General features: G+C 40.7%; 5 protein-coding genes across 5 annotated transcripts; 1 reads left to right on the top strand and 4 right to left on the bottom strand.

The window, feature by feature from the left end:
- Positions 1–11,390: 11,390 nt before the first annotated feature.
- On the bottom strand, positions 11,391–23,973 carry LOC310994326 (stromal interaction molecule 2-like). The gene is made up of 12 exons (XM_083982969.1): positions 23,171–23,973; positions 20,842–20,972; positions 19,543–19,654; positions 19,338–19,449; positions 19,094–19,209; positions 18,571–18,748; positions 17,143–17,320; positions 16,872–17,033; positions 16,637–16,737; positions 16,297–16,550; positions 15,826–16,012; positions 11,391–15,670 (listed from the first exon to the last, which is right to left on the bottom strand). The coding sequence occupies exons 1-12, from the start codon at positions 23,283–23,285 to the stop codon at positions 14,176–14,178; spliced, it is 3,141 nt and encodes a 1,046-aa protein (XP_083839095.1). The 5' UTR covers positions 23,286–23,973; the 3' UTR covers positions 11,391–14,175.
- Positions 23,974–26,610: 2,637 nt separating this feature from the next.
- LOC310994666 (recombining binding protein suppressor of hairless-like) lies at positions 26,611–31,095 on the bottom strand. The gene is made up of 11 exons (XM_083983440.1): positions 31,027–31,095; positions 30,229–30,267; positions 29,980–30,075; positions 29,704–29,869; positions 29,145–29,319; positions 28,849–28,986; positions 28,608–28,720; positions 28,336–28,476; positions 28,051–28,206; positions 27,778–27,881; positions 26,611–27,695 (listed from the first exon to the last, which is right to left on the bottom strand). The coding sequence occupies exons 1-11, from the start codon at positions 31,044–31,046 to the stop codon at positions 27,353–27,355; spliced, it is 1,491 nt and encodes a 496-aa protein (XP_083839566.1). The 5' UTR covers positions 31,047–31,095; the 3' UTR covers positions 26,611–27,352.
- Positions 31,096–31,751: 656 nt separating this feature from the next.
- On the bottom strand, positions 31,752–41,102 carry hgsnat (heparan-alpha-glucosaminide N-acetyltransferase). The gene is made up of 18 exons (XM_083974285.1): positions 40,920–41,102; positions 39,904–40,019; positions 39,662–39,798; positions 39,010–39,128; positions 38,819–38,888; positions 38,418–38,487; positions 37,307–37,410; positions 36,927–37,003; positions 36,766–36,796; positions 36,167–36,327; positions 35,871–35,986; positions 35,577–35,698; positions 34,918–35,044; positions 34,623–34,709; positions 34,404–34,481; positions 34,165–34,235; positions 33,773–33,885; positions 31,752–33,532 (listed from the first exon to the last, which is right to left on the bottom strand). Exons 1-18 carry the CDS (start codon positions 41,089–41,091, stop codon positions 33,351–33,353), a joined length of 1,953 nt encoding a protein of 650 aa, XP_083830411.1. The 5' UTR covers positions 41,092–41,102; the 3' UTR covers positions 31,752–33,350.
- A 503-nt stretch (positions 41,103–41,605) lies between these two features.
- LOC310986546 (dynactin subunit 6-like) lies at positions 41,606–45,990 on the top strand. The gene is made up of 7 exons (XM_083972494.1): positions 41,606–41,687; positions 43,787–43,851; positions 44,018–44,123; positions 44,265–44,350; positions 44,441–44,488; positions 44,603–44,745; positions 45,670–45,990. The coding sequence occupies exons 1-7, from the start codon at positions 41,659–41,661 to the stop codon at positions 45,760–45,762; spliced, it is 570 nt and encodes a 189-aa protein (XP_083828620.1). The 5' UTR covers positions 41,606–41,658; the 3' UTR covers positions 45,763–45,990.
- Positions 45,991–46,270: 280 nt separating this feature from the next.
- Positions 46,271–57,016, bottom strand: gtf2e2 (general transcription factor IIE, polypeptide 2, beta). Its single transcript, XM_083972480.1, has 8 exons — positions 56,814–57,016; positions 55,632–55,786; positions 49,449–49,531; positions 48,770–48,877; positions 48,315–48,497; positions 48,085–48,178; positions 47,275–47,390; positions 46,271–47,084 (listed from the first exon to the last, which is right to left on the bottom strand). The coding sequence occupies exons 2-8, from the start codon at positions 55,783–55,785 to the stop codon at positions 46,965–46,967; spliced, it is 858 nt and encodes a 285-aa protein (XP_083828606.1). The 5' UTR covers position 55,786; positions 56,814–57,016; the 3' UTR covers positions 46,271–46,964.
- Positions 57,017–71,038: the final 14,022 nt, after the last annotated feature.

Below are 71,038 nucleotides of genomic sequence, written 5' to 3'. Positions count from 1 at the left end.
CCTTTATCATCCTCCTTGAGAGCGTTTTTTGTTAAATAAATTCCCTTTGAGTGAAGCATTTGAGTCCTCCTTCCTGTCTGAGGTCGTTACAGAACGAACTGACCAACAATGGACTCAGCTGACTTGAAGAATCTCCAAACCTCCATGGCTGCACAGGTCACAAAGATCCATCAGCATGCATCGCAGCTAACCACCGTCGGCCGGGGTGTGGAGGAACTTTCCAAGCGTCAGGAGGATTTTCAAGCCTCAGTCACTTCTCAGGTTAACCACCTGGCGAGTCAACTACACCAAGTCCTTTTGCGCCTAGGCACAGCCCCCCCGGCGACACCACCGGCAGAGAATCCAGCTGCGGCACCTACTGGACCAGTGGCCCCCATATCCCTGCGGTTGGCCCCCCCTGAGAAGTTCTCTGGAGACTCAGGTGACTGTAGAACCTTTCTAGTCCAGTGCGACCTGCACTTTAAGCTCAACCCAGCAGCTTTTGAGTCAGACCAGGCTAAAGTTGCCTTCATTGTGTCCCATTTAACGGGCCGAGCCGCCGCTTGGGCCACGGCCGAATGGTCCAGAGACTCTAATATCTGTCAGTCACTCACAGATTTCCAAGATAATTTAAGTAAAATATTTGATCACTCCTCACCTGCCAGAGATGCTTCTCGGGTCCTCATGCAGCTCAAACAGCGCCAGCGCCAAGTGGTTGATTATGCCATTGAGTTCCGCACTGTGGCCGCAGATAGTGGGTGGAACACACCCGCACTAAGAGATGCTTTTATGAATGGTCTTACTGAGCCCATAAAAGATCATTTAGCACCTTTAGAGCTCCCCCAGGACCTGGAAGCCACCATCGCCATGGCTATTCGGGTGGACAACAGGCTCAGAGAAAGGGAGAGAGAGCGGCGTCGGACTGCAGTTCGTCCTCCAGGTCACGAAGGTTACTCTGCGGGATTCCAACCTTCAAGGGCCACTTCGTCTCCCATGCCAGGAGGTGTTGGGAGAATGCGGCCTCCCCAAGAGCCACAGGAACCTATGCAGCTGGGGGGAACCAAAATCACTGCAGAGGAGAGACAGCGTCGTCTGCAAGAGGGATGCTGCTTCTACTGTGGCCAGCCAGGCCATCAACTTTCCACCTGTCCGGGAAAAGGTCGAGCTCACCAGCCATGAGGAGGGCGCTGGTGAGCAGGCTTACCTCCGCCTTTCCTCCTCGTCAACTGACCCAGGTAAAATTCTCCATCAACAACCAGACAGTTACTCATGGGGTTTTAATTGACTCTGGGGCAGACGAAAGTCTCATGGACTGGAGCTTAGCTCGACAGAACCAGGTTAAGACTATTCCTCTGACCCATCCGGTAACTGCCAGTGCCTTGGATGGTCGTCGACTGTTTAGAGTGACTCATTGTACTGAACCCATTCAGGTGACGTTCAAAGACGACCACACCGAGGTTATGCAGTTTCATTTGTTTAACTCGGCACAGCATCCACTGATTTTGGGGTTTCCGTGGCTTAAAAAACATAACCCTCACATAGATTGGCACTCAGGGGAAATCAAGGGGTGGGGAGGAGACTGTGCACACTCATGTAAAGATAATCAGGTGAGGCAGACCAACATCCCTGAGAGCCCAGGAAGTGAACGCAGCAGGGGCATTGACACTGACTGTCCAGATTTATGTAATGTACCCTCATGCTATCATGACTTAAAAGATGTGTTTAACAAGAGGAAGGCCATGTCTCTCCCTCCTCATCGACCTTTTGACTGTGCCGTTGACCTGTTACCTGGTGCCCCCATCCCCAAGGGGCGTCTCTACTCCATCTCTGGGCCGGAAAGAGCGGCCATGGATGAATACCTAACCTCTTCACTGAAGGCCGGAATAATCCGACCCTCCTCCTCTCCAGCTGGTGCAGGTTTCTTTTTTGTGGGTAAGAAAGACGGTTCACTCAGGCCATGCATTGACTATAGCCCTCTTAATGACATCACCGTAAAGAACCGTTACCCGCTTCCGTTAATTGCATCTGCTTTTGAATTGCTCCAAAAGGCCACCGTCTTCACCAAGTTAGACCTCAGGAATGCTTATCACCTCATCAGGATAAGAGAAGGAGACGAATGGAAGACGGGCTTTAACACTCCTAATGGTCATTACGAATACCTGGTCATGCCTTTTGGGCTATGCAATGCTCCAGCTGTTTTCCAAGCATTTGTGAATGATGTTCTGAGAGAGTTTTTGAACATTTTTGTGTTTGTGTACATCGACGATATTCTGATTTTTTCACCAGATAAGGAGTCACATGTGCTTCATGTTCGTCAAGTCCTTCAGAAGCTGTTGGAGAACCAACTCTATGTCAAAGGTGAAAAGTGTGACTTCCATGCAGCTACTGTCAGCTTCCTGGGCTACGTTGTCACGGCCAACAAGGTACAGATGGACCCAGCAAAGGTCAGTGCGGTGGCTAATTGGCCAACTCCGGACAGCAGGAAAAAGGTACAACAGTTCCTGGGATTTGCCAATTTTTACAGAAAGTTTATTCGTAACTTCAGCTCTGTTGCTGCACCACTGCATGCACTCACCTCCTCCAAGATACTTTTTCAGTGGACCCCCCAAGCCGAGAAAGCCTTTCGGTGCCTCAAGGAAAGGTTCACCACAGCTCCTGTGCTCACGGTTCCGGACCCCCAGCGGCAGTTCATGGTGGAGGTTGATGCGTCCAATCAGGGCATTGGGGCAGTGTTATCCCAGAGGTCCGCCGAAGACAACAGGGTGCATCCATGCGCCTATTTGTCACGTAAGTTGACACCTGCAGAAAGAAATTATGATGTGGGAAACAAGGAACTGTTGGCTGTCAAGGCAGCTCTAGATGAGTGGAGGCACTGGTTGGAGGGGGCAGAACAACCTTTTATAGTCTGGACCGACCATAAGAACCTTGAATACATCAGGAAAGCTAAAAGGCTCAATTCACGTCAGGCTAGATGGACCTTGTTCTTTAGCAGGTTCAACTTCACACTATCTTTTCGCCCAGGCTCACAAAATGCTAAACCAGATGCTCTATCCCGTCTTCATGACCCTGAACCTGTTGCCAAAGAACCCGAAACAATCCTTCCACTGAACCGTGTGGTTGGAGCGGTGTCATGGCAGATAGAATCAGAGGTGAAGCAGGCTAATGATGTGAGCCCAGCACCAAGTGAGTGTCCACAAAACCGTTTGTTTGTCCCTCTGTCATTACGCTCCAAGGTAATCCACTGGGCTCACACGTCCATGCTCACATGTCATCCAGGCGTCAAGCGAACCATCTATGTAATCAAGCAGCGGTTCTGGTGGCCGACCATGGAAAGGGAGGTCTCAGAATATGTGGCGGCCTGCCCCGTGTGCGCACGAAATAAAGCCTCACCTCGGGCCCAAATAGGCCTGCTGCACCCGCTGCCAGTCCCTCAAAGACCATGGTCCCACATCTCCATGGATTTTGTAACAGGACTGCCGCTGTCTAAAGGTAATACGACCATCCTGACAGTGGTCGATCGCTTCTCCAAGATGGCGCACTTCATCCCTCTTGTCAAGTTACCCTCTGCCAAAGAGACTGCAGAGGTCATGATGATTAATGTGTTCAGGATCCATGGTTTTCCCAGTGATATCGTTTCAGATAGAGGCCCGCAGTTCATCTCCAGCTTCTGGAAGGAGTTTTGCCGGCTCCTTGGTGCCACGGTGAGCATGTCCTCCGGGTATCACCCGCAGTCGAACGGGCAGACTGAGCGCCTCAACCAGGAGCTCGAGACGTGCCTACGATGCCTTGTCTCCCAGAACCAAACCACCTGGAGCGACCACCTCGTCTGGGTGGAATATGCCCACAACACCCTTCCCTCATCTGCCACAGGTCTCTCACCTTTCCAGTGTGTCAACGGCTACCAGCCTCCCCTGTTCCCTGCCAATGAGAAGGAGGTCACGGTCCCCTCCGCTCATGCCATGGTCAGACGCTGTCAGCGGATTTGGGCCGGTGCTCGGCGGGCCCTCCTCCGGAGCTCAGCTCGGATGAAGGCAGCTGCAGATAAACACAGACAGCCAGCTCCTCCCTACAGGGCTGGCCAGAGGGTGTGGTTAGCCACCAAGGACTTGCCCCTTCATGTCGACTCCAGGAAGTTGGCTCCCAGGTTTGTGGGTCCATTTCCCATATCAAAAGTCATTAACCCTGTGTCTGTGCGTCTACGCCTTCCCAGGTCCTTGAGGGTCCACCCCACGTTCCACGTCAGCAAGATCAAGCCGGTCAGGGAAAGTGCTCTGGTGCCTGCCGCCGCCCCCCCTCCGCCCCCCCGGATGGTCGATGGCGGGCCTGTGTATACTGTTAAGAAGCTCCTGGCGGTTCGTAACCGTGGCCGTGGGAAACAGTTTTTGGTGGACTGGGAAGGTTATGGTCCAGAGGAGCGTTCATGGATCCCTTCACGTTTTATTGTGGACAAGGGTATGGTCAGGGACTTTTATGCCCGTCACTCTGGGATTCCTGGGCCGTCAGGAGTCGGCCCTAGAAGGGGGGGTACTGTTATGTCTCGTCAAATTTGTTAATGTCTTGTCTTGTGTCATGTGTTGGTCCTTTATGTTTTAATTTAGTCAAGTCACTCATGTCCCGTCCTGTCATGCACTTCCTGTTTTATTTTGTACTCACCTTTTCCCTCTTGTTTCAGATCCTGACTTCCTCCCTTTGTGTGCCTTCCCTCCGCTGTGATTGTCAACCCCGCCCCTGATTGGTTCCACCTGTGTCCCCTTACCTCATGTTCAAATAGTCCTTGTCTCCCTTGTCTTGTGTCAGTTCGTTTTGTCCTGTCAGCGTCACAGTCATGCAGCCCGAGAAGCCATGTTTCATTCTGTCCTCCAAGTGAGCGTTTTTTGTTCTCCTTTATCATCCTCCTTGAGAGCGTTTTTTGTTAAATAAATTCCCTTTGAGTGAAGCATTTGAGTCCTCCTTCCTGTCTGAGGTCGTTACACAGACAATATAGGAATTGACAAAATAAACCTTATACACGTTTTATTTGATTTTATGTATTTTACTAGTAATATAATAATACTTATTCTCATTATAAATGAGTCAAGCCAATGTATGAAAATCAATTTGAATGAAACATTTTGTTGTTGATCTGCTGCAAGCTCTTTTGCAGTTTTCATTCGGTTGTCAGTGAATGTCTGGAACTTATTCCTTGTTTTTAATTCAACTTTTATTTCATTAGGAAAGCTTAAACTCAACCAGAATTTCTTTTTGTTTAGGGATATTATGTGTAACAGGAAACCCACAGACACACCCGACACCCCACAACTGTGTCATTGGTCATGTAGCCTGATCACAAACATTTTGTTGATATTTTAAAAGAGACCAAAAATGCTATTCTTTTAGCAGCTCTCATCTTCTTATATGTCTTTGATAAGGTCCATGTCTAACCATCAGCTTTGACCATCCTGCAATGCAGTGTGAAAGATGCATATATAGTTCAACAACATGACAGAGCCAGAAAACTCCTGGTTGTATCTGCACAGCACTAGTGATGTAGTTGCATTAAACTAAAGAAACAGAAACTAAATTTGTGTATTTTGTGTTTCACATTTCATGTCAAAATTCAGCCCAAAGCATACCGATAAGTGCTTCATCTGGCCTTTATATAAAATTCAGTAGACATAATCAAACTTACCATATACACAATAAAATAAAAGTTAAAACTCTGGGGTAAAAATTACTGCAAAGTAAACTGTCAACTCAATATAATATTATTATATATAAAATATAAAACTTAATCCTGTAGCACAAGAATGCTTTCATGTTCAAGTTCATGTTTCATGTGTGTGATGTTACCTGTCCCTATCTTATCTGTGCATGCATGCTTATGATCACCCACAAGAAAAAAGAAAAAAACAACAACAGTTGGTGCACAATTCAACTAGCCAATCAAAGCTTACCTTTTCCTTTAATGGAAACGTCTGTACAGGTTATAGCTGTGATGTCATGTCACGTTATTTTGTCTTTTAATGCCTGTCATCACCATATATGGATAGAGCGGTGTACTTTTCACTTAAACAAGTATAGCTCTTCAGTAACACCTCGGTTAAATTGTAAGGTCTTCACTGATCACGTATCGGGGAGGAAACAAAGAAGAAGAAGAAAATGCTCCACTTGACTGGCCAATCAGGACTCAGATTTCCTTTAATGGAAAACTCTGCGCAGATAATGATATCTGTGAGCACAATGTGTTTCGCTCTCTTTCGTCTGTCTGTCATCATCACACATGGACGGGCTGCACATTTTTCTGGTCGTTCTCTTTGGTAAATTCTTTGGTAAACTTTTGATGATTCATGTTAGGCTCCATTTTAAAAATGATATACGTATGTATTCTTTTCAGAAACCTACACCTTATGTACCAAGAACATTGTGCACATTTCAATTTACTTTTATTGCTTTATTCCAGGAACTGTTTCTTTCAGTCAGGATTTGATTCCCAATTCAGTGTCAGAGGTGACCGTCAGACCAGGAGACAACATCACTCTGCATTGTGACTGCAAAATATCAAGTGGAGTATACATAATGTGGTACAGGAACTGTTCTCATGAGAACCAGCCCACTCTTGTTCTTAAAACAAGATGGCTAAATCCTCAGACACCTTTACCCCGTTTTGAAATGTTGTGGAACAATTCATCAAACACCTACGACCTGCTGATCATGAACATCACTGCTTCTGACGAGGGTCTGTACTACTGTGGAACTAAACAGACCAAGGTGGAGGATAATAAATACATCTCTTCTAAATACATTTACAGTTATGGCAACACAACAACAAGGGTCATAGTGAGTCATGGTAAGTTTTCTTTGTGTGAGTTTGTGTGAGTGCAATAGTGGTGACAGTGATTGTAGCAATTAGTCTAAATGCTCAATTATACAAGGATCCTGGGTGTTCTGGTTTAACTTCTATCTTATCTTAATTTACAGTATGTTCTCAAGTGAACCATTAAACCAATCTCTATGATATACATTTTTCTAATATGGTAAAGTTTGAGATCATTAGCATAATCCAATGTACATAACCGTGCATACTTAATTAGCAATATTATGGTCTGTATTATGATGAACTGATTAATAAGGACTTGGATATGTACAATATAAGTAATAAGTACAACAAGTACAATATTTTCCATGTTGATACCTAAACACATCCCCCCTTTGGAAACTGTTGGCATTTGAGAAGCCAGAAAACAGCAGAAGATGTGGGATACAGTGTTCCAATTTCCATTTACAGCTGGTTTAAAATTATTCACCAGTGAACTTGATTTAGACATAGGGATACTGACTGATATTATAAAACTACAATATAAATTAGGTTAAAATTTGATGATGAATGAATAATGATGATCAGTTGAGTGAATATCAAGCATGTTAAAAGCCCATAATGTTGATGCATGTGTTTTTTGCTTACTGCAGGAAAAGAAGACCATTTAGACAGAAAATCATGCAACTCAAACAGTGTGCCTGCTGTGTCCTGGACAATGATGTTGTTCGCGCCAGGCTTATCCATTCTCTCCACTTTCCTCTCTTTTATTTTGGTTTATCACTTCTGTCAGAAAACAGGTACCTATAGTTTTCGCACAACTACTTACGATCTAATATTTTTTACACAATTGATATAATACCATAATGATAGTGTGATAGTGTTGTATACAACCAGGGGCTTCTCTGAAACCACGTTGTATTACTTTTTGCAGAGGAAGAACATGAAGTTCATCAGGAAAGATCAAACACCAGGGGACAACCAAGACAGAGACAGGTAACCGACAGAACATTTGTTCAGAATTAAAAAAAAAAAAATTGGCATCAGTTTAATCAGAATTGTAGTTCTCTTGATTACCTGAGGTTGTAAATCTCCCAAAGTAATATTAGCAAAGCATACTAATCATGTTACACTGTTTTTCAGAATGAAGATGTGTGTTTAACACGAGTTGTGTACCGTGTTAAGGCTGGACAAACACGCTCGTAGACAGACGGCCTTGCTTCATGCAAGCAGAAATTAAATGGACTGAGTCCATTTTTTGAAATTGTTTAAATTCAGGCCAACAACTGTCATTTTCTCTTGTATCAGTGTATTTGTGTATGTAGCCTATGTATATCACGTGGTTTGAGATATCTTGAATTGCAAAGTGAACGAGGCAAAAGTTACGGCTGAAGTGCTTCCAGATTTAATTGTCACACACATTTTTAGCAGTTTTAAATTTTATTTTGTTGTGATTACTGTTTAAACCAATATCTGGACTTACATATTGCTTTTATTTGTTCGCTTTGGTTATTATAAAGTAAAAATAAAACATCACTTAAAAAATATAAAAAAACAAACAATAAACGATAACACCAAAACACCAAAGAGTTTGGAGAGTTTTTTTTTAAAGTCTCATTTTGTAACGTCACAGCTTCAGTGGAAGTTCCCTATGGCAACTCGCCTGGCTCTGGCCTTAGTGCCCAGTGGTAGTGTAAGAGGAGGCATGTCATGCAGCAGCCCCTCAATACGTTGACCAATCTCAGCAGAGTAGTGTTGGTAAAAGCAGTTCTTTAGGAGTACTGAATCGAATCAGTTCATTAAAGGGATAGTTCACCCAAAATTCAAATTTCTCATTATCTACTCACCCTCATGTCAACTAAGATCTGTGAGAATTTTCAGAGTCCTCCGTTCCTTCTCTGAGTTACGGGGGGGTCCGCGCAGCAGTATTTGTCCATATAATGGTTGTCAATGGATACCAACTTTCTTCATCCAAAAAGACACACCAAAAAACATCCAAATACCTCCATTCTGCTCGTCTGTAATGTCCCTGTTGTATTGAAGCCCGGACATGAGAAATTATTCCGAAAAAAATAAGTCTATATTTTAAGCTTGTTTGTAGCGGAAGCTCCCAGTGTCTCGGTTCACTGCTCTTCCTGTGTCAGTGCAAATCTTTCGTGATGTTTCAGTTCATGGCTCAGGCCTGAGACTCACATTCACTGTGTAGTATGTTCACATACTGATACCTTGTGAGCACAGACTTCAGGACACAATGAGGTACGTTCAATGTATCAGTACATTTAAAAACACCTGAAATGAGCATAATAGGTCTCTTTTAAAGGAGAACTATGCAAGTCAGGCTGCTCTTCCTCTGTTTTGATAACCCTCCTCTCGGCCATGTGCATTTGTTTTCAACCAGAGAGACTGGCTGGTGAGATATCAATCCATGGAGCAGTGGATAACGTTTTTTATAATATAAGATGTTTTAATGTGTATATTTATAGTCTTGTCTGTCATAAACAAGAGATTACGGGTTACAGGGCACGTTTGTGTCGTGGTGCCGCAGAGACGAGAGCTGACACACTGGGGTGGTGGCGCTGATCTTGCAAGGTTGGTTTTAAGCCAAAAGATGCACAGAGCCTCCATTCTCCCTCATAACAAGTTACATGTCATTTATCAAACTGTCACAATTATTCCAAAGCTGTTTAATTAAGGTAAAAATGTAGCATAGTTCAGCTAAATATCATGCATAGTTCCTCTTTAATAACTCTTTTCAGTATCCAAATACAGTGCTTTATTGGACTGCTGTAGTCTACTTGGATTAAAAAATTTAAAAAAAACACTATTGGAAATGAAGGACTGCAATGTCTTGAGTTCACACAAAATGCATTCTCAATAATTTTATCGAGAATATTGAAGTTTTGCAAAATGTAATACTGTAGCGTCTTGATCCTGCAGTACATTTACACAGTGATGCACGGGTGCAAACAAGCTTTGTTAGGCTTTGCATTACGTGAGGATTAGCTTGTATGCATCTGAATGTACGTGTCTGTGATGACCTTAAAAATGAGAGGGAAAAAACCTAAACAGTGCCCAATTCAACTAGCCAATCACAGCTTACCTTTCCTTTAATGGAAACATCTGTGCAGGTTATAGCTGTTCAATAAGGTGTCATGTCCTTTTATTTTGTCCTTCAGCACCTGTCATCACCACACATGGATAGGCGGTGTACTTTTCTCATTGTTCTCTTAGGTAATTTGTAGCTAAACTAATGAGGTAAAATTGCTAGTAGTTCATCAAATGTTATTTTCTTGCTGTGATTTCTGTTTTCTTTTTGTATTTTAGGATTTGCATCCTGCAGACGTGATGAGATTTCTGGATCAGTTTCAGAGGTGACAGTCACACCAGGAGACAACATCACTCTGTACTGTGACTGCAAAGTATCAAGTGGAGTATTCATAGTGTGGTTCAGGAATTGTTCTCATGAGAACCAGCCCACTCTTGTTCTTCCAACAAAATTATATTCATTGATCAGCAGCAGAAAACAAAATGATCCTAAGAGACCTTTACCACGTTTTGAATTTTTGTGCAACAATTCATCAAATTCCTACGACCTGCTGATCATGAATGTCTCTGATGCTGACGAGGGTCTGTACTACTGTGGAACTGAACAGACCAAGGTGGAGGAAAATAAATACATCACTCTCAAATACATACATAGTTACGGCAACACAACAACAAGGCTCATATGTGGTAAGTTTTCTGGTCTGACTTCTCTTTGTATGTTAATCTACTGTACATGTTCTGAACTGAGCCGTTTAACAAATCAAACATCATAGTGGTGATGATGCATTTACATTTGAATATGTTTTTCTGACTCCAAATATGACGGAAAAATGTAATCCATATACTGTATGTATTTGATCCAGATTCCCGTGGCAGCAGCTCAAACACTGTGCCTGTTGCATCCTGGATGATGATGGTGTTCGCACCAGCCTTGACCATTCTCTCCTCTTTCCTCTCCTTTATTTTGGTTTATCACTTCTGTCATAAAACAGGTAGCCTACTTATTGTAATCGCACAGTTACAACTTCACGTTTTTGTGTCATTTTATATTTAATATTAGACATTTTGAGCACTTATGTATTGACATGTTGGTGTGGTTATTATCACTCTTGTCTCCCAGCAAGAAGGCTCTAGGTTCGATTCCTGAAACTAAGGCAAATTTGTGGGGATTTTGCATGTTCTCTTCATGGGTTTAACCCTTGCTTGCTCTCACAGTCCAAAAACATGCATACTGGGTTGATCTGCTTGAATATGAGTGTGTGCATTGTTCGTCCCTACATGTCTATATATATGGACTTGGGATAGATGCCAAACATTTCTTACCTTATGTCAGCATGTGACCGACCCTGCATGGTCATAATATAAAAATACCATTAGATTTATATATTTGTATAACTGGGTGCTGCTCTGATATTGCGATGTATTTATGTTTGCAGTGGAAGAATCTGAAGTTCATCACAAAACACCAAACACTAGAGGACAAACAAGACAGGTTCAGGTAACCAAGATAAGATTCTTTTATTAGTTGAAAGAACAATATGTTTCTTTTTTGAACTATTGAAGGTAACTCATTCATAATTAAACAGCAAGCTAATGATGTCACACTGTTTTTCAGGATGAAGATGTGTGTTTAACACAAGTTGTGTTCCGTCGTGTTAAGGCTGAACAAACACACTCGTAGACAGACTGACTTCAAGTAGGAATTAAGAAGAGTGCAAGGCATTGATCGAGTGAGGCCATGATTATGGTTGATTTATTATCAGGTCCATGATCAACCAGTTGACAATGGTCACAAACATTTTCACGGTTTCAATTTTACTTATAAGAAATGTATATAATGGATTTTTTTGTTTTGTTTTGTTAACTCATTAGTTACCATCAGGTAATATAAATGTGTTCCATGTAGGATATATCAACTACTTCTCACTGTGATTGATTCTTTACTTGTCACTGTTTCAAAACGTTAGTTGCTCTATAAGGAAAATAATCCAAATGGGAATTTCAATTACAGGCCAGTCAGATTTTGTTGTCAATTGTCCAGTTGGTCCTCATTTCAACTATTGTGTTTCTCATGTGTTTCATTTGGTGTCAAGAATGAGTCTGCTTTTCTGAAATTGAATAAATTGAAATAAACTATGTTGTTTAAAGTGGGAAAAAAGTGGTGTCAGACTCTCCAAGTGAATATCTGACCTCTAGTGGAAAAACAGGGCACAGCACCAAAATAGTTGGTCAAACAGCACAAACTATACTGTTCTTCTTTAATTCTAAGACACTGTGCTGGGATAACAGGGTCCTCAACAGTAGCCACAAAGCTGTTCTATTAAAAAAAAGTCAAAATTATTATATAATCAAAACAAAAACAACATCAATGTTGACTGAAAGAATTTATATGTCAAAATGAGGGTGATTGGTATTGTAGAACAATGCACAACATCTTCTTTTCCTCTTTTTTACATTGTTTATTTCCTCCTGCACCAGTTGTTAATAAACCATAACCATAGCAATAAAAAACAACTGCCTAAAATAAATCATATTTTCATTCTAAAATTCAGCAGATGTCAACATCTAAGACAATGTGGTGGTGGTGGGGGGGGTTAGGTACATTAAGTACACTCAACACTCAAACACAAAAATTAAAGACATGAAAATAACTTTCCAACGAACAACTTTAAAATCAATTAAAAGCTACATTTTTTTATTTAAATTTAAAAAAAATAGTCAATGTACTGACTCTATGTCTGTAAACAATAACAGAAACATAAATAAAGCATTCAAAATATGCATTTAAATGCACTTAAAAGATAAAATATAAGATTTTCACATTTGCCACATTTTAGCAACCGCTCTTGAGTATTTTTCAAAGCCAGAATGAATATTTATAAATCTTGGATTTCCCCAAGCTGATCCACAGGATCAGGATAAGGTCTGATGCTGGGTCATTATGGCTATGTTGAGGCTGATCGATCTATTTCCAAACTTGAAGGCTTTGTTTGTTACTGGAACAGCAACTGTCAGAAAATGCCCCACTGCCCTTTATAAAAGCATTACTCTGTGATTGAGGTATCCATGAGTGAATAGTAGAGGGCACAAAATAAATCAATAAATACAAGGCAGCCAACAGTTTCAGTGATGACAGTCATTTGCTTCAGGCAACAATGTAATAAAAATGTTACTTTGTGTCTATTTCAGCAAGATCTTGCCAGTGAATCACACCTTAAAAGTGCTGATGTTGGTTGCATTAAATGATGCTTTAGATTAAAAGAGGCTGGCTAAAACCATGTCCAAGACCTCTTTATGCATAGGGATATACATAATATGATAAGAAACCATTAAAGGGAAATGCTTTTTGTTATCAATGCTAAGTTTTCTGCACAAAGACCAACCTAGCTGTCAAACATTTAAGGACCCTACCCTGAAAACTTTAAAAAATATAAATCCTGCAAAATGCAAACAACAATAAAACAACAATAAAATGTAAAGTCAAGAGAAATACAATCTGAGACTTAAAACCTCAAAAATATATTTGCTAATCTGCTTCAGCAGTACTGCATTGTTTGATAATTTATTGGCTAAAACCCTTACAACTAATCAGATTTGGATTCAAATGTTTATAAAACCTGACTGATACAGACATTTCCACCTGATTGATGTAAATATTGACGTCATACTTTTTCAGCTGAATCCCACACAGAGAAAAAAAAATCAAAAATACAGAAATATTTCAAGTGATATAATCAAAACTCTTCTAAATATGGTGTTCACATATGATTCATATGATCCTATAGGATCATACTCCAAGTACAAAGCTGTATTATAAAACAGTTTTTCAGGGCTTTTCAATTGCCTCACTGATTTCATTAACAAAAATGTCAGACCAGACTTTCCTTCATCATAGATAGGATTCAAATAAAGATCAGGGGGAAAATATGTTATTGAGCCATCACTGATCAAATTTCTCTCAGAACAGAATGTTTTCATTTTCTGCTGCATTAATGTCTTAATTGTAGGTTTGAATTCAAGCATTGCTCCTGTTGTACAGAAGAGCAGCATCTGTTGAAATATCATTTAATCCTTCAACCATAGGCAAAGCATCAGAAACCTGCATCTAAAATAATATATGGTATCAACCATATGTCTCCATAAGACTTATTAAAGAAATAATCTTAAAATATAAAATAAGTTAGTAAAAATCCCCTACTGAGCCTCACATTGATCTCCTCACATACGTATGCAACTATGTGCCCAAATGTACTATACCTGTATCATGATTCTATCAGTACAAACTGATGGGAACATTAATATCTCAATGAGGCTCTGAAACTTGTTTGGTTCAAAAAGAAAACATTATTGGCTGATTGTCAGAGTTTCTGTAGGCCACTTTGATGCTTCTCTGCAGTTGATTCATGTTTCTTTTTAAAAAGATTTTTCAGCTTCATGGATCTCTTACTCTTTTCCTTATCCTTGGTTTTCTCATCTCCAGTCTCAAGTGGTGATGCAGGAGATGGGGGGCGAGCCCTTGGTGGTGGCACAGGTTTCTCCATCTCTGATTGCAGCCTGCTGTGAGGCAGGTTCGGTGCTGAGGCAGAGAGGCTGGTTGCAGTTGTTGCCGTGGACTTCTCAAGGATTCCATCATACACAAGCTGGCTCAATGGGCCCATGGTGAAAAGGTCTGATGAAGAGCTCCAATGCCCCTGGGAGGTCACCATAAGATCTGGCTGTCCAATTCGACCTGGAGATGAACTTGTTTCAGTTGCTCCTAACTCCTCCCTCATTGTTAATTGTTTATGTATTTCCATTGGAATATCAGCTCTATCCCAATTTCTTTCCATGGGATTGTTTGTGGAACTGTCAGTATCTTCTCTTGGCATTCTTGGTATTCTCCTTCTTAGGGAACCAGCAGATGTCTCAAGCTCATCTCTCAATATTTTTCTATTTGTTGATGGTTCCAAACAAAACTCTTGCTTCTCTGCAGATGGCGACATATCTTGGAGTGCATCAAATTTCTCTCTGGGTATCATCTTCAGAGAAGCAGTATCTGCACTATACTCCATCTCCTCTCTAGATATCCTTCTTGGTGGTGCTCTTATGTTCTCAACCATTTTGTCCTTTGCTAATGCCCTCACAGAAGAATCAAGCTGGCATTCTGCTTTATTCCATGGAAGCTTTCTAGAACCTGCGTCTAAGGACATCCCCATTGATTCTCTTGTAACCCTTCTGGATACTGAATCAAATAGATGCTCGGCATCATCTCGCATCATCATTCTTGAGGCACTGTCTACTGAACCTCCCATCATACCTCTTGATATCTTCCTTGGTGCCTTCTTGATATCTTCCTTTGATGTATCTGTTGATGTTTCTAGTTCATTCCAAAGGATCTTTCTCACATCCAGAGGTAACTCGCCTCTTTCTCTATATATATTCCTTGTAGCAGTGTCCATCAAATCCCCTTTCAAATCCCTCTCTACTTTCCTGGATGCAAATTCTGTATCAAGCTCACTTGAAAGCCCCTTTCTAACTGTAACATCCATGGGTACTTCCACCCTGTCTCGGGATATCTTTCTTGATGCAGCCTCTATCAAAGACTCTTCTTTGGACATCTTCAAAGAAGGGGATTCCAAAGATGTATCCAGCACAGAAGCTTCAAGTCCGTCTATGGAAACTTTACGAATTGGCAATTCAAAAACAGCTTCCACTTCTTTACTCAAAGGCTTTGTATTGGAGCTGTCCGCAAGCAGCTCAGTGTCATTGTGATAGAGCTTTTGAGAGGAAGAATCAACAGTGGGACTATGCAAGATTTTGCTGAGAGGAGGTGAAGTCATATAATCGGTGTCTGAGTACAACTCTTGTGAGTCTCTATGAGTGAAAGAAAGGAAAGGAAGAATAAAGGGGGAAGAAACAAAGAAGGAAAGAAGGAATGAATTAGGAATGAACAAAGTGGCTCAATGCAGGTGTTGAAACTGTGTAAAAACCATTAAAAGCCATGAAAAATTGTGGGCAAGCTGACGTACTGCTTCTTCAGAGTTTTTAAGATGAGCTCCTCTTCCTCATCAAAGCAAGGGTAAGAGGCTCGAATGGGGATGAGAAGATCAGGGTCTGGGGAGATTATGGCAGCTGGTGGCTGAGCAATGACACCAGGGCGACGTGGCCGACATATGTTGGATCCACGTGTTCGAGGAGAAGGCTTTATCGGTAGACCTGGAATTGGAAGACAGCAAAAAATGAACTAATCAAAAAAAACAATGAATCTAAATAACAGGCCTATAACGGTACCTTAAATGTGTGGTAATACCACCAAATTATGTTAAGTGTTTCTAGAAGTTTGGTGATTGAACTGGTAAACTACTGTATGCCAATATTCTAGTCAGCCACAAACATCCATGTTAATTAACTGCCATGACTCCAACAGACACAGGACTGAACACCGTGTACAGAAATGGGGATCAGAAATATACATAAAAATCACATTTCCTGTTATTTACCTGGCATCTGTGTTAGGATGGGAGAAGCAGACTCCTCCAAAAGATCTTCAATAGAGCTATGTAAAGAGCTATGGTATGAACAAGGTGGCTGGGGCACTCGGGGCAAACACAGGCTAACTGGGTCTGTGTAAAGCTGCGTAGTGAGATTTGCTAAACCAGGATTCCTGATTATGGGGAAGTAACAGAGGCGCTCAATCTGCTGCCATCGATGGAGACGCTCCCGCAGACAGGCTGTTACTTCAGATAAGGCATTCCTTTGGGAGACACAGAGTGTTTCAGAGTTTCACAAACATTACCTTTTACATATTTACACACACAGATTTGCACATTTATGACTTACTTTGCCTCCAGGATTTTGTGGTCAACCTGGTCTAGAGAGGAACTGTGGGCAACATGGAGAGTCCCCAGCACAGAACTCCTCTTCTTCTTAATTCTCTCTGCCTGCAAGTAAGTAGGTCAATCAACAGGAAGAGGGTAATTGAGAAGAGATCAGATCCATTATCACCAGTGACATGATCATAAACAACTATGTATATGTATTCTTTTGGTTGTTTCTTTTCTTCCTCATGCGTTACCTCTTCTTTAGCAGTGGCTAGCTGTAGTTCTGCGCTGTGCTTCTTGACATTGTAATACTGGACCTCTACCTCATGCGTCAGCTGTAGCCACTGCTGGAGAGCCTCTGAGGCATTCCAGGTAGCCTGCATGTCCTTCTCTGCCTGCTTCAGTGCCCCGCGTACCTAAAAGGATGTCATCAGACAAATGGTAGACGTCACTGTCAAGAATTGGTGCAAAATAGTTGTCACAGCAAATACAAAGTTGTTTCCTCTGGTTATTTGTATGGTATACCTGTTCAAGCTCTTCCTCTGCATATCGGAGGCGGCTAAGCTCAGTGACAGCTCCCTGCCTCAGCTTGTGCAGACGGTGTGCTTCCTCCTGTGCCCCCATGATCTCATCCCGCATCATCTCCTCCAGGTTCTGTTTCTCCTCTGCAACATTACGCTTCTCTTCCTGGGCTTGCTCCAGTCTGAGAATGTGAAATTAGTGCATGCATAGTCAATACATTTCTGGTCAGTAAACTCCCAGTACCTACAGAGATCTGACTGGGACCACCAACGAGACAGCTGTTGCAAGGCCACCAGAAATAATTCTGGTGTATTTCAAGTGTATGTACAGTATTCCTTTTGTATTATGCTGTCACCATCAGGTCAGCTGAGAGAATCAGCACTATACAGTGCACTCAGTGGGCTCTAATTTTGTAGACCTGGCGCAGGCCAACGGGATGTGTCCAGGTACTCCTCTGTCCCGCCTCCGTCCCTCCTACCGGCGCAAGTGGGTTTAACACAGCCGAGTCAGATCTACACCAATCAAATGAGCTCCTCTACTTACCTTTAAATGCACAGCGGGCGAGGCACACTGCAATTTTGTCATTTTATATTTCGACATGGACAAAGGAGGCAGCAACGCCAGGCGGCCAAACCTTTTCTAGGGAGGAAACTTATGTTTTGGTCCGGAAGGTCCAAGCTCACAGTGGCAGAATATATGGTAACACAAACAGACCTCCACAGACTGATAAAGCACCACTAATAAAGACACTCATATTTAGTAACCTATAATTAAACCCAGTGTAACAAAGATGAGTAGTGTGCACAGATCACAACATAAACAAATACCATGCGTTGCCGAGCGCCTCTCTTTTTCTCTTTTCCTTGAAATTCTGAAATTTTCTGAGATTATATATACTCACTGTCTGGCTAGTTTCCATTACACGTGACAAACGCCTTTGATCTGTCAACAGATGTGACGGGACAATTGATATAGATATATGTGCTGGTTCAGATAGTTGCATTGAATAGTGGTTGTTGTGATTATTTATTGCATCGAAATGTGCCTGACATTCTGGTGTTATGCCAGACGAAATTACCGCTGTGCCACCTTGCGCTGCGCCACGAAATTAGAGCCCAGCGAGTGCAAAAGGAAAGTGCTGGTTCATGGGAAGATAAACCACATAAAATTCTACATCAGCATAAATAACTGGATTGTTTCAGCTGGTAAAAGAGACTAAATCACATCATGCACAGCAATACATACCACTGCTAGTCTGCTGGTACACCCAGTTGGATGTCCTAACTGATAATGCTAAAATAATGCAGGTAATTTATAGACTATGCTTGACTACTTAACATAATCCCACATCAAACCTTAAGTATCCATTTAAAACAAAGTTATTTTAATGTACATCAAGTGACAGACAAAGGAGAACTACTAAATACTCACTGTTCCTGTAGATCAATGAGACTCTGTTCAGCACTCTGGAGACTTTCCAAATCTTTCATCATCTTGGATATGTGGACTTTACTGGATTTGTTCTGAGCCTGTGCAAACCAGCAGCCTCCAACTCCCATCACCACTGACACAATTAGCAGCAGATCCTTCATGTAATTATGAGGGGGACCTGTAGTGGAGTGGACAGACAATTATTAATGGTGAATGTATCATAAATGACTCAAAACGTGGAGCATCATGGAATAAGCCATAAGCATATCATGCAGATTTTCACTGACAAAATGTTTTAGCCTCTTAAAACTCCCATACAAGGAGTGTGCATGTGTGCACTAAAAATGTTTCTTATGATGTTAACTATTCGATTTGTCTTTTTAAAATGTAATTGGCACTTCCTGAGAGACACAGTACACGGAAGGCATACCAGTTACTGCCCATCAAATATTTGTATGTAAAGTAAAAAGGCCAGTAGGCAGGACAGGAACAGATATTCTCAAGAGGCTTAGCACGTTCTTACGTGTTGGCGGCCCAAACAGAACTACGTCCAGAGCTTTAATGTTGAGCTTCTGTTTGTCTCTCTGGTCCTGAACCCTCAGATGGACACTCAGAAATGAAGGCTCATTAGCTGCAATCCTGCACACAGATGTCACAGACAGTGTTCAGCTCAACTGACTTGTTATGACAGTGACTTGCTTTGACAACAGCACACAACAGAGAAGTCAGTCTTGGTTGACTGACGTATCGTCATTGGCTATTCTCACCTGGGGAGTGTGTTTCCATTGACCTTAAAGTCTTTAAAGTTCCTCTCATACTGTGGCAACTCAACAAACTCCTTCAGCCAGCGAAGCACGTCATCTTGAGTCCAATTATGGACTGGAAATTGAAACAAGGAAATAAAAAGTCAGGCAAAGTGGAGCTTGACACCTCAGGAAAAATCAAATGAAAAAACAATGCAGATGCACACACCTTCAGATGACTTCCAGCCCCTCCAGAGTTCCTCAACCGTGATGTGCTGATCTTCTCTGTGCAGGTTGCTGTGCTTGTTGGTCTGCTGCAGCTTCATGTCTTCAATGATGAACTGCATAAATGAAGTGTTATATGAATAAAGAAGAATTTCAACCGCAAATTTGAGCCAAAAGCCAGGTTACGTGTCACCAGCACACAACATTGGAAGAGCATAAACTCACAGCCTCCACATCCAAAATAAATTGGTTGGGTATTGCAGCATGTTATGTCCTTGGATTTCAATCTAGGAATAATGAGTGTGTGTTTTGGGATTGTATTTATTTAGAGTGGATGCAAAAGTATCCAGGAGCAGAGTGTGTATTGCAAACTTTAGTGGTTGTGTATATGTGGTTGTGTGTTACTGCTGTCTTGGAATGTGTTCTTGGCTGTAAACGGAGGCTTCATATGATGGCTAGAGGAATCTGAGGGCTGTGTTCTGATGAGCCCAGGCCCCTCCCGGACATTTCTATGGCAACCGCAACCTGAGCCCCTGGATACTGTATCCCTGCGCTGCGTTCTGGAAGGCAAAGGCATTCTGGAATTCTGGGTTTACTATCAATGTCACATCCAACTAGCGACTTGCCGTCTCGCTGGACAAAATACTTCTCTACTCTAGATACTATTTACGCTGAAATATTAAACTGAGCACAAAAGAATACACAAATCACATTTGCACATATGCATGAACATGTTTTTATGTTCATGGTTTTAAACATGCACAGTACAATCTGCAGAGATCAGACTGATTACTTTCTTTATAAAACTGAGTGAATATGTTAGTGTTGACGATGCAGTTGCTACTTTGAGTTTTGGTCATCATGCTTTGCAACATAATTTGTGGTATGAAGGATTTTATTGATATATATATATTATATATTTCTTTAAAAAAAAATTCATGCAATTAAAGAATTTAAAAAAAAGAATTTTGATACACAGGTCTTCTCTCTTTTGTTTCCAGATGTTTCTAAAGAATATGAGAAGGTGATGTAAGGAAACGTTAAGACGAGTTACACTCTTAATTATATCTGTGAAGGTCACCAATGTTCCAGTATTCTTTTAGTCCAAACCAATTTTGTCACTGAGCCAAAAGCAAAAGTTATACTGTTGCTATCCTTGAAGTAGCATTTGACTCTACCACCAGCCAAGGCACCTGTTGTTGCACTGCTTTACCCTTTCTACTTTCCTGCATGCAAGAACATATAAGTGCTGGGATTTACAGCAAGAAGATAGGTTTAACATTTGATGATGAGCGAGTCCTACCTCAAGACTCTCCTCCACCTCAATCCCTCCATCCTGGTCATCGTCCATCATCTGATGGATGCTCCGCAGGGCCTCCAGGCTGAAGCGATCTGCCTCGCTCATGCATGGTGGATACACCACAATGCAGGGGTCTAGGGTCAAGAAGTCAGTTAGATTTTATGAATTATTACTTAATTGAAGAAATCCAAACTGTTCATCAATCCATCTCACTTTATCAGTTACAGGGATCTATCAATTTTGTGCATGTTCACAAGAAAAGCTAATCACATCTGCTTAGTACTGAGAAAATGTCGTACTTTTGGCTCATGCAGTGAATTCATAGAGTGTGATCATCAAATCTCAATCTGCTCTGTCTGTCCAAAGTTTTTAAATTTTCACACAAAAAAACACATAAATCAATGGCCATGGTTTCCCTTACACTATAGTTTGTGTCAGAAAATGATTTATTTCTTATTTAAATGTATTTTGCAGGACTTTCTATCAATTAAAGTTTAAATTACCCTAAATTATCTGCAAAGTACAGCTATTTCTATCCACATACAGTTGTCATATTAACACAACAGAACAATCTCATTTCAAGATCCATTCATGAGCTTTTCAAAGGGTCATGATGTAAAATTGTTTTGTCAACTGCTGTTTCCAAGAACAGAGGTGAATCTCACAGAAAAAAAAGACAATAGACTAACCTTCTTGTATCTCAAGATTATCATCATACCAAAGCCCAATGTCTAATATCTGCAAGCAGGGCACTAATGCACTTCTCATACTCTTGTGGAGTTATTTATTTGTATAGCCTAATAATAATAGTCAGTCAAACCATGAATCACATGCGCTAAACTTGGCAGACTTTTGCAGACAATGTGTACTGGATGTACTTAATCCCACAACATTGAGAATTCTCTGGACAATAAGCCACCATGACAAATCAACAGTTGTTGGGCTTTAAACTATACGATGTGTTCCAGCTGTAAGTGCAGTACAGGAACAGTAATGCAAGGGAAGATGACGCACAGATTTCCGTCATATGTCAGTCTAGTGAGTCAGAACCCATTTTTGTCTCTGTGACTTGAGAGTTTTGGTGCTCCAGGGATCTCAAGAGACTTGGGGGTCAAATGCCTGAAATTAAATCTATTATCATAGCCAGTCTCAAAAACACTAGCCACTCTGCCTTCAATGGAGAGAAGAATAAAACTACGATCAAATTTGAATTTTGGAAGAAAAAAAATTGATAAATATTGGCATTTATCTCAGAAGTAGTCATAATTTGTATTTGGTGAAAATCCTCTCACATAGATGGTCTAGTAGTAGATTATCCTGCAAAATGATCATACTATGAGATAAGCATCAGGCATGCTCAGGAGGTTTCTATAGAAGCAGTAAGAAAACACTGAAATTAAGGGGATGGTACAATCTACGGTACAATGACTGTTTCTTTGTTTACTGCTTTGGTTGAGCTTTATTTTCTTGTAAAGGTAATTATTTGGTATGGCAATCAATAGTTCAGATTCTTGGCCAGATATTGTTTTATTTAACATTGCCAGTATACTGAAAAACATTAAGACATTTGGGATATATATCTGTTAGATTGATCCATGTTTATCTGCTGTTTCCCACAGCAAGGAGACTGTAACACAAATGTACGGAGCAATGACACTGATCCCCTGGCCAATGATGATGAAAGTTGTATTTCTTATTAGAGAGGAGACTTCTCAGCTGGATGGCCTATCACATATCAATGGTGTCTGCAAACGCCCTTTGAACAGTGTGTGTGTGTGTGTGTGTGTGTGTGTGTGTGTGTGTGTGTGTGTGTGTGTGTGTGTGTGTGTGTGTGTGTGTGTATGTCACTGGGGGAACTCCCCATACAACCTGAGTTTCACCTTTTCCACATGTGAGCTGAAAGTGTTGTGATGGGCATAAAATTTAAATAGCTCCAGGAAGTCAATAAAAAATATATATCTGCTGGTGAAGTGGTGCAAGTCACATCAAATGTTTTGTTTGACATAAAGGACAAAAAGGATGTTTGCTACCCATAAATAACATTTCTTTTAGAAATATTTTCTTTTAGTGTTCTGAGACTGTAATTAGCTGTTGGATGAGTTGAACCTGTTGAATCACAGTGTTTTAAAATGAGGCAGTTCACTCCATCATTCAGTATCAATTAATTAATTAACTTAAAAACAAACCAAACCTTATAAAACAGCATGTCTGTTATGCTCATACTTGAGATGTGCAAACTGGACTGATGTGGGGCCAGCAAGTGTGCAGCGTTACTATTCTACAGAAGTTTGTCTTATGGTGGCTCGGTGCATCAGTCAGCATTTGGGCCTACCTGTTGGGTCGAAGCCTGCGCTCCCACCGGGGAGGGTGAAGCCATGGAGGTCTTGCGCGGCCACAAAGACCGCAGCGGGGAAAAGGAGCAGCAACAGGGGGGACAGAGGCAGCATTGCAAGTGGCGGGTAATACTGTCGTCCAGAGTTGGGAAAATTCCTCAAAACAAATGGGAAAATAATTTATTCGGCACCAACCCCTAGTTAAGGAGGCACCGGTGTCAGTCTGCGCAAAGCGTTAGGCGATCTGTGTTGCTATTACTGGTACAGCCAAGAAGCGAGATGTGATATGATGATTCACTTGAGAAATTAAATCAGACAGCCTGCAGTGTGCAGCCTGAACTTTAGAACAGCGCACAAAAAGTTTCAGAACACTTTGCTTTGATGATTTGCAAAGTCATCCAAACACAATGGCTGTGCGTAAAAGTTCCCCAAAGTGGATATCCAAAGAAACGCCACGCTTCGCTATGAAAAGTCCATAGGATGTCAGATAGAAACATCAGAAAAAACTGAACCGAGGGTGATCCATCCTTATTATCAATCCGCAGTTATAACCACACGCACAGCAGATCTCAGCACTTAAAAAAGCGCAGGAGAGCAAGTCAGGTCGATTATGAAGAAAACATCGGTTAATAATCCTCCTCTGGGAACACTCGCCTTCTCTGTTCCTCGAGTCCACTTGTCTGTTTTGGGTCGACTGGTGGTCTCTTAATACGCCAGATGTCCGCACTTATCCAGTTCTCTGTTGTCTCTTCTGTCAGTCGTTTCCCAACAGAGACGTCGAGCTGTGACGTTCTTGCGCCGAACTGAGTCAGTCTCTCTCTCTCTCTCTCTGGCAACAGGGGCCCCACCACTTTATTATGTTTCCTAAACCAACCCCGCTCTCCAACCCAAATACAGTATGTAGCCTACATGGAGGTCAAAAATGTGTTTGCTACAGTGTTGATCCAGTGACCTCCATATGCAGATTTTGTTCTTTAATATCTCAAACAAGTGCAGAAGAACCGAACAGCTGCTAATAATGCACAATACTGAGGGGTAATGCCACCCCAAGAACCACCATGACTAGATTATTTACTATCCTCCTGTTCCTGGCTTTACTGGCTCTGGCTCAGGTGGAGAATCAATTAAAGTCTTATTGACTTTGTTATGGGAAGTGCTGCTTTGGGATCAAAACCATGCCAGGAATAGCACGTCATATGTCACGTCACGGCCTGACTGTCTGGGTCTGACAGTTGTAGCCCTGTTCATGGATCTCCAAGCTATGTGGATGGACCTAGCAAATGTCTGTACACCTGTTTTGGTTTTCTGATTATGTCTATATGTAGCCTGCGATTGTGATGACTTTGACACATTTGAACAGGAACCATTGTATACATGGTGTCACTATCTGTCTCAAACTAAAATTTATAGTAGAAACATTTAAAAGTGAGGGACACAAACAGACCACACAACTCTCTCTCTCTCTGACACACACACACACATACACTAAGAGTAACAAAGTGTCAGATTTCATTCCAGCAATCTGGCTCCCAGTTTAAAAATAGTGGGGCAGATTTGACCTCTACCCTGTCACAGCATGCCCAAGTGGTAAGTGTCCAAGGCCTCAGCAGAACCTGTTTTAGTATACATTATATGTGCATTTTGATTATATACTATATGGGACCAATGCAACAAGAGCTGATCAAGATCAAGCAAACTACCAAAAGGCTCCACTCTATGAAATAAGTAGACATCTAAATACACACAAGTGACACTGAGCTTCAGCTCATTTTATTCTTTCACTGGCAGATTGATTCGCTTGCTGTGTGACAGAGTTTTGAACCAGGCTGAAAGATGCTGATATCATACATGGAGAGAAGCAGTGAAAAACAAAAGGTATTATATGTAGGCAAAGACATTAACGCCCCAAACACAAGACTGATGGAAAAATGCTCATGAGGCCACCAGTCTAATGACATGAGGAGGTTTGTGTTAGCATGCTAGCTCACAGCTGACCTTATGACAGCACTAAACTGCCTCACACCTGGCCTTGTTGACACCCAGTAGCACAGCGGGTAACTTGACCAGGCAAGACATCAAAGCAAGGCAAGGGATGAGAATGTGGACACAAAAAAGAAACTAACAAGGTAGGTGGAGGATCCATACTACAGTGACCAAAACAATCATTGATTTGTTAATAAGTTGTGCAAATGATAAAGATCTCAGACCTCCACAGACTTGTGGAGAACTGTGTGGGGATCAGACTGCAGTTTTGATGTAATACTGAAGAAGTCCACAAACCTGCTGTAACAAGAAACATTTTCTACCAGTCAAGAGACGAAGCACCTGCAGTTCACTGCACCAATTAATCTGCTGTGGACCGAGTATGAAAAAAAACTATATGAGAGAATGGACGCAAAGGCTGATCAGACTGAGGCTCAGTGATGCTGGACTGCAACATATCTAGACAACAAATCTACTTTTAGTGAAAACAACTTTTGCTGAAACATCTTGAACGATTCACATCAAAAACTTCCAATTAGCAATACACAGACCAAGCTGCCACATTTACTTTCCCACATATTCTTGAAAGATGATTTATGGCTTGATGCAAATCAGGACATGAGGCAGGACAGGTGCTGCAGGCAGCAGTGTTTAAAGCAGCATTAACTGTCATCCTGACTATCTTAGTGAGTCAGTCATGTAAGTTGAGAGGGTAAAACAATCGCAGAATTTAAGTGTGTTACAAAACTGTCATCTCATCACATGAGACCTGGGGCTTACGCACAGCTGATTGTATTAAAATTTGTTCTAGCATATTTGCAGTCAGATGCCGTGTTTGACAAAATGTGATTCAACAAGGCTCAATCCCAACGTGATGTTACAGATGAACAGCGATGGTAGGACTGCTAGCTACAAGGTAGAGACGGTGTTAAAGCTCTTCTTCCGACACATAAACACAATCTCAAAAAGGACTGTTAAAGGCAGGAAGTCAAATTAACGCTTTGATCTTTAAGAGTGCTTTTCGTTTTCAGCATTCCTTCTATGTATCTTGACTTAGAAGAGCTCTTCAGTATTTTGTTTAAGGGTGTCACAACTCTGACAAAAGAAGAGGATCTGATTATGTTCAGATATGACTTTAAGCACTCTAGTACAAAAACAGCATACTGATTACAAAACTTAGACCTTGCTCTCTCAGAATACACTGATAGTGTAAAATATTATCAAACACACACACACACACACACTACTACGCTCATCAAAAATGTCATTTTTGATACAGAGTGAGACTGATCAGCAGTCAAAAAGATCTAAAACAACTTACTGCAGCCAAATAGGCACATGTCTTTACTGTCTAGAATAGTCTCATTGTTTTATATCTTTTTACAGCATGTAAAATTGTTAAAACTTTCTGTAATGACATTTTAGTAAGTATGCATTTGGGTATCTAGTTCCAAAATTAAAAAAAAAAAAAAAAAAGGTGAGGAGAAGAGTAGAGAAGCTGCAGTCAGACTATTAGAGAATGTCCACCTTCAGCCCTCCACTGAGATAAAACTCGAAAAGGAGCCAAAATGACAAACTATTTGGTAACAAAAGTGAACCTACTATGCAGTATCATACAAAAAAATGTCAAAATGTACCTCAGCAAAAGCTTATAAAATATAATATGAATAAAATTATATAATAATATTCCTTGGTCCACAAAAACTATGTTACTCTGACAACAAAATGTTTCCCTTGCTCACAACAGATAAAATCAACAAGCTTCTCAGTAAAAACATGACCTTGGCAGTAAGAAAGTGTAGTGAACATAGCTCTCAAACCCACAGGTGTATAAAAACAAAACAGTTCTTTCACAAGTCATGTTGCGGGGAGAGTAAGAAGGCAGATTCATCCTCTTTTAGATGAAGATCAAGGTCCTCTGAGTGGGTCTTCTGACGTGTCCACAATAATCCACCAGAGGGAGCTAAAGAGCTGAAATCAGTCATCCAGAGTTTTCTCTTTGAACACGTCGCTCTGCCCCAACTCTCTCTTGCATTCATCATGATTCTGTAGTTGCTTTCTCACAAAGAGTTTCTGTGCAATTCTTCAAAGGTCCATGATCCTCTTTGGAAAATACATGCATGCATTTTCTCACTCATTCATAGCACACATACAAAACAACACACACACACACACACACACATAAGAAATATGTATTACTATGAGAGCACCGACATGGTCGACGCTCCTGATGACATTCCTGAGTCACTACTGTTGTAAGCCCCGTGGCCGTCCCCGAGCCCACCCAGCGAGGATGACGGCGAGGATGAGGATGCTGGTGACGAAGAAGAGGTGCTGTGTGACCGCAAAATGGCCCCAGCAGCGCTGCAGTGAGGTCGCGGCCCTGGCTCAGGGGTGTAGGTGAAGGTGAGCGCGGTGGAATAAATGATTCCATCATTGCGGACCAACGTGACAGGGACCTGCACTGGCTGTCTCACCCAGCGCCAACCCTCCCTGAAGGCAGAAATGTCCGGCACCACACACAGGATGCTCTCTCCACATCTTATGGGGCAGAGATGAGATACAGTTTGAGTATACTGAGGCCATTATTACACAATGTAGACTCACAAATATAAACACTCACCTGTACATTGTGTCAGCTTCCACATCTCCAAACCACACTCTTAGTTTAGGCGTGAAGTTTTGACCAGTGAGCTCCAACATCGCCACATCTCCCCCACCGTTTAACTTTATACAGCCAAACGGAAAAAAAAAAAGTTTTATGTCTTTAAGAAGGTCACTATAAGCTCAGAAAACACTTAACACGGAAGTAGTTTGTTGCCAGAATGGCACACATGTTTACTGATTAAAAAGCATAACAAGCATATTTTCAACAGAGAAGAGACTGTGCATGTACCTGCAGACTTTCCACTACAGGAACAGGTGTGACCGGTGTGGGGACGGGGCCCATACCCTCATAAAAGGTGTACTCTGCCTTGTCAGTACTAATAATAGTCCAGGAAGCCCCATCGTTAATAATCTCTTTGTTTGTCTCTTTGGAGGATGCTGAGGCCTAGAAAAAAGAAAAAGAAAAGAAAAATGATCACTTCCCTCTTTATGTAAACTGAGGAGAAAACACACTTGTGCAATATACCAGAGTGGAGGAACAACCAACTACCACAAAATAAATGGTATAACACACCTGGAACTGGATGATCCTCTCCTGTGAGAGACAGAGATACATCCTGTCTGTATCTTTCAGGTAGAAGGCACACTTGTGGAGCTGCGACACTGGGTCATCTGCATCCATTAATGCAGTCTGCTTGTCCACTTTACGAATGACCTGAATCATTCACACACATACAACACACCACCATACATAAAAAAGAAGCAAATGTAATGCATATTTACATGTATTTAAATGAACCACTGGTACGACTGCATACTTTCTCACAGAGGTAAGTACATGCATACCAGTCTGGGCAGGGCCATGCCAGTAACAGAACAGACCAATTTGACTGTCTGGCCATAGTGGATGTAGCCATCCCTCACAGCAAACTCCTCCCCTTCTGATTCCTCATCATCCACTAAACCAAACAACACACACAAAAACACAGTAAGCATCTATGAGCTTCTAATTTTTCAGGGAAATGAGAGCAGGGGACAAAATAAAGCATGAAAAAAGAACATAAAAAAAATACAAAAAGCGACTCACAGAGGTGGATGTAGAAGGCGCCCCACTGTTGAGAACTGGCATGAAAGTTTCCTCCCTCAACATGAAGGTATCTGGTACTAACAGTCTGGGAACGCAGGCGGTTAAACAATGCTACCTTCGTCCCTGAGGCGATACACACTGTGATGAGAAAAGAGAGGCAGTGAGTGACAGCAAAAGAGGACGAAGGATGACAGATTACACAGTGTTTCATTAAAATTAAATGTCTATATGTGGTAAAATCATACAGCTGTCATGACACAAGCTGGAATGTGCGTGTGTTTGTACTGACAACTCACAATCTGCATTTTTCAAGGACTGTTTTTTTTTGGAGGGCTTGGAGATGACCTTGATCCTCTTGCTGAGGAACACTCCGATGTTGGCGCTGTTTCCATATAACATCTTCACAGACAGCATGAAGTGTTTCCTTTTGTCAGAGTCACTGATGTACAGTGTCTTCGCTGTGCAGAAGTGCTGACGTAGGGAAGACAATCAGGTTAGGGGATTTTGCATGAGAGTGTGTGTTTGTGTTTGTCCCCCTTTCACTTCCCTCTCAACTAATTCTCAGAACAAGTTCATGAATGACAGTGGTGCAATAAGAAAACAGTATCTGCTACAACATGAACAAGCTGAACAGAGCTGCGGAAAAAACAGAAGATATGATCAAACAGCAAACTGCACAGCTCTCATACTGTGGTTACTTTGCATGTTTAATCAGCAGTTAAGAATCATGTTGAACAAGTAATAAGTTATTGCGAAAATAACTTAAGTGAGAAGAGACCGTCTACAATGTCAGAAAGACATATAATTATACTATTAAATTATAGTTATTGTATGTTAATATAAATGCCTACACACCTTCCCCTCCAGGTTGAGCTGCTGCATCTCCTGCTCACTGTTGCCTATCCCAATGAATGCACATGGCTGGGCCTCCTGCTCTGTGCAACCCTCCTTCTCCATACTCTCCATCTTTTTCTGCCAGCCGCTGCCCATCAGATACACCGATGGTGGAGGGCAGAAAAACCTAATCAACACAATGTCAAAAAAAAGAACAAGAGTTCCAACGCATGAAAATGTCTCTATCACACACACACACAAACTTAAAACTGTGTTTGTATGTTGTCTCATACAAACCTTTTTTCATTGCCATATGACTTTTGTGCAACTTTAGCATGTAGTATAAGCACTGTTTGATCATCTTTCTCCTTCAAGTAATTCCTCATAGCCTCCCTGAAATGGAGAGGCGAGAAGACATTTCATCACTTTGACAGCCCAGTACAAATTATGATATACAACTTCTTAAATCGAGGTGTTTTCCATTAGCTCTCTGTAGATTAAATTGTGCTCTTGGCACTATGAAAAGGTGCTTATGTTTCACTCTACCTTGTCAAACGCTGAGGCTGAGGTCGCTCACCAAACTTCCTGCAAAACAAAAACATCAGAGTGCTAAGTGTTTACACAGTTTTAATGTTGAACTATCTTAGCTGAGATAAAAATTAAAAAAAAAAAAAAAAAGTGGGTGAAAAAACCCTGAAGCCCACAACGCTGTGTGTGTGAAAGCAGGTGTGCTCATGCTTTCAGTCTGTATTGAGAAAACACACATATGAAAATGGCTTGCCTTAATAATTTAGATTTATGGAGTCCACAATAAGCAGTAATGTGATCATTGTGATTTTATTTAGGAGCTACTTAGTGATGTGAGGAAAAACTAATGAAACCTATAGACTAAATGCATACAAGTGCGGCTATAATCTGTTATAACTACTGAACACAACTGCTGTGACGTTAGTATAACATTGTTGCAGTGTGGAGAGTTTGAAGATACATTGTTCCTGTGCTCAACTCACTGAAACATAAATTAAACAGTCGCAAAAGAAAACGTAGTTAGGCTGAAACGCAAACCTGCTGAATGACAAAAAGTTTGTGAAACAGTTTGAAACTAATTCAATATCGCACGACAGCTCAACAAATGGCAGAGAAACCAGGCGACACTACAAAGAATAGTTTAGCACAACAGACCCCACATCAAGCCTCAAAGTACCACAGCGTGGGGTAGGTTTACTGAGGCCGAGGCGGCAGCTCTGACACCCACAGGCATCACTCTGAAACTGGCAACGGTTTCCCACGGAAAAATAAAACTTTTTAAAAAAAATAAAATAACATAATGCTTTGACCACTTACCCCGTAACAACGGGCGCCATCTTCCGATTAACTCTCTCTCCCCCCCGGAGAAAAAAAGTCCCAACAATCGCGAGATCCCTCCCACAGCCCCCCTCGCCCTCACCAAAGCCAACGGCACAACAGAAGAACCAGACTGGGAGGAAAAGAAGGGAGAAAAAAGAGGGGGAGGTGTGACGGGGCAAAGGGGTGAGAAGCAGGAGAGAGAGAGAGAGGGTGGGAGGGAGAGAAGGAGGGAGGGAGGGGCGACGGGCAGAGGGCAGACGCCAAAACAACAGGCGTGGGAAAGTTACAAAGCCGCGCGAGAGCGGAAAAACTCTCACAATAGACATGAATAAAGGTGAACCGATTGTATCGCGAGATGAAGAGGCACCCTCACAACTAGCACTTTTTTTCACAAGGCAACCGCACTGTAACACGATTCCCACGCCTTATTGAGCAATAAAGCAAACTACACCTCTCTGCGCTGAAGAGATAGGAGGAGCAGCTTGAAGACGAATAGGTATAACATGAACTGTGACACTGGGAATACATGTTTTCTAACATCCTTTCTTCACACGACCTTTATGAGACTAATAATTGTTATTCTTAGATATTATAAGAGTGGTGGGAAGATGACCACATTAGAACAGCCTGTCAGTAAAACTCAACAACATTGTCAGTATTTTTGCAATAAGATTTATTACATAAATTTACTGAATTTTCAAATTGTGAATGTAAAAAAAACAACAACAAATGTATAAAAGTTTGAAAAAATGAATTTCATCTATTAGGACAGTACTAAAGGAGCAGTTATTAAATATATCTTGTAGTATTTCGATTCATATCAAACAGTGTTTTTTCACAATCCATTAATGAGTTATATGAAGTGCTTAATGCAGAAGGCACTTCACCCAGTGAGCAGTTAATTAGGAACACCTAGTTAAAACTAATAATGTGCAATACAACAGCTCTCCAATAAATCCTCCCTTCTTGACAGGTATAATGTTTCGTGTGTGTTAGAACTGATTTGGGAGGTGCTGATGTAACTTATTGGTGCTTTTGGAGGCTGCAGTACATGCAGTTTGTGGCACTGTTGAACTGCATTCCATTATGGAGTTTCTATGTATTTCATATATCAGGCCTATTGTATTTAGACTGCATTAATTTTGCCTAGGTGTGTACATTTACAGCAGAGTGGATTATGTATTTTTTAGATCTCAATTTCTGTCAGCAATTCATGTAATGTTAAAAAAAAAAAAAAAAGACAATATGGCTACCCAGAAATAGCAGACTTTTGGCAAGAAAAAGACCATTCAAATTATTTTTGACAATTAAACATAATACTGGGTGTGGTTAACTTACTAAACAGGGCAATTCTGTGACTTATGTTTTAGAAAACCAAATCAAACACACAAGCATTTAACCAAAGTGTAAAAACAGAAAATCCCAGTAGATTTCATTACTCATTTGACATGCCTGCCTTTGCTTCTCCTCATCACTTGTTAACACACACACCATCACATGTTATCACACCCCTGGTCCCTTGCTAAGCGAAGCAGTGGGGTCAGAGGGGAGCATAGGGATGCAAATGGAATACACTTGTGCTTGAGTTGGCCGAGTAACCGACAACGATAAATGCTAATAGACACTGAAGGGTTTTTGTTTTGTTTTGTTTTTTAAACCTCTACACAGGCTTTCTCTTTTCACCTTCACCTTCTGTTTTGCAGTGGAAAGGATGAAAGATGAAAATGCATTCTTGGTAGCCTTTTCTCCACAGTGTACGTACGTCACTGTGCTGTCTCCTGCGCATTAAAAATCAGCCTCACAAAAACCCACTTCAGCTTTCAGAGTAACAGCGGTAGCAGGGATTCTCCCAAGGGGAAGTCAGCAAGGGTTTGTTAAACCACTACTGCAACACCCTGCTGCTGTAGTCTGGGACACTAGCTTAGGAAAGAAAACAGCATCTATAACACAGTCGAACAGTACTTTAACGCTGTCAGTCTTTATAGTTCTCAAATTCTATTCTAAATACTTTTCCTGTTCCTCCTGAGTCAGTTAGGATACTTGGCAGGGATCAGTTGCTTCATATCTGAAGATCTTTGGGAGTCTTTCAGCATTTATGGTCCTATAACTTACCGACTAAGAAATCAAAAAAAGAGTGCTGTTTGAAAGAAGAAACCCTTATATGTTCAGAGACAGAGAGCCATCATAATTTTGACAAAATAAATCAGTCTCCTATTTTCCGCCTTCCAAATGTTTTCACATTATATCTCCAGCAATTCTGATGTAAACAATGTCCTCTGTTATTATTGTGTCAGGGCCCCATCATTTTAAGGGCCACACCTCTAAATCTTCCAGAAAATCTTCTTTCTGTAGAGCACATAGGAGATGAACACCCAACAAGAAGTAGCCACGAGGTTCTGGGTGAGGTGTTCAGCGTGGGATTGGCTGTTGGCCATACGCCAACGGAAAGGGAAGTACTCCTCCAACACTTCATGGCCCACATACACAAGTATGGAGTTCATACCTGCAATTGCACAGATGGGTGAGAGTAGAGCGAAGGATGTGATTAAAGAGACATTTAGAGAGAATACAGACAGATCATGTCAGTTCAGTTGACTTACTAATCTTACAACCACTGATATTTAACTAAATCATCACTGTGGGTAATCAAAGTTTGCCTTTTAAGAATTTGGTTTAAAGGTCAAAAATTCACATTCCTAAAATTGTCCACTAATCTGACTCTGTGTCTAATAATAGTGCTCACCGGGGTAGAAGAAAGGTGCTCCAGACCACCACTTCTTTACATCCACTATGTAGTAGACTAGACCTAGCAGCACAAAGGCAAAACATGCCAGGGTTGTCACGTAGGACAGAGACCTAGAAGTCAAACAGATAGAAACATGAAGGGTTGTTAACAATGTCTTTTACATGAAACATTATACACAGTATTTCTCAAGGATATCCTGGTTGGTTTGGGAAGTTTTTGTTTGTCAAATAGCAGTAGGAGTAACATCACGAAGCACCTCAGGCCATAAAATATCAAAACTCCTTTGTCTGTGCATCAACTGCTACAAACGTTGAGTCTATAAAAAAAAAAAAAAGGAATCACTTGAGCAAACTTTGTTTCATCTGAAAGTGCTTTGAAGCCAACTTTACCATAGGTTCTTGTTGACAGGAATGAAGCCCTGGTCTGTGGAACACTTGGTCAGGAGTGCTGATATGGCTCCCTGTGTGTTACAATGGAGATTATGTTATCAAAAAGAGGAAACGCTCTTGTGTCAAAAACAGACTGAGACATCACTGTGCAATGCAATGTGTCACTCACAAGTAGCAATTAAGTCATATGGAAGTGTGTACATATTGTCCGACAAACATTAATATGTTAATGTGCTTACCAAGAAGAGACCCCATATAAGAAACCTTGACATTATACTCCTGTGGAGATCTCTGTAGTGTAAGATTATTTTTCCTGCCTGTGGAAATACAACAATCAAAACAATTATTTGACTGCATTTTGCTTTTTAATGAGCTATAGTATTATCAATTCTGATGTCACAGATATGTATCGAGGCAAAAGACAAGAAGAGATGAGTTCATCACTTCACATTACAAACCTGTAATCCAAGAAAAGCCATGAGGATAGAGTTGATGCTGCCAAGAATACCTTCTGGATCATACGGCATGTGGGTTGCAAAAATCACCTGGAAACAGAAGGGGACTTCTGTAAATTATACTGAAGTTCTGACATAGTTTTTACCCTTGCATCACCTGTCTGGTCAACATGGTTGGGGTTAGAAAAATGAGTGTTGGCCTGTGAGAGAGAAACCTGATATGTAAGCTCAACCAAGTTATAAAAAGCCTGAATGTGTCTGCTGCTGGTATGTTTGAGTTGTTTTGCTGTTCACTAACCCGTGACGAAGGAGTCTGGTAGATGTGGTTTTCTCCCAGAAGCCAGCGGTCGATGAAACCAGCTGCTCCACCGGTGCAGTTAGCGTGTAGACCCATGTCCCCGATCCCACCTGGACCAAGATAGCCCCTGTTCAGAAGAATAAGATGAAGTCAGTTCTATTGATAAGAAATGAAGCCATTACAGAGCAAGGTTAAGGTTTTTAAGTTGGAATGAGGATTTGGAATTTATTTTATCAGCTCTGGTTTAAGTTTTGATTCTCCTTATTAATTCACTTGTGAGTCATTTGACCAGTTCCTATAAAATACAGAAAAACTACTGTACATACAAAATTAAATGTTAATTTCACTCCAGTTCCAGTAATTACAGAAAACAAAACAAAAAACAGACAACAACTCATAAACATCACATTTTGTCCATGTTGTAAATCAGTTTGTGACAGTCAGCAGTAAAACATGACCTGATTATCACACTGAAATGTCACTACGATTCATTTCATTATCCATCCATCCATCCATCCATTAGCTACACTGCTTAACTGTGCAGAGTTGTGGGGTCACCTCATTATAGAAACACAAAATACTCATCAGAGGTAGACAAAAGCACATTCCCCTTATTACGTGGACACGAAAAGGACACAAACATGCACTGCTTGACTCACGCTGGGCAATCAGGTACAGGAAGTTGGAAAGTGAGGTACAGCCAGATGCTTTCTAAGAGAAGCACACATAGCCAAGCTGGCCAGTACAGCAGGATGTCAAGACCAAGAGACCACCAAGCACCCTGGAAAACATTGACAGTGCCAAATCAAACACTTGTGTTGCCCTTCGAAACGCATTTAGCACGAGCACATTTATCACAGTAGGGAGACTCTGTGGAGACTCTGGTCCGGATGGAGCCCTTAATAAAAAGTTAAAGAAAGGATGATGAGGATAAAATGAAGCTGTTGGCTAACCGTTGTAGGGATGTCAAGGTGACCTCTCGCCACCAACAGATCCAGGCTGGCAACAACCAGGTACGACCAGGCCAGGCGCTGCAACACACCCGGGATCCGCAGGTTGTCCCAAGATACTGCGGAGTGGATGAGGATAGAGTGTGAGTGCCACGACAGGCAGAAACCCACAAACAAAGTATAGAAAGGAAAATATAACCAAATAGGCCCACACTAAATATCATGGTTTTTAAGAGTGACATTTAAATGAATGGTTTGCGACATTGTGGTCGTTATCAAAGAAGTGTGTATATACGCACATGGTCCCTGGCAGTAGTTTGGGTTGACAATGATGACACCGATAACAAAGAGCTGCAGGCTCCTCCATACAACTTTCCTCAGCAGTGCACAGCGTGTTGAGCCGGCACGCAGCAGGGAGTTGATTGACAGCGCAATCGATGTGCCCATTATAAACACAAACCTGGTGGGGGAGAGAAACATCAAGTGTGAGAAAATCAAACAAAAACAGGAAGTGAGGAAAACACAAGGTGAGGTTCATTCAAACTATGATAAACTACTGTATATTAGATACAATTCTGGACTTTAGAATAAAAAGAAACTGTTGAGGGTTTTATTATTTTGGTTCAATTTATTTTATTTTTTGTTTGTATTTCATCATAGGTGTGGAGACTCTTTTCAAATCCAAATATTTCAAACCTTTATCGATAAGATTTGAAATAAGAGAGAAGAAATGGATCCTGCAAAAAAGTCTGTTGTTCTGGCAGACATACTTATTTTTAGCATGTGAGTGGATGTGAAGATAAGTCAAATAATTGTCCAGTCCAAGACAGGGATAAACTAATCTGCTGAACTAGGACATGTTATTGAAACTGTAGAAGATATTTTGAACTGAGCTCACCAAGGGAAGACCAGATCTGCGACAGTCAGACCTGTGATGAGACAAATACAAAAGACATGCTTCGATAAATAAATAATAAAACCAATATCTGAAAATACTGAGTGACATGATTTGAAGAAAAAAAAAATAAATAAATAAAAATAGCACCATTTGGGGCTTACCATTCCAGCTTGCATGTCTAAAGAACCAGTATCGCCCCCCTCCATAGTTCACAAACACCATAATGATCAAGGAAATTCTGACAGGGGACAGAGAAAGTATAACATTACTGTAAGACATTGAGCCCTGCAGGCACGATTACAGACTTAGAAATAGTTCACTTTAGAAAGAAAAATCCCTTGGAACAAGCACTTTAACATTAAAACAAGGGAGCCATATTAATCTTATTAGTTGGAGCTTATCAATGACTGACAATTCCAGTGTCAGCTGCCTAAATGTCACGTTCATATTAAGAATCACATGATATACTTTAACCACATGCAAGACCATGCATGAATTCAAATTATATATTTCTGTGCAGAGTTAAATGGGGGTGGGTTACCCTCTGAATGTGTCCAGAGATCGCAGCCTCTTGCTGGGGCTAGGTGGTGGTGGAAGGATGTTGTCAGTAACTGATGTAACCGTCCTGCCCGGGGAGCCCAGCTCCTGGATGGTGATGGTGAAAGTGAAATTAAATGTATTATAGGAAGCATGCACATTTCTGCACAGTCATGCTTATCAGTTAATAGCTTTCCACTTAGTGTTTGAAAACATTTTACACAGAAGCTTTCTGTTTGCAGATTCTCAGCTACTATTAAGTGTGTTGGAACTGAAAGAGTAATGAGGCCGCCCTCAAAAAGCCATTAAACCTCTCTACTAAAACCTACTTCACTAAGTGTGAACAGCATTTGCCTAATAAATGGGGCAGTCACAAATACAATTTGTTTTAAATACATGAAAATCAATCAATAAAAAATGTTTTAAAAGCATGTATCAGATTTACATTTGGTATTCATGTTGGTTTTATGTCATTTTAAATGACATAAAGTTGAGCGGGACAGAAAATGGGGAGGCAGAGAGAGGGGGAATAACATGCAGCAAAGGGCCACCAGGGGATTCGAACCGGGGCTGGCTGCAGGCAGGACTGGAGCCTCTGCATATGGGGCGCCTGCTCAACACAGTGAGTTATACAGCACCCCATTAGAACCTTTTTCGACAAAAGTAAGACTGAATGCCCACTGTAGGTTGTTTTTCCACCTAAGTGTACTTATAATAATACACTTTCTTCTGAAAACATTAAATTGAGATAGATTCTTTGCTGTGTTTCTATATTTAAATAACTGAGCAGGAAATATCCTAAAAACATGGCTTTCTTTTCTAAATCATTTGTGACCAATTCCACATTTGAGTCCAGATTTATTTTCCTGTATATAGTCAGATTTCTATGAAAAAATACCGATTACAGCACTTGACATTGGGTTGCATCACATCATTGACCCAAATATATGTTGAATATGTTGAACTGCTCTACTATACAAAACAAAACCATACAGGGTATCAAGACATCACTCACCTCTAATTATACCAACATATATCAGGTAAATTAGTCAAACCTTAATAATTAAACTGCCATTTGTTTATATTTTAAAATGTTCCCACTTAGTAACACTCACAGAGTTGATGAGCCTTTCTGTCTCCATGGAGCCACCAATTCGTAGAAGAATACCCTTCACTGCATCAAGCCTGGAGAAGAAATAATCAACCAGGTTAGGAGTTAATCCGTACTATGCAGAGGCTCAAGGTACAAGGCATGGTGGAGACATAAAAATGGCAGTGGTGGGCCTCTGTTCTGTACAGTGACCTTTATTTACACAAGAAAAGCTTATGGCAAGGCAAGAAAACAAATAGCCCATGAATAATTCCAATCAAATTAATCATTAATCTGATTCATCATTTTTTGATTTAGATTTGTTGGAACAGTGTAGACTTTGAAATCAGTTGAAAAACACATCTCAGGGGTATTTGGGAATATGCTGTATAAATAGATAGGAATAAAACGATAAAATTAGATTACCCTAATAATGTTCTTCCGATGGCAGACACCAAGGCCAGTCCAGCAAAGATAAGAAAAGCTACCAGTATTGCTGTGAAAATAGTGGAACATCAGTGAGATGTAGTAGTGTATGCAGGGGTGAAAACAGCATCAGAAGACACAACATATCCATGTCACACAAGCTTATGAATGTGTTAATGTGTCAGACTCACGTATGTAGCTATTGATGGGGTCTCCGTCAGTCACTATGGAGCAGTTGACCACTGAGGAGTCATTTATGTTTTTCACCCACAAAGAGTAGTTTCCATGCTCCCCAAAGTGGAATGGAACTCTGGGAATTAAAGACAGTATACTAATCACATAGCAAAGCAGTCAAACTGATCGGTATTATGAGCAACATAGTCATTCCATGAATCTCTCGATTAAACCATGCTGATTGTCATTCAAAGTTTGCTATAAGGATGATTAATTGTCAAACCACAGTCATCTAGATATAGTCATCTAGAATAATGTGCTATGGTGTCTCAACTGTAAAGTGGAACTGTGAAAGACCTGTGAAGACCCTCAATTTCTATATTTATCTATTCATTCATAACCAACCCAGCAGTTCTATCATGTACATGACGAAGTACTGCCAAGTAAAACTTAATTTCCAAGTCCTATTAGATTTTCCTTCCAATCAAGAATGTTAAGGTCCATAAAGAAATCAGAAATATTATATTTAAGTCTGTATAGTTAAGCTGTCAGGCATTGATTGACAGATAAACTTTACATACGTTGCACTTACAGTACAGAGAGAACTGTGATGTAACATTCACACACATTTGTCCTTTGTACATTGTAACATATCATCAATGAACTTACGTGCACAGCTCCAGGTCAACAGGAGTACTGTTGAGTTGTAGTGTAATTTCATGCTGTGTGCTCACAACAAAGTCTGCTGAACCAGGCTGGCCAGGACCAGGAGCAGCAGGTACCACCCCTAGCTGCTGGTACAAACACTAGCACACAGGAAGACCAGAACATCATCATCATCCACATATCAAAATAATCCACTGCAGGAGAATATTGTTGTTGTTGTTGTTGTTGTGTGTGTGTTTGTCTACCTGGTAGCAACGCTCTGATATCCAGGACACCACCACTTCACTGTCCAGATCATTGTTTACGGTCAAAAGTGCCTCATCCATCTTCAGGACACTGTGTTTATGAAGAGAGTGGCCAGCTGCAGAAAGAAACAGCAGTGCACATAATGCAGATCCATTTGCTTTACAGGATGAGAGAACATGCAGAAGATGCTACAGCTCACTTCTGCTTATGACCACACCCAACTGTGAAGCCACAGACATTATACACACTATTTCAGTACTCGGCAACCCATAACACTACGTTACTATGCATTTTACATATGAGCTAAAAGCAAACCCGTGAACTAATCCTAGCTTTCACAACTCCACGTTGACATAGACACTGTAAAAGCCAGAGAAATCATGTCCTAAAGGCCTCACACGCCATCATTAAGACAGCAGCTGCACGATTAGCTTTCAATAACCTACCTCAAACCTCTGGTCCTCTGCTATTGTTGCAAACTAGAAAGTTACTCCACACCAAATTGTGTTGTAGCTTGTGGTTTGCCAGAGTGGGGAAAAAAGCTGTACAGTAACGTTACAACTATAAGCTGCTGCTGCAGCCAGTCAGCCGTTGCAGCCTTGAAGAGGAAAGCATGTGAGAGGGCTGAAGTTATGGCTGCAGAGCCCCATGGTCACATGCTGAATTAATCCGCAAAATACCCCCCCAGGAGGGAAGTTCAAATGAGTGGAGCAGGAGCTCATTGAGCTTCTTGGGCTGCGAACCTCCAGTCGGTGCTAATAGTAAACTATAGTTAGCTCAGAGCTAACATGCATTCTGTCTTAGGGGCAAAAGCTTAAATAACATAAAGAATATAGTGGTGAATCTCAAAATAACTTGACAAAAGCCACACCCGCTAATGCTGTGTACATTTTTAGCAAATAAATGGGTTGAGGTAAAATGTCTTCTTGATATCGGGTAAGTACCTTGGTTGCTAACTGTGTAGCACTATCTGCTGTAGTTTTCACTTGTCAACAGTCCTGTGTACGTTACTTACATGTAGGTATTTTAGCTGTCAGCGGTACCACGCAAACCGCTATAACCAGAGTAGTAACAGCCCAGAAAAACATAGATTTCTCTGGCTGTGTCATTTTTTCCTGCCTTTCCTGTTTCACCCGCACGACTGCAGATGTGTCTCTTGATTCTTTTTTTCGAGTCCCTTTTGCCATAATATATTCTACTTCCGACCCTTCCTTGTTTTGACATTGGAGTGGGCGCGAGAAGGGACAAAGTACATGTTAACGCTACCTGGTCGTTGCCCTCAACGAATCACTAAAGGTGGATCGATGCCTGTTTGTTTGGATGTTAAAAGAAATAATTCAGAATTGTTCAGTTAAACCTTTTACAGGTGTCTACACTACACCTACAGTCTATGCACTACACACAATCGTGGCTACAGCTGTGAAATCGCGCATGTACTCACATTACTCACACAAACTACTCATATGAGATAGAGATATTGTTGCTATGGCAACGTCTTTTTTTTCAACTACACTATACTATATTAATTTATCTAGCTCACATTTATATTTAAAAGTGTATATGAATAATCAATTGAGACTATGTAAGTTTTCAAATGAACAGAACTGCTCAGTGTCCTAAAGCACAGAAGTCACAAAACCCATCTCCTTTTAAATTGCAGGATGACGCATGCGCATATGCTGCAATGGGAAGGATTCTAAATCGATAATCGAGTGAATCGTCCGGAGCCTCCCCATCGGAGTTTAGCTATTACAATGGCAGACAAACAAAACGCCCAGAAAAGGTAATAACAAATATTAACTACAAAATGACGTTTAATCGTGTCGTTAAATAGTAAAATAGTGTTTAAAAACATGACCAAGTAGCCACAGTAAAAACAAATGCCACGTTGCTGGTTTGGACGGCTTAACGTTACCGAAGTGGCTAGCTAACAGTGTTAGCTAACATATCCACACCAGCCCCCCTGTAATCCTCTCAGCAGGCACGCCGATTTTTTCCAGTGGCCACCCGTGGTACTGCAACAAAAAATCCCATGGGGCCCAAAAAGGATTTTTCCCATAGACCGCAATAGTAAAAGAGAAGCCTGTAAAACTGTTCACAGGACACTTCCAGCTGTAACCTCCGTTAATTACTAATCTTTGTATTCTATATTTTTAAGTCATGGACTTTTTATCCGTCAAAATGTTTTCTAACGGCCAGAAAAGCCACAGAAAAGTCTCATTTCTGGCCGTGACGTCACGGCTGTGTCCGTGCACCAGCAGTGCGCGGTCGTGTGTGTCTCGGGACCGAGGATGCCTGAAACTAATGAGACGCTGTCCGGAGCAAAAATCACTCAGAAAAGTGGAAAACACGGCTCAAAAGTGAGTTTTTGTTTGGTCACATCGAGTTAATTTAACTTTATGATAGTTAATGTCTGTTATTAGTCTCTTGTCAACTCGTATTCTTAAACGTAACGTTTAATTGATGAGATCGCCTCGTAATGACTGCATTTACTGACGTGAAACCAGACTGTTTTACATTACTGCTCCTGTAAAACTCATATTTTTCAGTAATTTTAGCTTGATAAGTCATTTATGCTGTATGTGTGTGTGTGTGTGTGTCAACAGTGTCTCATCGCGGCTGATGTTCAACACCTGTTGCTCCGTTCACAACGTCCACATTAATTTATTTTACGGTTTAATTAATGCCAAGCTGGTCAAATGTAAACCGAGACTTGTCCAGACTCCTCCATGGTCGGTGTGTGTAGTGTGTGTGTCCTGACGGTGCAGCTGCTCCCCGTCTTCACCGGGGCCGGAGGAAGAACCGTGGACGTACTCCTCACCGTCGTCAGTGTGTGTTTGTTCAGTGTCAGTATGCTACATGATCACTTAAACTCATAATCATATTATTAAATTGTTCGGAAAAAAACCAACATGCTTGTGACTTTTTTCTTCTTCTACCAAATCCAACATCTGCAACTGTGTCTGGGGCATTCGTGTTTAATTAAAATGTCTGGTTCTGTAACAGCTGTATTAGTGGACACTGATATTCTGCGTGTTGTGGAAATATTGTAAATTAAACTGTTGAATTACAAAGAGTCTCATCCACCTGAAGGCTTAATGATGATGATGAAACTATGAACACAGCCAGTACAGACAATTATTAAAAGGAAGATGCATTTGCCAAAGAGCTCTAACTGTCTTTAATCACAGTGTGGTTGATAAAAACAAAACACGTGTGACTAAGTTTATAATACCTCCACCAACGTCCTGTAAATACAACTGGTGAACTGTGCAGCAAGTTAAATATATAAAAAAGGTAAGAGCAAAGCCCTCATTACATTATTTGAGGTGTTCTGGGGTCATCTCTGTCATGTTTAACAAAAATACAGTTAATTATGATGTATTTTCCATTGTGATTTAAGCTTACAGGTTCGGACTAATTCGTTTTCAGTGTAACATCGTATATTAATGAACTGTCAAAACGATTTAACGATCATATAAACGACCGTAGTAAACCTACGATCGTCCGTCTTACTTTTTAAATCATTATCTTTGTTTTAAAGTCCGTGTGAGTCCTGTAAAAGTCTTAATACTCGTTCCTTAAATCCACAAGTAACACATACATGAACGCGCAGCGCCAAAACTAGAACGGCGATTGCTCGTTCTCATTGCCCCAGTGCATGATGGGAGACCGCAGAGCATTATGGGGGGTGACTCAACTGCGCATGCTCTATGGGCCCGATAACGCGGAAGTAAACCCGGAAGTCAGAAACTTTTTCGGCGTATGCGCCAGGCGAGCAGCTTCCATTGAAATGAACGGCGGCCATTTTCCGGTCCGGTATCCAGTTAATATAATACATCCATGATCCACACTTGTCTCTGTGTTTCTCTTATTTTACAGTGTCAAGATAGCCGCTGGAGCAGTGGTTTGTGTTGAAAGTGAAATCAGAGGAGATGTCACCATCGGTAAGAGTTGTTGCTTTTCACCCAGTGCACAGTAAACAGAGCTGAGTGAAGGTTCATTTAATTTTTTTATTACCTGTAAGCGGATCAGAGTTCTGCGATTTATTTACTTTGCTAAATGTGTAGTTGCGTGCCAATGATACCTATTATACTCTCTCTGCTGCCTCAGGTCCCAGAACAGTGGTCCATCCGAAGGCTCGTATCATTGCCGAAGCAGGACCCATAGTGATTGGAGAAGGCAATTTGATCGAGGAGCAAGCCCTGATTATCAATAGGTATTTAAGTTACCCTGTATTTTATTAATACACATACTGTTTACCACTGTCTTGCCCACCCTGGCAAATAACCTGTGAATTTCATAATCTGAGCCTTACCTGTCTCATAATAGCTACAATCCTATTTGTTATACTCTGCAGTTACCCAGAAAACATCACACCAGATTCTGAAGTGGAACCAAAGACAATGACCATCGGCATCAACAATGTATTTGAAGTTGGCTGTGGTATCCTTTTCAAAACAAGTGATTCCATGTTTTACTAATCTGATACTCAACAACCAAAACCACCAGTTTGCCTTAACAGACGATTTACAGTATCACAAGCCCTGAAGATTGGGGACAACAATGTCATAGAATCAAAAGGTGGGATGTTTGCTTTTAGTATATGTGAAGAGAGGTTAGAGCTGCATCTGCAGAGAAGGAGTGTTTCTAAGTTACTAACTGTATCCAATTGATATTGGATATGTGTCTTTCTAGCTGACGTTGGTAGGAATGTGATCCTCACCAGTGGCTGCATCATTGGAGCCTTCTGTCAGGTCAACACGTGTGAGGTCATCCCTGAAAACACGGTCATCTATGGCTCCGGGTGCATGAGACGGGTTCAGACAGAGAGACCACAGGTATGGACACCGGGGTTAGGCTGGTGTTTTTTTGGCATACTATATGGCTATCGCCTGAGAGGTATTTATTTAGGTCTGTAATGGTGAAACTTTTGATGACATTTAAGTAAATTGCATTGTAATCGTATGGGTTCTAGTGCTGGTGCATCCACATCTTATAATTATAAACATGCAATTAACATTAACTTATTCTGGTAACTTACTTTCTTTCTAGTGTCACATTACCCAATAAACATAATACTGGATAAAATAGTATTATTTCCTGGCTGATAACAACAGCAGTCTGTCCTACTAGATAAATAACCTAGCAGTTCACCTTTTAAATGACCCAGTCCGATTTAGCTCTTATGTCAAATTGTTCATATTCATACTACACTGAATGCATTTTTACACAAATTGTTACTTTGAATCCAAAGTATAAGCTAATGGATGAGCACAAATTTCCCTTTTCTAAACTATACTTCCTTAACATTCTGTGCATGTTTATACTTTTATTATGTTAATATGACCAAGCTACTCACCAGTCTTTCCTCGTCTGTTGTGTCTCTTACCATGCTGTATCCAAAAGCACACTCTGCAAACTGCGTACACCACAAAAGTCAAAATTTATGATAAAGCATGTGGGGCCCTATGTTTTTACAGTCCTCTCCTACCTTAAAAAACATATGCAATAAAAACTTAATGTTTTCACTTAGCTGATAACAATGTTTTTCCATACATGTAGATAAAAAAATCAGTGTGAATCTTGGCACTGTGATGTTCTAGTTAATGTTCTTGCACCACCTGTTTTTAAATTCCCATTGGTCATTTTCCTAACCCAAACTCTACTCACCCAACATATAAAGCTGAAAGCAGCATACGGTAAATAGCATCACTTTTACATATTTGTTCTCATTATTTCTTCATGTTTTCTTGTCTTTTCAGCCCCAGACTCTTCAGCTCGACTTTCTGATGAAGATTTTGCCGAACTATCACCATTTAAAGAAAACAGTCAAAGCAGGCCACACTACTAGCTAAAATTTAGCTTTATAGTTTCTAAGTTTATTAGTAATGGTTCGCTAACTAATGTAAGTAGGTCTTGTTGAAGGAAAGCATGAATGTATATAATTATATAAAACCTTGCTTCATCAGTAATTTTTCTCACTGATTAATATTTGCTACTCTTAACAGCAACAGATGATTGAGCATTTGATCTTTCTGCACTGTGCTGATGTACTGCTTTTCTATGATTAATTAAATAACCTCAAAAATACTGATGGCCTGTACCGTGGACTATTTTTTTAAATTAAATTAGTGATAACTTCTGATTTCATCACAAGGTTCTAATATTGCAATAAGATCACATTTGGATTCCCGTAATGTTTTCACTGCAAATCCAACATTTTTGAAATGAGAGTAAAATAGCAACGTTTGAATTTTGTCCAACTATTTTTGTCTATTAAAATGCCGTGGTAGCTGGTATAAAAGAACCACTTTCACTGCAGAACATCTAAATCAAGCAATGCAACAAGGCGTTATCCTGTAACAGTATCATTTATTAAAATAACAAAAAAAATCTAGTATTTTAAACCATTATGTCATCATGGTGCTGTGAAGTAAAAGAATTTAAATACTTCTGAAAATTTCACAATGATGGGAAAAAGAAATGATGTCCAAGATGGTTCGTGCTGGATGAGATACGTCAATGTGATGCACTGCACAACACAAACATGTCCTCTGCAATTTCTAATAAAAGGATGGAAGGTTGCCATTAGATGAGGGCTGCCGTCCTCTCAAATCAAACCTTCCACACGCACGTACCCTCACACACTCTTTGTAATAACCAAACGAAAGGGAGAAAAGAGTATTTACACACTTCAGCTCATTTACAGTTGAACAATCTGGCTGCTGTGCCCTCTTAAAGGATGATAGTCTTTGTAAAAGCATTCACTAATGGTCTCTGTACCCTTTTCCTCCAGTGTCCGTCAGTCATCAATAAATCATCAATAAACTAACTGAAAAGAATTCCACAGCTCAGATTGTATTCACTCATACAAGATCACTGATCACTCAAAGGAGTTCAAAGAAAGGAAAAGAAGCTTGTTTGTTTGACATAACAGACACCCATGAAAAGTCTTTGTATTGTAGTGTGGCCAGAGTCTCCATCTACAGCCATTAATGATTTACAGATTCTACATCACTCCTCTGAGGGCATGTAGCAGTGATGGGAAGCCGGGATTTCACTTCTTTACAGGAACGCCATCTGAATAATCCTCCAGTACACCTGCCAAATGGTTGTTGTGAGTCTTGAAGTGTCTCTTCCTCTGCCCACCTTGCTTCTTCCTCTTTTGAACCGGTAACTGCAGGGAGCACAGACACACAATCAGCACTGATTATGGTGATGCATGATTAACTGAGAACTAATGTATCAGTAAGTATCATGTTTAAAACCTTGAAGCTTTTACTTCTTGAGGGAAATAAACAAGGCCATGTTAAATTAAGATAAAAGTTGAAGCAAAAATCAAGCACTGGAGACCTAAAGACACTGACCACTTTCTTTGGTCCTGTCTCCTGCATGGAGGTGATGCCTTGTTTCTTCAGGTACTCCTCAATCTTCTCTTCATCCATGGAATCAACCGGAACACTCCTCCAGAGTTTCTGGAATTCTAAAATTTAGAGTGAAAGTGTTTGAAACAGACATGACGTGACCAAAGAGCTGGGCATGTGCTTGGTAAATGAATGTGACACAAAACTATTATGAATGCTGAATTCTTGGGATATATCCTCATTCTCTTTTTAAAATCACCTTGAATGCCATTCACAGCTATGGATTTGTGTGTGTGTTAGCTAAGATTGATCAGTGCTTTGAGAAAAGTCTGGATTTCGGAGTTAGAACTACAACCTGGATTTTGACATCAGTCAACTTGTTATAGTTATAACTCTGTTATGATAGGGCATACTGATGACTGCTTGATGTAAAGTAGGCTGCAACCCTCTTATTAGTTTTGTTAATATAAGATACCGGTAAGTTTGTTAAATTGAAGTAAAGCTGGTTTCAAGTTTTATTATATCAACTACATTAAAAAAGTTGAAAACAATGCTTATCTTCTCTGAGCAGATATCTTTCATTCATAAAACTTAACAACTCAACACAAATCTTCTGTCAGAAGCTTAAGGTCCAAAGTCTACCAATTTGTCTTTTATATGATGATTTGATGATTGAAGCAATTAACTGATAATCAAAACATACAGCAGCCACAACCATTAAATCCAGGGAATCAGTAACGGACAGCCAAGACAGGGACCGAAACAGAAAGAGTGAGCTGCATCACAAGATAGACGAAGCTGACTCATTCTCACCTTCATCTACTGCAAACTGGCAGTGTTTGTCATTGTAGAACAAGATCTTTTTCTTGTCTGGTCTCGTCACAAAGATGATCTGATCCCCCAAAGCCTGCGAACGATCACACGAGAGCTCATTCACTTTTTATTTACCGCACTGATTGAATGTGAGACAGCAATGAACAGTGTGTATTAGGCAACATCTTTGCATAGACATGTATAAACTTAAATTATATTTATCATGTTACCTTAATAGCCTTGGCTGAATTTGGCAGCCCCTCCTCTACATCGTCCAGCAGCACTCCTCCCATTCCCAGCTGGTCGTGTTTGTCCAGCAGCCTTAGTAAGGCTTTCTTGTCCTTGAGGTTGTACTTGGGCTTGAAGCCATATGTCCCATCCCGTACATCAATTTTTGGGTTGCTAACCAAGGCCTAATAATGGTACGGAGATGCACAGAAGTATGAGACAGAATGTTGTGACATGTGCTATCTGCATGATCACTCAGTGACTTCCCTGCTGTGCAACATACAGGATGTCGTTATAGAAAAGTTGTTGCTAGTGGCTTACACACCAGCCCACAGGTGACAGAGGGAACTCAAGTATTCTTTTTTTCTTGTGTAAAATAGGTCAGTTTGATGGTGTAGACAATTGTACTGCTGATGATAAATACAATGTTGAATAATACTGAAGAAACACAACACACCTCAGTCATGAGCCACTGTTTCTGTTTCATGCTGATGTCAAGAAGTTTGGTCTCATCCAGGATCTCCTCTAAGGTCAGGAAGTGTGTGTCACCGTTCTGATGCCTTGTCTGGGATTTAAAGACAGAGAAGCACATGGATTTAATTAGTCAACAACAGCATAAAATCCGCTTCTTTTAGCGCTTCTTAATCGTACACCTCTAATAGCACTTTAGCCCAATGTCTACAGTGATTTTGTGCCTCTCGTCCAAATGTCAGGGCATTGAACAAGATTTTTAACTATTCAACAGATGGCACCAAAAGGCACACATTCAAGTAAAAGCTGTCAAGTTGAGCGTGAGTCACACAGTGAGTGTGACAGGGCCTGCCTGCCTCTCCGCAGAGCCACAGCACAATAAACAAGCTGTTTACAAACCAAAAGAAAGACCGGGGTCCAAATGTTACACTGTACACAACTGACTCACTCAGTTGTTACAATAGACAACATGTCAAGCTTTAACCGAGCTTTGACGAGGATGACGGCGCGCTTAAAATCTAGCAATTAAGTGGATGCTGCTGTGAGAGCTTAAGATCAACTTGGAAGGAACAACGTCCATGATACTGAGAAATGAATATAATCATCACTAAATTACTAAAGACAGTTCCTTTTGTGTAAATGACAAATTGTTTACAGAGACTTACTTTCATGTAATTGACTATCTTTGCCAGACAGCCAAATTTGTATCCAGAGCTCGTTTTGATGTTAAAGTTTCCATTACTCGACTCTGTGGAAAAAGGAGAACAGTTTAGGTTAAGTGATTACACATCACATTATTTATCATAAAGGCTGACATCAGTTAGATGGACTTGTGTGAAAAAACCTTTGCTGAAAAATTGTTGGAAAAAAAAAAAATCTATCGCCCAACCGGCTTGTATAGGAACTATCAAATCAGTAATCATCATCATTTAGTGGAGGTCACTATGCATAATTACTACTTCCGTTCTTATTTCAAGGAAAAACAAGCCATTGGTTTGTCTCACAATATTTCTGAGCTCATTGTTCCACCTACAGCACCATTGTTACGGAAACAGCGATTCTTTGAGACGGGGCACAAATACATTTTTTGTTGGGGACCTCCAGGTCCATGTTTTATCTGTTCATACTGACAAAGGAACATGTCACCACTGTGTTTCTAATGGAGCTCAGCTGTACTATTAATAGACAATTTGTATCATGTTCTGGTTAAACAGCTTGTTAGTTGGATACATTTATTATTGCTTATTGATTATCATCTAGTATTCCTGCAACAAAAATATGTACTGCTGAAGCATCACATGAGCATAATTTGATGAAGAGTTGTTTGAAACCCGGCCAGCTGGTCCTATTCTCTGTTGGGAGTTCCATAATCCCCCCCCACTCTCATCCCCCATCCCCCCTCCCTCATCCCTCTGGAGACTGTCTGAGGTCTGGACTCAGCACTCGCCTATCAAAGCTGAAAACAGACACTGATTCATGAATGATTCATGGTGTAGGCGGGAGCTTCTGTTGCTGTGAGCTGCACTGTGGGCAGGACGGTGAAATTGTGACAGGCCGCTCAACAAACGGTGCAGAGGCAGGGCTAAAAGAGAGGAGCCAATGATGGAGAGAAGCCCGTGCCGTTCGGCTGAGACATTAAGGGCTGCAAGGAGTGGCGGAGGGAGCGAGTGCACGAGCAAACGGCTACATGAGAGTGCTCTAGAGGAAAACAGGTCGAGGAGTGAACACGGAGGAGGGAGAGAGTGGAAGACGGAGTGATAGGTGGAGCAGCCCAAAAAAAAAAGGCGAGTGCATCTGTTGACTTGCATCTTCTACAAGACTGAGCCAGACACAGGTGAGTCTGCATATTTTTCAGAAGAGCATCCTTGGAATAACGTAAGCATATTAGACATCAATAATCAGATGGATATAAGCTACAGGCAGCAGGACGTTATGGGTCTCAGTGTGCAGCCATAAGCATGAGATGTTTCTGTGAGTAATCCAGCATTTACTTGGTATATCATACATCTTTAATGCAGCAAATCTATTAATGTAACTACTTCCTTATGTGTTAGAAAATCTACAATTGCAAAACACTGTATTATCAACTATGTAAAAAAAAAAAGGAAATTTATACTATTGCAACAATTAAAATGGGCTCTTTACATAGCCATTTTAATATTAAGTCCCAGAATGAAACAGAGACAGAATGGATTAAATAAACATGGATGTGTCTGTCTGCACTTGAATACTAAGCATCAGAAAGTCTGTGTGGGTTAATGCCTGTGTGTTTACTCAAGTGCATCATGTCGGGCTATGTTTATGAAAATGGCTCAGTGACACGGTGCAAACTACAGTTCTGAAAATAAAAACAGTCAGTGAGGGATGGACCACTTTGTGGAGCTGAGCAGGGGTATTACCGGTGTGTAAGTGTGTCTGGTTGAAGTGTGTGTTTAGTGAGAGACATCCACTGTGTAACCCAGAGAGCAATATCATAGCCCTTACAACACCTTTAGGAGCTCATCGGGGCGGGGCTCATTTAGGCTGAGATACCAGCTGCTGTGTGGATCACACAGAGTCACAGAGTAAGCACTTTGTCAGCATCCGGGAAAAGACAAAATAAGGCAATTTTCCATTTGAACAGAGCCTGAGCCAATTACACAACAAAACACACGTGTATGACACTGTATTGAGAGTCAGTGAAACCAAACCTGTGCTTAAAGTTTTGATCAATCACTGTCGCCACATAACAAACACACCAGAACAGCTTGACTGAAGAAACAATCCTATGTTGGTAATGTGTTGAAGCTAAATACCTTAACCCTAACTAACCACTCACAAACCTCACATTTAAAAGGTGCCTTTCTCACAATACTGCAGACATAATATGCTGAGGAAGTGCAAAACCTAATTAGGCACCCTTAGGGTTCCGAGGTGAAAATGTGTGATCTCTTGATAAAACTGACACCACTACAACAGTGGGTTACAATCTCAGAGGTAACACAAAAAAATACATTACAATCACACTAGGAGCATTCACTTAGCTCTCTCCAAGTGCTATAAAATACACTCACACATGGTTAAACTAAGCAGCCACAAATGTATCCTTTGACACACAGTTAGGCCTGATTGGAGGTTGTAGGATCTAAGGAAGAAATGAACCAAAAGAAAAAAAGGATGGGTCTACTTTAAAAAGCAGCACTCATGCCCTCCCCTCAACTCTTCCCAGTGGTCGACTCAAGTAATCTGGGTCAGATACCTCGATCTCAGCAGGTGATGTCTGTGACTGCGTTTGTGCATGTGTGTATGGGGTGGTGTCTTTTAAAACATGTATGTATGCACGTGCTTGTATGTGGGTGGGCATGCTGTTCCCTAAGGATTTTAAATGGTAGGCGTAGCTGAAAATGTGAAAGGCTAGCTGAAGAAAGACAAGTGGTCTGACAACATGCACCCAGCAGCACATCTTTTAACTTACTAATTCCTTAAATTCCTACTGTAACTGCAGCATTGCATCAAGTGTTGTGAACCAAGAGTTGCAAAACCAAGTGTAGATGGCGATGCATCACGCTGTGCACCCATCCTTTGTGGACCAGGATTTTGAGCGTTATTTTGGTTCTGAGCAGATGGCCTCAGTAGGGTTTGTGCTCTTTAGCAATACATCGCTTTGCTTGTGTAGTGTGCAGTGCGTGTTTATTTCAGTAAGAATCATCTATGTACTGATAGACATAGGCTGGAGTTTATGCTGTGTACATACTAGCAATGCAATTTATCATATTACTACATGCTACCCTCTATAATTATGTTGGGCTAACATCACCTTACATAGGTGAAAGAAGAGAGGAAATGGGCTTCAAATTCTGTCTGTGGTCGCTACTGAGACTGTGTCCTTTTCAAAAAGCACATTAGCAGTGCATGTTTTTTTTTTATATTTATTGATTGTAGGGGCAAATGCTATTAAAAATCTAGCACACGTATTCTATTATATAAAACTGTTACATCACATTAAAAAGAGAGACAATCCTAAATATTATGGCCAAGAGATGAGTTCTTAAATCCTTCCCTCACCATGGAAACAACCATCGCTCTCTAATTTGCTGTCACCACCTAGCAGGGAAACCCAGAACCGCAGGCACAGGTATTAACAATCTGTCTTTCTCCCCGTTTTTGTTGTTTCCAAGGAAAAACATGGCCAACATCACTGCCACTATACACCCGAGTAATCTCCCATGGCACCCAGGGGCGGTCTCTCTCCCCCTTGTCTCCTTGCAGGTCCAGGAAGTCTACCCGTTCCACGACGGCTGGAATGTGGCTTGCTTCGTCATCCTTCTGCTCTTCATCCTCACTGTCTTGTCTCTGGCTGCCTTGGCCGTGCTATATGAGCTACTGGACTGTGGGTGTTGTGCCAAAGGCAAGACACATCACCAGCTACAAGAGGAGGGGCCAGGAAGCTGCAGCAAGCTTATGACAAGCATCTGCAAGGAGCCAGAATCCCACACTGAGGTGGTATAGAAGCAGAGATGATGAAGAAAAAGGAATTGTAGGAGTTCGGATGTCACTGCAAAGTTGTGCAATGTAACAGCAGTGACCCCGAGGCACTGAGAAAAGGACTTCTAAAACTGTGTAATAGTGGTTCAATTACTCACAGTTTGATGGATACCATGGGGAGGGACAAAATGAGGCAACAACCGTGTAAAAAAAAAAGGAGGGATAGTTTTTCACTGATTTAGAGTGAGTCTAATTAACTTTTCATTTCAGTTAAAAGGGATTTTTCACACATTTAGATTCACTACCACTTGACACAGAGGGCACACTGTGAAAAGCCATACTATATGCCAGGCATAATCAGGAGAACGAGAGAACACCTGGATAGAAATGTTACCAGTGGTGTGGACCACAAAAACACACAACACTTAAAACGGTGGGACTTGTTTTTGCACTGTTTTGTTTTATGGAGTATAACATTGCATGGCCAAAACATGTTAAAATTATAAACTACTTCTCAAAACTAATATCAATGAGTTTAAAAAACACGTCCTTTTTCTCAGTGACATCTGCCCTGTAAGTACTGCACAAATGAGTTTCTATGAGACATTTAAATGTTGTACACAGACAGATTTTTTTGTTGTTGTTTCTCAAAAGGACCTGACAGGAAACAAAGAACCTGATCAAGCTTGGCTGGACGTCATTGTTGCTTTGGACAAAGCCTGTGTTTCTTGGTTCTTTAGTACATTCTGTGGCAGTGTTGTCAACATGTTAAGCATTGCAATATTATTTGATGACAAATTACACTTGGTTGCTGCACAGTGATGTACTCTGTCATGTCATATCGGGCACAATGTATAATTTCATATGCCTTACCACAAAATGCCTAATAAACTGTCACTAAAGTATGTGCATGTTTCTCTTTGTTCTGTAACTATACTGTGAGAGCAGCTTATGAGGCTGAAAACCAATATGAAAGGTTGCAGCTCAAAATTCAAGTCTGACATGTGTAACTCTATTTATATAGAATGTCGTCAAATTTTATATCACAAACGCCAAATATCATATAATTTTTACTCTGAAGTTTTGAATATAAGGGTGTGTGCAGGGGATGTAGACTCAACTCAGACAGTAACAAGGTCTAATGAATTACTGCGCACAGTATCATTATGGTTTTGAAGTCAGTGCCCTAACTGTCAAAGGAGACCCTATTTGTTTGGAGGACCTACTCAAACTTAAAGGGATAGTTCACCCAAAATTCAAATTGCACTCATTATCTACTCACCCTCATGTCGACTAAGGGCTGGGAGAAGTTTCAGAGTTATCCGTGGCTTCTCTGAGTTACAGGGGGTCTCGGCGTAGCAGTGCATGACCATATAACGGTTGCAAATGGATACCAACTGTCTTCGTAACAAAAAGACACACCAAAAAACATCCAAATACCTCCATGCTGCTCGTATGTAATGTCCGTCTTGTTTGTAGCGGAAGCTCCTCTTCCTGGTCTGTCCAAATCTCGCGCGATTTGCGCCGGCGTCAGTGCAATTACTGACGTCGGCGCAAATCTCAAATCCACTACAAACAAGCTTGAAATATAGACTTATTTAATTTTTTTCGGAGCAATTTCGCATTTCGGGGCTTCAATACAAGACGGACATTACATACGAGCAGCATGGAGGTATTTGGATGTTTTTTGGTGTGTCTTTTTGTTATGAAGAAAAGTGGTATCCATTTACAACCGTTATATGGACATGCACTGCTACGCCGAGACCCCCTGTAACTCAGAGAAGCCACGGATAACTCTGAAACTTCTCCCAGCCCTTAGTCGACATGAGGGTGAGTAGATAATGAGTGCAATTTGAATTTTGGGTGAACTATCCTTTTAAAATAACAACAAAGTTTAATAGGAACTCTAACAAAATGGAGCCATTGGTGACGCCATTGCCCCAGTTAGCATAAGATAGTATCAACTCACTAAATGTTGACTGATGCATTGCTATTGGTAGTGAAAAGTGCAGTAGTGATGGGCACCAGAGCCAGTGCAAAGGGATAGTTCAACATTTTGGCAAATTGGCCCATTGCCATAATCCCTATAGCAGTAGGTTTGTTGCCTTTAATTGTCGGTGCAAGCTATTTTTAGAACGACGGAGCAAAACCGCGAGCTTCTCAAAGCTGCTACAGAGGCTCATGGGATTTCTTTGTTTCCCTCATCAAAATCATCAAGTACACAATCCAACAACTCCAAAACACCATTGTGGACAAGTTGTGACCTGCACATTCACCACGCTATGAGATACGGAACGTCACGATACGGAGTTGTATGGAGTATGGCTTCTGTCTTATGCATGTTAGCATGTTAACGATTTTTAAAACAGTCTGCTTTTACTTACCATGTTTGGACCCTGAGGAGCTCTCTTTGTCAGCTTTGGGCTTCTTCTTCTTGTGTGATCCAGAGTCTGAGGCTGCTGGTCTCTTCTCTACAGCTGGAGTGGACAAAGCTCTTTTCTTGAACAGTTCCCTCTCCCTCAGCAGAGCCGGGTCCATCCTGGCAGAGCACAGAGTCAAAAACAACACCGATTTGATTAAGACAGCAAAAGACAATTCAACAAAGCTTCCTTTATACTGAGATGTTTGTCTCCTCCTCAAGCAGAGCCTAGCAGCTATGGCAGATATATAAAAAAAATAATAATAATAAAGCATAAAAATAAATTTCACCATGTAAAAAAATAAAGTAAACTTTTTCATATCAGTGCAGGTGAAAGTGCTGCACTGTAACCACAGCTGGGTTGACTAGTACAGTGACAATATGCTTCAGAGACCCTGCTGACACCCTCATCTCTACCCCCTGCGTATTTAATATGTTCCCCTCAGGTAGTGTACTCAGCTCTACACATGGCAGCCTCATTATTTACACACAGACCCAGAAACTAATCTGTAGTTTCGTGCATCTGTAGCTGTAACAACAAGCACTAATAACCATAATATTATAAACAACAGTTATGCAGATAGAATGGAGTTTACAACAACAACAAAAACAATAATAACAAAGATTTGGATGTTGACTTGAGCTCCTCTGGAAGACATGACTTACTGACAAGCAGGTATTTAAAGGAACCAGCACAAATCAATTTGATATTAGAGGTGAGGTTTACATAAGTGTAACGTTACCACACAGCTGAATGTGACCCCATACAAAATATGGGCATACAAATGCTGTGTGGACAATCGTCTCTCTTTGATTTATTTTAATTGAACTAAGAGAAAAAGACAAGACCTCAACATATATTAGCTAAGGGAGCTAACGTTAACATTGGTTAGTTTATTGGATTACAACTACCTAGTCGGTGTGATTTTTAGGTTAGCCTGGCGTTGCTACTGCTTTTACTGATAATGTAACCTTTCCAAACCAGCTAAAGTGACTTTACTTCATCAAATATTGCTATACTTCCTCAAATATCTGAATAAAAACGTAAGTTAGTAAACGTAACGACATCATCGGACACTTGTCAGTTGACGTTAGCATCAACGTTAGCTTTCCGATTTTTTTCAACGTTATCTAAAGTGATCGTTACCTGACACTTTGTTCCGGTTCTCAGAGAAAACGACGGGGTTGTTCCGACGGACTGTGTAATTTCAGACGGTTTAGACGAGAAGGATAACGCAACCGTCAAGAAATAGCTTCTTTGTCTGGCCCCTTCAAGGATAATATAAGTTAACGTTAGCTAACTAACTTCATACACAAAACATCTCATTTTCCTTCTCACGCGCTTCCGGTTCTTGTTCGATTTGTCGGATGTCGACAGTTCATCCTTTGGAGACGTCATCACGTAACGCTCAATCTCTAAAAGAAAGAGAGATGAAAACACAGGCAAAAAAAAGATGAAAACACAGGCACACACCTTCTTTATACAGTCTATGGCACACACATGCAAAAAATACACAGTACGAGGACAATATAACAAAAGAAATACATTAGATAAACAAAAAAGAAAACAAATAAACAATATAGTGTGGGATGATAATGTTTTTAGGAAAAAATAATCATACAATTACACATGTGAGCACATAAATTGATTTTTTTGTTTGTTTGTTTAATAACAGATATCAAGATGTAATGTATGCAATTGTTGTTTTTGATTTCCTCCGTACTAGACCTACTGCTGTGTGTAGCTTTTTATTCGATTGCTGCACTAGACCTTGATGAATGCTGTTGATCTGCACTCGGTAAAGCAGAATGGCGTCACCTGGTGGTCATCTCTCTCTTTTATTTCCCATTCTATGAGTTCTAACCATAGACTGTACAAAACAGGTTCTAATTGAAATTCCACCATTGCTGGCAGGTGTTTTAAAATATGTTTAGTCTGGAGAAGTAGCATGACTGAATATATCATAGAAGCACAGTGAAATCTACTCTGAATGTTGATAATTAGACATAGGCTACTAACAGAGAGGCTAATAAAACATTTTTTTTTTTTAAGTTTCACTTGTGGTCAGATGTGAACATGTCTTGGATGAGAGGTGAAACGTCTTCCTAGACAAATAACCAAGTCCACTTGCATTCGATTTAAATTTCCTTGAGATAACTATGACCTGGACAAATGATAATATTCACGGCTCATTTTTAAAAATAAAAAAAAGAAGAAAAGAAAGAAAAACGAAAAGAACAAGTTAAAAAAGATGTGTATGTGCTGATGCACAAGGTTTGTTGTTGTTGTTGTTGTTGTTTTACATGCATCAACCACCAGTGCACTGTTATTCCATACTAAATCTGCCTTCTACAGCAGATAAAATAAGTTCATGTTCATTTGTTGTTTTAAACTTTTAAAAACCAATTAAAGTGTCCTCTGGCACCATTTCAACAACAACAACAAAAATCCACTCCCTAAAGTTGCATAATTTGCAACTTTGGCCACGGCTGATCTGTCTTGCACATCGATCAATAAATATGATTTAGCTTTACCTGTCACCACTTGCTGCATCCACAGACACGCTGTATAGGAGGCTGGAGGAGCTAGTGCAAGTTTAAAAAGGTCATATACAGATTCTGTTATGAAGTCGAGCACATGCAGGAGTTCATCCAGCTGAAGCCAGACTTTGCTGAATTGAGGGGGGAAGGCGACTCCACCACTGGGTAATCAGGTGAGAGAAGAGGTGAGATAAGGCTGCGGTATAACCAGGTCACTGCAAATAGAGAGCTAAGCACTGAGCAGCAGCAGAGTGTAGCGCATAAGCCATAAACCATGGTATTCTGCTCAAAATGTAGGTGGTAGACAGAGGGCATTTATTGCAAATTAGCTCTCAATTCTTACACATGCATATGCTTTCTTGCATAGATTATTTGGCCCAGGATTTATCATAAACAGCACTTCTTTGTTTTATTCAAAATGTATGCAAATGTTAATTAAGACCAGAACATACTGTAAGAGTTAGTCTGCCTATTTGTGAGTTGAGGTGCATCAAACCTTGGTAATTCTGAGTCTGTGGTCTGTCAAGTTTGGTGCTCTCAGCTCAGATAATCTGTTTCATTAGAACTGTTTGGTTGTGTTTTCATCAGATTTGATTGAAACCAATGAGAAAAAAGACATCTTCCATGTGAATTATTTAAAACTGTTGTAGCAAAGAACAATGCCATCATGAAGCAGCCCATCATTGTAAGAAAGCTGATTGTCAAAAATAGATGTTCTGTGTCTTCAAAGAAATCTTACAAATATATTCAAAACAACACTATAATCGTGGAAACAGCATCACTAACATCACTTGTTTAATGAAATGCAGGTATGATTTTTTTTTACTCCCCATAGTTATGAAATGCCATGAAGTTTCTTTGCATTATCTTTTTTGTCAGTATCTCTCATGCACGTGTTATAGAAATGGCAACATGTGCATTGAGCAAGGTACAATAAACTTAGATTTAGTGTTTCATGTGTTTTGTTCTCTCTTTGTAAGCCCTGCCAGAGTTTTTCATTACATAAATTGTGTTATTAACAACCCCACAGGGGAATGAAGAAAAAAAAATGAATAGCAGCATGTTTGTGTGCATTAGATATTTTTGGTGTTAGCTGAACTTATCTCATATCCTCCATCTGTTCATGTGCCTTAATATCAAAAAGATGTTGAGATTACACAATTTCAGTGTGATCTCTGGTGTGTTTGTTTGTTTCTGTGTGTGTGTGGGTGGGTGAGTGGACACAAGTCCTTGCTTGGGTGTATTATTCCAAAAATTATCCTTTGTCCTTGATAAGTAACATTGCAGTAAACTCTTTATGTGTAGGTAAAAAAAAAAAAGGAAAGAAGATAAAAAATGGGCATCAGCTCATCCAACTTTCAGATGTTCATGTGGATCATAGAACAAATTAGCATCTCCAAAACTCCTAATTAATGATTCAACAGGCCAGTCAAAGAAGTGAGCCCACATGAATGATTAAATATGTGCTAACCTAATTTAGAGTCTAATCCATAATGAATGAATTACACTGTTTAGTCATAGTGGAGAGAGAGGGGAAAGATTTGGACATCACCGGTAGTTAGACTCATGAAGTGATGAATTCAGAAAGCTCAACCGTACTACCTCGGCTGCAGACCCTCTCAAGCCACAACAACCTTGGCAAGTCGAAGTGTAACCACCTCACTGGAGACAGGATAGATTCATTTTAAGACTCAACATTCTCTCTTTATTAGTCTGTAGGGGTTTGTGTTTCATTGTTTTTGTGTCTGTGCATCAGAGAGAGAAAACAAGAGAGAGAGGTCGTCAGTAGGTGTGCGTGAGTGCGTGCATGCATGTGTATGAGGGGATGTCCGTGTATTATGTACTGCAATAACAGAGAGGGGTAGAGAAAGAGAGTCAGCACTGTAATCTACAGGTGAGGAGTAATATCAAAGAGAATAGACGAGTGAAGTCCTAGAGCTGCAGACAACCAGTGCAAATCCCTGTGGAGGAGAAAATCTCAAAGTGACGGCTTTCAATTACACCAGTATGAGAAAGTGTATGTGCATGTGTGTGTGTGTGTGTGTACGTGTGTGTGTACGCACGCTACCTGTCAGCACTTCTGGGCTTTACTGACAGTTGGATGTCACAGCTTCTGAATTGAAAGTACCCCATGTACACACAAAGAAGCCCACAGACATGCACAGGCACACACATGCACGCACACATACACTAATGTTTTGCTCCCTTATTTTTTCTCTGTCTCGTTCTCATATTTGTCTCTGCTGTATTCTCTGGTGTCTGGGTCGAACTGCTGTTGGACTCTCTAAAAGGCAAAGAAAGCAAAGGCAGATAGTGCACACTGGAAGTTGGTGCACTACTATTGTGTGTAGGTTGTGATGTTATCTGTGCCCATGAGTGTTTTAGAGTATGCCATGGATGTAGATTGGTGTTTTGTAACCTTTATTCAGGAAGTAGGGGTCATGAGTGAACAAACTAGCAAGGATCATGATATATTTATTTATTTGTCAGTTTATTTCAAGACAAAACAGAAAAAGAATCTTAGTCGAGAAGGAAAGAAAGAAATGCAACAGTTATAGAGTATGTGGGTCATGTAGCTGAATCTAATTTGCAGCCTCCACTGCTGGTTCAGCTTGCTGTTGAACATGCAGGAGAGCCTCATTATTGCAATATAAGGAAAGCTGACCAGTATCTGTAAGGTAAACTACAACATCAGAAGTATACAAACAACAATACACATACTGTAATGTGTAATCTATGTATAAACATGCTGCTATTTCCTCTCCTGGTTTTCCACAGTGTTTTGGAACCTGCCTGTTGGGATTTGTTCCCATTCAGCCACTAACGCATCAGTGAGGTGAGGCCACTGATGGTGGTAGATAAGGCCTGGCACACGGTTGGTGTTCTACTTCCTCTCTAAGGTGTTGGATGGGGTTGTGGTCAAGTCCTGTAGTTGCCAGCCAACTTCCCTCCCCTGCAAATTCAGAAAAGCATTTCTGTTATACACCTGGCTGTGAGCATGTGGGCATTGTCATGTTGAAACAAGGAGACATTTCCCAAAGCTGGAAACTGGAAGCACTCTCTAGTCTTAAATATCACTGCGTGTGTATTAAGATTTCCCATTATTGAATCTTAGGAAAACCTAAATTTCATGGAAAACAACCCCCGACCAAAAACACACAAAGGTATTTATTCAGCAATTTTTATATGAATAAAACTGTCATTTTGATTGAAAAGTACTTTAAGGTATATCTTACAGTTGCCTCCTGTGTCAGCGAACATATCTTTGATAAAGAGGCAAAGAGTACTGCTCTGCTGTAATGGGGTGATTTTACATTCAACTTTATACTTGCAGTGATCACAAGGTGGCAGTAGAACAGTATTATTTTCTGCTGCAGCCTGGTGAGTGACTCATCGAACCAGAGGAGCTGCAGCCTCTCAGACAGACAGAGGAGATAAAAACAGCCAAACCTGCTGTATTGACCCCAGCTTCAGTGCTGTAGCTCCTCTGCTAACCTCCCCCGAATGAAGAACGCACCTTTACTGCAGAAGCATCCAGATTTCCCCGTTGAGTATAAATAGAGGAGATCATGGGACAAAGCATCTCTAATAGACAAGGCGTACAAGACTGACATGCTGTCACGCTCTAAACCAGGCCAGTGGTGTATGGTTTTTGTTCAGATACTTTTTAACATGCCCTCTCTTATAACCCTTACATCAAAGAAATCAATGGTCTGATTTTGACTGACTGGTGATAAGTGTGCTCTGTCAAGCCAGACAATCCTTTGCTAAATCTGACAACTTAAAAGAAGGAGACGCCTCTTAGGCATTTTGAACAAGCTCACTTGCTGTGAGGTGGCTGGTGAGGCATCGTTATGTAAGACAGCACACATAGTCAAGGATGGGGCAGAGTTTTGTTGCCGAGGCAGTTTTTCAACTATTCTGTACTTTGTAGCAGAAATAGTGTCCTAGAATTGAGTCTTATAGGCATGTGAATATGAGACGAACAGCATTAGTGCATTATTCTGCTGTTTATGTAACTGAAGATGGAGGATCATGGGTGTACACCAAGGGTTAGAGGCACTGCCTCCCTTTTCCTTTTAAAAACACACACCTATATACTATTCTTCCCAGGTCTTTGTGGACCATATTAATTCCCTTTACTGCATTCCCTAATGTCAGCTTTCAAAAGTAAATGCCAAATAAGTGTTACCCTATCCATGGGTGTGCAAATACATCTGTGCGTGCTCTGACCGGATGTACGTATGTGTCAGTGTGCTGTGCTGTTGTGTGGGTGGCACCCAAGCGCTATAGGACATCCAGGTGAAACGAGTGTGCGCTGTCCAAACCCTGCAGGGGCAAGCTAATCCTGGTTCCTGATGTTAATCTGAGTATTGAGCTTCTGTGTGGGGGGGCCATGCTGACACCTGATGGTGTGGAGGTCAAAGCTGTGTGTGTATGTGTGTGTCTGAGTGATGCTCCTCTTGCCCTTTCCAAATGTCACAGAAGGGCCAACTCCTGAGGAGCAGGCCCATAATGTGGGCCCACACATCATGGGTGTGCGCGCATGTGCATTTGTGTTTGCGTGTGTCTTGATAATCTCCACTATTAAGCCCTTCAAACGTATCGTTTCTACTGATGTTTGTGTGTATGTGTGTGTGTGTGCAGACGAGAAAGAGTGTGCACAGTCTTGTTTGCGTGCAGCTCTCTCTTCTGCATCCCATTCTCTATTCTCTTATTGCATCTTTAATAACCGTCGTCCACAGTACAGTGCAGTTCACAAACAAAGTCTTCAAAACAACATCTGCTTACCACAAATTTTCAAAATGGATTTTCTTATATTTTTCCCAAGTGGTTTGTAGTTAAATTTTGATTCATATTCATGAACAACTCTCCTAAAGTTAGAAATAAGAAAGTCAAAGCACTGTTCTGTCAGGCTGTCAAGTGTCACTTTATTAAGTGAATGGAGGCCCACTTATTCTGCTATGTCGCACTAACAATATTTTTCAAGTGGCTCTGCTGTAAGATAATTAGTTCACATGTGTATAAAAAACACTGTCAGATTCAACATGAACTATCTCCAAGCCTGGCTTAGCTTCATGAATCCCCATTTATGTTTTCACTCAAAATTATTCCTTACCCATGTGACTAATGTGGGTGAAAACAAAACCGAGTACTCCATGGTGCTGGATTCAGGCTAGCATTGCCCGCCTACAGTCTGTCACCAGTCTGTCCTATTCTATTCCTCATGGCATGTAAAACAAAAACAGAAAAAAACAATTAGCAGAGCCACACTGCTTGCTTGAGAAATTTTGACCATCATTGCCAAATAGAAACAGAAATTGTATGTGTCAAGCATTGCTTTATGATGCTAATGTTTGTTTTTCATGGGGACTTTTCAGCAGCACATCATTTTAGCCAACTGGGAGTGTGCAAAACATAAGACAATGAACAACTGCAAACAAGCAATGTTTGATGTTTTCCTTCTCCGCTCCTTTACTGCTTGTGCAGTCATTTTCTGTTTTTTCTCTTGCTTTTTTTCCACTTGCTTTCTACATTTGAGCGCAAGTTGTTTGTGTTACAAATACTGATTACACTGTCCAGAATTATAGGTATAATACAAGATTAATTTCCCCTTTAGCCACTGCATTAAAAACGACTCTAGTTAAATTTTAGCGAGAATAATAGAATGATTTGAATTGCACAGCATATCAAACTACACATCTCATCTCTATTTAGAAGCACCTGCGGTGTGTTTATAAGCTTTACTTTGCAAAAACATTATGAAAAGCAGTTCAAATGCATCCAATCCTTCTATATTTCATTAGTGCACTCTGATAAAAAAAAAGAACAAAAAAGGTGCATATTTACAGCTTTTAGAGGCAAACTCTGCGGGAGTCAGGCAGCAGCGGTGGTATTGATAGTAGGGGGCCACACATGTAAAGCCAAAGTTCAGTTTTTAAAACAGTTACTATGACAATCATGACACGACGGGTTGTCTTACTCATGGACTGAACCCATAATGATGGTGTTTGAATCGTTACACACAGCAAAAATACTGTCATTACTAGAGAAGCAAAACTACCACAGTGCAATTGCCACATTATTGTTGGAGAAAACTTTTTGTTTTTAACTGTGAAAGAAAATGCCTTTACGGTTACGTTGTTACATCATCAAAGAAACAGATACAAGACTAATGATTAATGTGCATGTGCTAAAACGAAAACAACTGAATGCATCGTATTACACTCTTTTGACTGGTATTCTTTCTAAGATAGAGAAGAGGGCAGGGCTGGTGATATTCCATGTTTCATATACTCTTCAATTATTGTAATCCTATGAGAAAATCAAAACCAATAATGAACTGTTACCACAACCATGTGTATTACTCTTTTCACAGAGGACATTCAAACACAAATCAACAAGTCTGCTGTGATAATGTCCCATTGTTGTCCAGAACTATTATTAAAAATCACATAGAAAAGTCCATTTTAAATTTCTAGACAAATTATATTTAAAAAGTCATCCAAAGTGTATCACTGTTTTATTATCTGCATTGCCACTTAGGGGTACATCTAATCAGCTGTTAATAAAATGATTAATATATAAAAATCACACAGTTTCACTAAGCCACTAAAGCCACTCATTTCCACTCATCTACTTCTATTCTGGGCCAACTCACTATCATGTTTTTGTGAATTCCTCTTATGTTCTGGATCATTGTGGCTTTCATACTCGACCAACTGGACTCTGTGGTAGCAGATGCCGTGGGAATAGTAAGGGTCAGTTATTTTTCTCTGTCTGTGTGTGTGCGTGCATGCGTGCGTGCGTGTAATTTTGTGTGTGCCTGCATGTTTATACTTCTGTCTGTGTGTGTGTTTTCTGCTTAATTTATTCAGGAATTCCCCTGATATTAGCTGGCACACATTACTTTCCCAGCCTCTCTCATAATCCTCTTCTTCTTCATAAGTGTTTCCCAGACCAAAATGGAAAACCAACTGAATAATGAAGTACAATCTGATACAATACTTCACATATTTTTCCTCTTATCATCTTCACTAATGAGGCAAACAGGGTGGCTTAATAGGCTGTTTAGGTTGGACATTGTAGATCATTTAAAGGCATTCCTTTAGAAAACGAGACATATTCATATCTAGTATCTTTCTACTTGTTTCAATAATATTTAAAATTTACTGGGTGATGTTTTTCTATAACCCACATTATGACATATATCTCCTAGATTCATGTTTCAGCATATTCTCATATTATAAAGTATTGAGATAAAACATTTCAGCATACTACCAATCCTGTCACACCCACGAATACTGGATGTTTGTTTTTGTTGTTTGTGTACAGTAAAGTATAGTATATATTTTTTTAATATTGGTATTTTTAGATTTTGTATTGTTCATTAACCTTATCTGTCATTTCTGCTAAGGTTTGATACACACAATTTAAATCATGAATAACTGATAGAGCTAATAATAAAAACTGGAATGTAGACTGGGAAAAAACAAATTAATCTTGATCCTCTATATCTGAGACCAAGCATTCTTGAGAGATATTTAAATAGTGACTACGGTAAGTGAGCTAAAGAGCATCTAGCAACAAATGAAATAACCTTTAGGTCAAACTTCAGCTGTGATTCTATAAAAATGAGTTATGGATACTGGCATTTATATTTTTTTAGTCACAGAAAATGTTCTGTGTTTTTAAAGTTGCATTAAAAGCCAGAAACTAGAAATGCAACATCTGGCATTAGCACCTCATAAAGTTGTTATATCATGTTTGCGACATAAGTATTGACTTGGAGACATCTCCGTCCACCTAATGACGGTACATCGAACATTTACCATAGAGAGACATTGCTTTAAGAGAAATGCTACTACATTCATTCTGATGTCTATCACATTGTCAAGTGGCCCTCACTCTTGTGAGGTTTGACCCGCAGTTTCCCCCACTTGAAAGGGCAACTTGCTTCGGAAAATAGGACTGGAATTCACTCAATGACCAAAGTCAGCTTTCTTTCTTTTGTTTTGAAATTCATAAGGCCAAGAACAGGTGAAAAACCTTAAACACAGACACAAAAATGAAGTTCAAGGAAAATGTAACCCAAGAAACCATAATTAATCAACATAACCTATGATTAAACGTAATTACTTAATTACTACTAAACTACTAGAAATTAATCTTGAAAACAAGTAGAAAAAAACATTTACAGCACCCAAAGTAAATGAAAGACATTTTAATGCACTGTTCAATGATGATTTTAACCTTAAAGCTATGGTCTACCATTTAGAAGATTGGTAATTATTATTAACATCGTTTATACGGCGATTATGGTCCTGTAGTCCGATCTACACAATATGAAAAGCAAAAAGAACCACAAAAATCCATTCAGTCTATCAGCCGTGGGCCTGCATAGAAATTGACCAATGGAAGCCACGCACCCCGTCTCGCTCGCATTGGCTTGTACCCTCCAGCCAATCCCCTCATCTCCCCTGTTCCTCCTCGTCCCGACTCGACCCGCCTCGTCCCCACCCCCTTCCGCTTAGAAACTACAAGTAGTTTGTAACCGCCCTGAGCTGCTCAGCCACAGACACATGAACCCATGAATTCAGCGCCTGCTGGCCCCTCCACCCCTGGTCGGTCTGCCGCTGAAAGCCCCACTAGGACTCAGAGAAGTACAGTACAGAAGCACAGCATGTGTTGCCGCCGTTATTACTGGTACCGGTGCCACGTCGAGTCTCCCTGCTGCTCTCCCCCACACACAGCGCCCTGTCCTGGGCCGCGCAGCGAGCAGCCTCCCTTCAGCTCTGGAGCTTTCCATGGCGCTGCAAATAGTTAAAGTAATAGCTACATACTGATTTATTTTTCAGAGTTATGAATAGTTTTTTTAGTGCAGAGGACAGGATCACCCACCTGAACTAATGCAAGTGTCTGTGCGAGTTCCCCGTCCCAATATGGCCGACTGTGAGCTATGCCTGTGCGTAGTCCAATCCACCCCCTTGGACACACCCAGCCTGCAGCCCTGAGCCAGAGAGGCGTGGCCCGCAGCTCAGCTCAACACACATTCCTTATATTACATATTCATGTTAGCATTCCAACATTTGCTAATCATCATAGTCATCAAGATTCCTCCCCTGTAGAACAACGCCTGTATAAACTTTCACAACAATCTATAAAGTAATTGTTGAAATTGACTGACACACCAAAGATGCCATCGCTACAGCCACACCACCAGCATTAGTAAAAAATATTGATTGAGTGCAGCTCTGAGTCATTAATATGCTGTAAAGATATGGACTGCTACATGGGCAGAGTGATGACTAAAACCCACAATATTCAGATCACCAGGAGAATGGTAATGGGAACCATGTGCATGCTGTTGCATAATGAAGACAGTCATCTAAAGTTAGTGTTCTGGCCTTGCAGTCTGAATGTGGAGGATCAAGCTCTCTTCCATTTTGGGTGAGATTTAATAGTCATTATGAAGAGATGATTGCCTCTGTCCAGCGTTCCTCCCTCCTCCCACACTCCCCTTCATCCCTCTTTATTGAAGCTTCCCCAGCAAGTCGAGGACATGCAGCCGCAGATCCTTCAGGAGACGCTGCAATAACTACACTGTAAGAAATGTCCGTAGAAATTACGGTAAAAAACTGTCAAATAGCAACAGTAAAATACCGTAAAATCAAAAATAGTATATCACTGTAGTAAATACACTGAATTACCGTAAATCAAGATACAGTAAATAACTTTAAATTTTACGGTCTTACTAAGTAGAAAATATGGAATTTTACTGTGAATGTTGTAAAAAGTTCGCAAAATTCACGGTAAAATACCATAATGTCACAAGCGTGTAATTACCGTAAAATTGACGGTATCATTCTGTCTGAATTACAGATTTTGCTGGTGTTTACGTTTAAATTTACGGTACACAACCATTAAATCATACCATCATTTCTATAGAAAGTAGAATGTTAAAAAGTATGGTATCAGGACAGGCTGTGGTCACGTGGGCATTGTTCGGGTCGATGTGAAGCACTTAATGCAATAGAAAAACTACATGTTGTCAAAATAGAATTAATATAAGATTAAGATACTAAGTCAAAATAACATGTAATAGCCTATATGTAACATATATTTCAGAATAAATGTGCAAAAGAGTTTAGACATAAATATATATTTTTTTAAAATACAAACATCTCTATTGTACAAACATGTAGTCTCCATAACATACCTACACACAGTAAAAAAAAAAAAAGAAAAAAGGAAAAAAAGAAGAAGCTTGAGTCAGCTCTGGCTTGGGTGACCTACAGGTGACCCAGCAGTAACCATAGTAACCCATTTGTTGGGTCAACGGTTGGTTTGCTGCGCGCCACCAAGATCCGTTATTTTTGGCCGGAGCGCCGTTACAACCTGGTTACAACCAAGCTGCTCTGTTGTCAGCCAAAGACGACATAAGTAAAGTGGATTAATTTTATTTTTGATGGAAATGCCCCAGCTTCAGTCTGCAAAAAAGTCTGACTGCTTCAGCAACGAGTGTCGGTGGATCGGACTGGACTTTCTCAGGTTGGATCGATACCAACTGTCCGTGGAAAAGCTACAGATGAACTGTAAGTATTTAAAAATGAGCATGGTTTGTGTTACTTTGGCCGTTTAGCACATGAGCTAGGCTAACGCTAACGATGGCTAGGCTAACGCTAACGACCGTTATGCTAATACAGCTAACGGTCTATTGTTATGCTAATAACGATAACGGTCGTTATGCTAACGCTAACGGTGGATCGTTAAGCTAATAACGCTGACTACTATAGCATGAGACTAGCGTGAGAGACAGGACCTGAGAGTAACCAGAGTTTTTGTGTTTTCTAATCAGAGTAACGTTAAAGTATGTGGAAGCTAGCACATGGAGATAGACGGTCTGAAGAGGAGCCTTGCTCTCATGGAGGTGCAGAAGTTCCTAAGGGAGGCCAACATCATTACTGTTAAGGTAAAGTTATGTGTTACTGTGTTTGTGTGGAAGAGGGAAAATACACCGGCCTAAAACTGCCTTGTTCAGATATCCATGTAGCTACTTCTGTCCATTATCATTATTACTGAAGTGTTACATGAGTTCATTTTGTGTTCAACATATACTATATTTGTACAGAACCATCCCATCCTTAGTTGTACACATTTTTAACACTACAAAATCATTTTACCTTCTCCTCAGCATGGTGCAGCTGGAGAATGCAAGGCAGCCTACTTTGCAGGAATGTGGCATGGCCAGTACATCTTCAGCGTTATCAACACTCAGCTTCAGTGAGTACATTTAAATTGATAGGCTTCTGAACTGGTGCTGCCATTAGCCTAAATGTTTTTGTTTCTTCATACCTGTCAAATATTTACATGGCCACATCAATAATTATGTCTCCCATTTATGTCTACTACCCTATTCAGGGTTCGACAATAACGGTTGCCCGATTGCCCGGGGCAAGTAAAAATTACCGGCGGGCAGGTAGAACCTGCGCGGACTTGCCCGGTCGGGCAAGCACCAACTCAGATTTTATTATTTTTTATTTTCTGACTTTTTATGCATTTATTTTGAAAGGACAGCTGGAGAGAGACGGGGGTAGAGGGAGAGAGTGAGAGGGGGGGTTGACGCGGAGCAAAGGCACTGTCAGGTGGGATCGAGCTGGGTCGCTGCAGCGGGTGCTCTACCAGGTGAGATAGGCTGTACGTCGCTCGCGGCTCGCCGTATTTAATCGGCGATTTCACCGAGCATTTCACTGACGGTGAGCGGCCTGACGCTGCTTCATTAACGCCGCCGCTGTTTCAGACTCGGGGCAGACGCACGCAGCAACAGTCACCTGTTACCGTTTAGTTACCATACCGACGAGCTAACGGGTCCTTTTTAGGCTATAATCCTGTTGTCAATAAACACACGTGGAGACGGCGCTTCAACCAGGGGTGTGAAACATGCGGCCCGCGGGCCAAATCCGGCCCAACAGTGGGTCCAATCCGGCCCTCAGCAAGTGTGAAAATTTTAAATTGCACATATTTTTATCAAGAAATTTCAGGTGGTTCATAATATGTTTTGTAAAAGGATAGTTCATTAACTGTAAACATCTTAATAATGTACTAAAACAGAGGAAAAATAAAATTTTTAAAATATATGTATAGGCTATCATGCATTACTGGTTAGGCCTACTTGAGATCAAATTGTGCTGTTTGTTACCCCTGAACTAAATTGAGTTTAACACACATGATTGGCTGTTTGCCTGTCACTGTTGTTTCAATGTCCCACATCCTTGAGTTTTACAGGGGCAACTCAATAAACTAGAGTAACATGGAAAAGTCTAGGCTATTTCCAGTAGTTCAAGTCAAATGGCCCCAACCAAGTACTGAGAGCATATAGATGGACATGAACATTTTCATATTAAAAATTATTTTTTAAATTGGTCTTTTCTAATATATATATATATATTTTTAGATACTGCATGTAGCCCTTTTAACCTCAATATTAGCAAGAAACCACATCCTCTAGGTTCAGAAAGCTGGACTCGAAGTAGAAGTTGAACAATGATCATTTATTACATTCAAATCAATTATTATTTCACTGCAGCACATGTAATTAGAAAACCCCAAAATAACAAAATACAATAGAGCTCTTTAATAAAATAATAAAATAAAAAAATAAAAGAAAGTTCAAAATAAATTGTCCGTTCCTTCTTTTTCAGAAGAATAAAGTTCAGTTCTGTGTGTGTGTGTTTATCAGTCAGTTCTTCTACTACCCGGGTAGATTTTGTGGTGAACGATCTTATCTGTATCAGAGTGCAGTAAGTAGAAGTCTTTCTTTGGAGTGGATCC

The sequence above is a fragment of the Trachurus trachurus genome (assembly GCF_905171665.1).
Source record: "Trachurus trachurus genome assembly, chromosome: 1".
Lineage (NCBI taxonomy): Eukaryota > Metazoa > Chordata > Actinopteri > Carangiformes > Carangidae > Trachurus > Trachurus trachurus.
Note: the sequence above shows the minus strand (reverse complement) of the source record. Positions and strands in the feature narration are given on the sequence as shown.

Coding starts and splice junctions, on each gene's coding strand:
- hgsnat (XM_083974285.1), bottom strand. CDS start 41,091: ATGGCAAAAGGGACTCGAAAAAAAGAATCAAGAGACACATCTGCAGTC. Junction 33,886..34,164: donor CCTGTCAACAAGAACCTATG/GTAAAGTTGGCT, acceptor TTTGACTTCTAG/GTCTCTGTCCTACGTGACAA. Junction 33,533..33,772: donor AGCACCTTTCTTCTACCCCG/GTGAGCACTATT, acceptor GTGCAATTGCAG/GTATGAACTCCATACTTGTG.
- LOC310994326 (XM_083982969.1), bottom strand. CDS start 23,285: ATGCTGCCTCTGTCCCCCCTGTTGCTGCTCCTTTTCCCCGCTGCGGTC. Junction 17,321..18,570: donor CTCATTGATCTACAGGAACA/GTGAGTATTTAG, acceptor TCACATTCTCAG/ACTGGAGCAAGCCCAGGAAG. Junction 16,013..16,296: donor CATCCTAACACAGATGCCAG/GTAAATAACAGG, acceptor TTCCAATTCCAG/GTCTACCGATAAAGCCTTCT.
- LOC310994666 (XM_083983440.1), bottom strand. CDS start 31,046: ATGGCGCCCGTTGTTACGGG. Junction 30,076..30,228: donor CAGCCTCAGCGTTTGACAAG/GTAGAGTGAAAC, acceptor TCTCCATTTCAG/GGAGGCTATGAGGAATTACT. Junction 27,882..28,050: donor CTGTAGTGGAAAGTCTGCAG/GTACATGCACAG, acceptor GGCTGTATAAAG/TTAAACGGTGGGGGAGATGT.
- gtf2e2 (XM_083972480.1), bottom strand. CDS start 55,785: ATGGACCCGGCTCTGCTGAGGGAGAGGGAACTGTTCAAGAAAAGAGCT. Junction 48,878..49,448: donor AGATAGTCAATTACATGAAA/GTAAGTCTCTGT, acceptor TTTAAATCCCAG/ACAAGGCATCAGAACGGTGA. Junction 48,179..48,314: donor ATTCAGCCAAGGCTATTAAG/GTAACATGATAA, acceptor GATCGTTCGCAG/GCTTTGGGGGATCAGATCAT.
- LOC310986546 (XM_083972494.1), top strand. CDS start 41,659: ATGGCAGACAAACAAAACGCCCAGAAAAG. Junction 41,688..43,786: donor AAACAAAACGCCCAGAAAAG/GTAATAACAAAT, acceptor CTTATTTTACAG/TGTCAAGATAGCCGCTGGAG. Junction 44,351..44,440: donor TGTATTTGAAGTTGGCTGTG/GTATCCTTTTCA, acceptor GACGATTTACAG/TATCACAAGCCCTGAAGATT.